The 72,089-nt window shown below is 40.1% G+C and overlaps 1 protein-coding gene and 1 pseudogene across 2 annotated transcripts; both read left to right on the top strand.

Moving 5' to 3' along the window:
• Positions 1-6,657: 6,657 nt before the first annotated feature.
• Positions 6,658-7,022, top strand: LOC148009166 (histone H4-like; annotated as a pseudogene).
• Positions 7,023-32,723: 25,701 nt separating this feature from the next.
• LOC148009165 (IAA-alanine resistance protein 1-like) lies at positions 32,724-59,727 on the top strand. Of its 2 annotated transcripts, none has more exons than XM_087673743.1 (11): positions 32,724-33,404; positions 56,002-56,085; positions 56,173-56,222; positions 56,335-56,386; positions 56,474-56,653; positions 56,764-57,053; positions 57,165-57,314; positions 57,533-57,640; positions 58,400-58,501; positions 58,611-58,655; positions 59,076-59,727. In XM_087673743.1, the coding sequence occupies exons 1-11, from the start codon at positions 32,930-32,932 to the stop codon at positions 59,226-59,228; spliced, it is 1,689 nt and encodes a 562-aa protein (XP_087529869.1). In that variant the 5' UTR covers positions 32,724-32,929; the 3' UTR covers positions 59,229-59,727. The 2 variants fall into 2 exon arrangements, with proteins under 2 accessions (XP_087529869.1, XP_087529870.1); XM_087673744.1 differs by having other exon boundaries at positions 32,724-33,344; positions 59,076-59,725.
• The last annotated feature ends 12,362 nt before the right edge of the window (positions 59,728-72,089 follow it).

Genomic DNA, 72,089 nt, shown 5'->3' with positions numbered 1-72,089 from the left:
ATGTCCTCATTGTGGAAAGACCTTTCATCCTAAGGAAAAGAGCTAGAGGATATGCCCTCACCTTTATCTAGGAGTGAAGGGTGGATCTACATCGAAGCCTTTGTCTATCTCTACTTCATCACCTGCTATTACCATCAAGTTCGTATTTCTATACATTTTGGAGGAGCCTTATTCACCTTTCTTGTCTTTTGAGTAGCCTTGGCTCTTTGACAGTGGTGTATTGAGTCTTATGACTCCCGAGGTGATTTGTTGCAATATCTCTGTCCATCAGAGGGTATCATCACTGCTTATGACATTTCTTTGGTCCCTATTAGTGGTGTTGGCACCTTGCCTCTATTATCTGACCATCCATCAAGCTCCATTTTTGAGGCCCTATATGTTCCTGACTTGGACTTTCCTCTCTTCTCAATTTATTGCCTTTTTAGAGTCAAGACCCACATTTTCTTCACTGAGCTGACCATCTTTGTTGGGGATTATTCTACATGAGCCACTTTTGTGATAGGTTTGTTGGAGAGGGAGCTATCTATACTCCCTTCCCCTTCCATTGTGTAGGGTCCTTTGAGGCAATTTTCTATTGCTGCACCCATAATCAATACCCTAATCAAGAGTCTCTCAAATAGTTGACATTATTAGCTAGTTGATTCGCTCCTAGGTAGTTGGACCATGTCTATGTCAAACCTCTAAATTTTTATCAATGCATCAAATTTTAGAATATATTTAGCAAGAAACTTAGATAACATCAAAGAGTCTCATCCATGATCCAATCACTTCAAAAGCAATTCAAATCACCTCTTTATGAGCTAGCACCCCCGACGACTAACTAGTCATAGGTGAACCAACTACTATGATTTGTTCAATGTAACACATAAAAATTTTAAAATTTTCTTTAAAATCCTCAAATAAAAGTCATATTTTTTTTAGCATTACTCGTGTCATTCTTACACTTTCTTAATTCACTCAAACAATGTAGTTGCTTGTTAAACAATGTTCCTACTATTGCGGGATCTACTACTTCTAAAAGCTTTTCCAAAAATCATCAGAAACTCAACAAAATTTGAGTTACTATAGAAAATTGATCATATTTTAATGCTTCATTCAAAAGTTTTTTAGCTCCAAAAAGTGATATCAATACACTCATACACCAAATGCCTTTATGGGTCCGCTAGTGTTGACTGCACCTACCTAGTTACAGCCAAACACCTCACCCAACATACGCTTATATTTTTGAATTTTTTATATTTTTTACGAAGAAAATAGGAAATTTTACCTAATCTACTTAATCTTTCAAAAATACAATCCTACTTTGAGAAAGTAAAAAAATAACAAAGAACTATGGATCGATTTTCTTCCAATCCCTCTTCCTAGCTAATGAAGTATGAGGTTTTTGCATCAAGACCATCATGGTGAGAAAGCCCATCTTACTTAAGCTTGACATATTCTACCCACATTGCCTATTATCAAAGACTCAACTAAAAAGATTCCTTCATGTCTCAAAAATGAAACCAAAATGTAGGTGCACTTCACCTGCGTGTTAAATCTACACGAAAGCATGCATATCAATCATCTGCTCTCTCTAGTCAATATATCATATAGTCTCCCACCCTACAAGATCTCCTACCATTTACCCCTACCCAATCCTCAAGCAAGTAGAATGAATCAAATAAATAGACAAAGTGAGAAAACTCACTAATTGCTATAGTCTGTGTTTGTTGATGAGCTCCTAAGCTTAGATGATCCCATCGACCATGCACTCACAAACTCAATGTCCTTCAATCCCACAAACTCCATGCAAGGTTGCAGCTCCTCACTAGTTCCTCTAAGTTGAGAAGATGCACACACTCACACACTCTCTCAAGCCCCCTCTACCTCTCAAGCTCCTATCACATAATCTATGCCTCTCTACTTCTCAAACTAAGAAAACCCAAGAAGGAGAGAAGAATATATGGAGTTGTGGGTAAGAAGCAAAAGAGAAATGCGTAAACTTATTCAAGAAACACTCCTTGTCACATAGAATAGCTTGCATGAACAAAGAAAGCTCTTAAAATAGAGTCAACACAAAGAAGGAGAAAAGAGATAAGCTTTTGATTACCAATCATCGAAATTCTTACACAACCTCATATATGATCTTTTGGATTTTAAAATTTGGGTAGGGCCTAATTCTCATGGGTGTTTGTGCTGCCCATAGCTCCTCTCAAGCTCATGTTCAGGATTTTGAGACTCTTTAGACTATATAAATTTCATAAAAGAGTCCTGACTCACTCCATCATATGCCATTAAATGGCATTAATTTACAATTTAAATGAGAGTGCACCTAGCACTCTAGAAAAAATTACTTTTATATCATTGCCCTTTAGGCCATGTGATATTACAATGTTAGCACAATCCTAAGCCATTTATTGCTCCCTATGCTTTTTCAAATTTTTAATTTTTTTGAAATTTCATTGATACCCTTCTTTGATTTGTTTCTCTCTTTTTTTTCTTTGCCTCTTGGCCATTTTCTCTATTTTTTCTACTCCAAACTTATAATCAATTAACAATGGATTTATACAACTCTATGGAGTGATGGTTATATGTGTGTATTATGAAATACAGCTTTTTTTTTTAAGTACTTGTCATATGTGCTAAAGATTTCATTACTGAATTTGAAAAAAAACTATGGAATAAACTATCTGAACCATGGGAAGGGAATATGATAGGCATAGAAAGTGTTATCAGTGTAGAAGGATTCAACATATGAAAGCCAACTATCTAAATGATCCTCAAATCCCCCAATCCTACAATTGGTAGATGCCATGGAAATGGTAACAATAGCCAACACTGTGGATGTTGGAGAGCAACCGGAGCTCGAGTAAACACAATGATAGGTCAACTAGAAGAATGCACCCTAGGTGAGGAAATTGAAGGTGGATGCATACATGCTGTCATTGAGAATAAAGGAAAGAATCAACAATGCTTTGTCATTTAAACTTAGCAACTCATAAGGATAAGCCATTCAAAATTTTGATTGACCATGGAGCTACTTATTATTTTCTTGTACCAAAGACAATTAGAAGATTGCATCTAGAATCTAGGGAAATGAAGAAATAGGTAGTAGAATTGGCTAGTGGAAAATAATTTACTCTATTGAAACTATAGGAAAAATAGAATTTGAACTAGATAGCCAAGTGCATGAATTTGAGTTTCAAGTTATACCTTTGGGGTGCTATAACTATAACTTAGGCTTAAGAAGAATAAATATCAAATTCTATGTATCGAAGAGGAGGTGATTTTCCAAGACTTTGAAGGGAACATTATGACAGCATATGGAAGAGTTGGGAGAACCAAACTCCAACTAGCCATAGCCAACAACTTTGAAAAGGATTGAGAAAAGAGTAACCAATGTATATGATCTAATTGAATAAGGTCAAAAAGACTAAAGAAGACTCAATATCTTCCTCAATCAATGACTTTACTCTTTTTGAAAGAGCTAACTCAACTATCCCTAAATTGAGAAGTTCATCATGAGATAGAGTTGATTCCTAGAGTTAAACCAATGTCCTAACAATCATACAAAATATTAATACTTAAATCCATTGAGCTTAAGGAAAAGTGGAGGCAATTGGTTGAGCAAGGATTCATCTATCTAAGCAATTCATCTTGGGGTACACTTGTCTTTTTCCAAAAGAAGAAAGATGGATCTCTTAGACTTTGCATTGGCGTCAGAGGACTAAATCAAGTAATGGTCAAGAATAAGTATCCTATACCTAGTATAGATGAATTTCTAGACCAACTAGATGGAGGAAATGTGTTTTCAATTATATTAATATATAGATATTATCAAATCTGAATCAACAAATAAAATATTCCAAACAACACCTTCATCATTAGATATAATCATGGTGAATTCTTGGTCATTTGGATTGATTATTGCATGTGCAACATTCAACCAACTAACGCTAGATATATTTTGACCATATCTAGATGATTTTGTGCTAGTAGAGTTTAATGATGTGTTGGTACACTCCAAATCATTGAATGACCGTGAAAATCATCTAAGGATCGTATTACGAACCCTCCGTGAAAATCAACCATATGCCAAGAAGAGAAAATGTATATTCTTCACCAAAAAAATTGAATACCTAGGATACATTTTGTCTCTATTGATGGGATCTTAGTAGAACCTACAAAGGTGAAATACATTCTAGACCTAAGCCAGTCAAGAAAAATTTGAGGATTCTTGGGAGTGACATGATGGTATCGAATCTTCATATAAAAGTATTCCCTCATAGTAGCACACCTAACTAATATTTTGAAGAAAAATAATATTATCATATAGGTAATTTAACATCAAGAGAGCTTCAATAAGCTTAGAGAAGATATAAGTACTACCCCCTAGTACTAAAACTCCCCAACTTCACTCAAGCATTCAAAGTAATCACTCGCTCATACAAGTGGGCTAGCAATCAGGGAAGTACTAATATAAAAAGGGAGATTTATAGCCTATACTTCAAGGAAGATAAAGCATTATGAGTCAAATTGTGCTACTCATGATCTTTAGTCATTTGTAGTGATCCATGCCTTAAAACTATGGCAATAATATCTATTAGAAAGAAGGTTCACTTGGTGACTTATCATAAGACCCTTAAACATGTATTTTCATGCAAGTTGATATAAATATGAGATAGAGAAGATGGATACCTATATAGATATTAAAATATCCATATGAATTTTAAGAAAGATGGCATGGTTAGCCTAAAGGTGAGACATGAAAAGAGTTCACTATCCTTGGAAAGATATAAAAATCTTAGGTTAATGTACTACAAATCTAAAAATCCATAGTATATTTTGCCTAAACGTTCCCAAGCCATATGTATTGAACCTTAATGATAAGTAAAATGTTTTGCGTGCCCAAGGAATTTTGGAAATACAACTTGAGAAAATCTTGGAGACAAGGGAATAATATCTAAGGAATCGGATCCTAAGGGAATACCTTATACAATGGAAGGATTATCCTGAGAAGGATGCCACTTAGATCGATGAGGCAACCCTTATGAAAGAATATCTCTAGTTCCTCTCAAGGTAAGGACATCTCAATTTCTCTAAGGGAGGGAGGATGTAATGTCCCCAATTCCTCTCAAGATAAGGACATCTCAATTTCTCTTAAGGGAGGGAGGATGTAATGTCCCCATTACTCAATCCACTTTGTAGTGTCCCCAGTTCCTCTTGAGATAAGGACATCTCAATTTCTCTTAAACGGAGGGAGGATGTAATGTCCCCATTACTCAGTCCACTTTAATAAACAATTTATGTATACAATTTGATTCAATAAAAACAATCCATATTTTAAATAGCTTAACTAATATGTGACAAGTGTTTACATGTGATTTTCTTAATGAAATATAAATACTTTTCAAATTTACACATTTACACATTGTTAAACATAATGGTACTTAGTAAAATTTAACTCATAACATTAAAATATAAAAAAATCCACCCAATTTAAATAGGACTGTTCAATGTTGAAGACAAAAAAAAGTGTATATGTGTTCATCTAAAAAATTTAATTATTCTACAATTTTATGGCATATTAATCTGACACCACAAGTGCATTAAACCTTACATGTAAAGACAAAAATATTTTTGAGATTTAAAAATCATAAGGAGAATGGAAAACATAGAGTGGAAAAAGAAGATTCTAATTTTCTTTTGAGCAAAAGTAAAGGGGCTAAAAGAGTGTATGTTTTTAAGGAAGAGAACACTCTCGGAGACTCAAACTAACATACAGAATCATTTTTTAAAAGCAAGGAGAAACAATAGGGAGAAGCATAAACTCTCCTTCTTATGTCTTCTTTGCACCTTGTGTGATTTTGAGGGTTAACAAGAAGAAAGAAAGAGCATAAAAAGACAACCCACTAGAAAAACAAGACTAAGAAGTGTGAAAAAAAAATTAAAAATCAAGAACAAGGCACGTAAGAAATAAAGCACATTTTAGCCCTTTGTAAAAGAGCACTAGGCTCCCTCCTACGCAAGTTGTAAATGAAAAGGCACATGTAAAGGAGCCATGAGAGTAGGAAAGAATTGTTGAGAATCTGCCAATCAAACCCTGTGTATGCCCCTTTGTATGGAACAGCTAGGCTAGGAAGATGCATTTTATTCTAGGAAGAAAGACAGATCCCATAGGCACAGTGGATGTAAAGTTCTACCAAGCTACTCTATAAAATAATGTGCTTGACTATCACTTGCACATAATATGATAATGCAATAGTACTTGTCTCTTTCTATCAAGTATTTGTGTCATTGTCTCCTTACACAAGAATGTATTTATGAGTCCAAGCTTCCATCTTGGAACCTAATTCACTTGTGTAACATTTGGTCTTCAATCCTTGGTCAATGTCATCATGAGTTCAGTCTATGTCTACAAGCTGCCATAGCCATGCTCTAGATCCACATCTTTGTCATGGTATCAAAGCCCAGTCAGGCATGGCACTGCCTCTCCAACCTCTCTTGGTTCCTCTCAATCTCTGCCCAATTTCTCATCATTATCACCATCATCATCTAAGCATTTCTTACTCAATAAGGACTTGGGAGCCATTGAGAAAGACCTCTTTTACTCTATTCCAATCACACAGAAGAGTCAAGCAGATTCAGTCTCGCAGACTCGAGTTCAAATAGACATCCATGTCTGAAAGGGGCAAAGGAGGCAAGGGGCTTGGTAGGGAGGTGGGAAGCACCACCGCACGGTCCTTCGTGATAATATTCAGGGTCTCACCAAGCCTACCATCTGTCAGCTTGCTCGCAGGGGTGGTGTGAAGCGTATAAGTGGCCTCATCTATGAAGAAACTCGTGGAGTTCTCAAGATCTTTCTGGAGAATGTTATCCGTGACGCTGTCACATACACTAAGCATGCCCGCCAGAGAGACTCTGACAAAGCTCACATGCAGACACCAAAAGCGAGTCTAGCCAAGCCTTTGTGCAATGGTGGCATGCAAGAAGGCCAAGAAGCCATCGATTGGGAGCTACAGCCTGGTGGCATGCTGGTTTAGAGAAGAGATCCTTCCACAGATCTATTTCCATTGTCTGCGGCCCTCTAATAAAAGTGAAGGTGTCGCATGGGGCTTATCAGCATGATATCACAATTCCAGCTCAAGTAACCTTTGGTGACCTAAAGTGGTTGTTGGCTCAGGAAATTGGTTTGCAGCTTCATGAGCAACAACTGTTGTTTAACAACAAAGAGAAAGAAGACAATGAATGTCTGCACATTGTTGCAATGAAGGATATGAAAAAAGTGATTTTAGTGGAGGATCCTACAAGCAAAGAAAAGAAATTAGAAGAAATGAAGAGAGGTATCAAAGTTGAGAAATGCTTATCAAGTCAGAAATTTGCAGAGGAGAATGGCTTGCCCAAGTTAAATCATGTTCTTTTACCTCGAATAAAGGGCTATTGTGCATGTTTATGTCATCTCCACAACTCCATTGATGCACGGAAAAGTGGAGTTGTGACCATTCAAGTCCCATCCATGTTTCCATTTCAAGATTTTGAAGACACTCCAACTGCTTTGGTTATCGTGCAAAACTCAAAGATGATGATGTCTTTGCTTGAGGCGGACATAGACATGAACATAAAGATCACTACAAGCAAATTCCACCATAAAAAAGAAGACCAAAAGGACCATGAAGAAGAGAAGAAGATCAGCCATGAAGACCAAAAGACCACATCATTCAAAGCTGAAGACAAAGAACCAAAGATGAAAGACAAGAAAATTTTCCATGCTGACAAAGCAAATGTTTATGCTGAAAAAGACCACAGGGCCTATTAGCCCTTGTCTCTCATTTTCTGTTTTAAAAGCATTGTAACTACCTTAATGTTCCTTTCATAAGCTTTGTAAACTCCTCATGTAGCCTATGCATAACAGCCTCTACACACTTAATGAGCCCTTGTAAGAACCCATGGATGTCTACCATGTTTGGGCGCTACCCACACTTAGCCTTTTCTGCGACAGCCTCTGGATGCTTCACTTGTTTGTGGCATGCCCACACTTAGCAAGATTCTACTCATGACAGCCTATGCACACTTAGTGCGTTTCACAATTGTGATTGAGGAGGGGTGTTGAGAATCTACCAATCACACCATGTGTATGCCCCTTTGTATGGAACAGCTAGGCTAGGAAGATGTAGTTTATTCTAGGAATAGAGACAAATCCCATAGGCACAGTGGATGTAAAGTGCTACCAAGCTACTCTATAAAATGATGTACTTGACTATCACTTACACATAATATGATAATGCAATAGTACTTGTCTCTTTCTGTCAAGTATTTGTCATTGTCTCCTTACACAAGAATGTCTTTATGAGTCCAAGCTTCCATCTTGGAACCTAATTTACTTGTGTAACGGTTGGTCTTCATTCCTTGGTCAATGTCATCATGAGTTCAATCTATGCCCACAAACCACCATAGCCATGCTCTAGATCCGCATCTTCGTCAAGAATAAGAGAAGAATGGAAAAGAGATCCAAGGCCGGGGATAGTCGCGGTCATGGAAATGGGTTGGATGCCCAAGGGGAGAAGGGCATGTATAAAAGTTAAAAAGTGAATGGATAAGCTCATTCTTGGTGTGTGTGCAAACTAGCTCTCTTCTTGTTCTTACTCTTGTTTCCTTCTTGTGCATGATGAGAGAGGGAAAGAGAGTGTGTGAAAGAGGGAGTGTGCGAGTGCGTGAGTGAGGGACCATGGAGAAGCTCTTCTTCTCCTTCTTCTCTTCTCTTTTCTTGTGCGTACAGCTATGGAGGTCGGAGCTTGGAGCTTGGAGATGGAGCTTGCTTGAGTGACTACATTGAATCATGGAGCCATTGAAGGATTCAAAGAAGAGTACCTATGATCAGATTCAATGATAAGATCACTACATCCTTGTGTGAGAGCATGCACGACTATGTGAGAGATAGCCATTGCCACTCGCTCGAAACACTTGAATTGATAAGCGGTGTGTAGGGTCTCAATGATTGCTAGCAATAGGGACAACATTTTGGTTCCATTGCCAAGACCTCGGATTTAAGCTTGAGTGCTTGCATGCTCCAAATCAAGCAACGAAGTAGGAGTTCATCTTTGAAATGGTGCTTAGTTTAGGTAGGAAGTGAGGGAGTTGAAAGGTGTTCACAATCTCCTTTGCCGAATAGTTTGTGTTGAAATATTTAGGAACATTAGTTAGATCAGTGGTAGAAAGTTTTTCATTAGTAGGATGCATTAAGGTTTGAAAAATAAGGAAAAAATAAAGAAAAGATAAGTTTATGTAACAATCAAGACACAAGGGAGCAAGAAAAGAAAGGAAAAGATATTTTGAATATCTTAGAAGGAAAATAAAGAGTAAGAGAAGAAAGAGAGAGCATTAAAAGGAGAAAAAAGGGGGGAAAGAGCTCATTTGAGCTTGTGAGAGATCGAGAGAGAGAGCAACATATCAAGAGAGAGTAGTAGAAGTCCATGTGTCATCACCCTCGATGGTCCCAGGTATGCTCAAAACCCTCCTCGCGCTGACTGAAGAATAAGGATAGGATTGTAGTTAGTCACATGTGTGATTAAGTCATCATTTTTTTGTCATTCTCTGTGTTTTTCTACCGCTTAGATAGCGTCCCAGGCCTCAAATGGCCAAATCCTAACCAGCCCTTGGATGGCCGAGTCACTTAAGTTCATCAAACACACTTACTTGGACTCGGACAGTCCCACTTGGATGGCTGAGTCACTCCACTCGGACAATTACAAGTCCACTCAGTCATCCCACTCAGGGATGGCTCGGACGGTCAAATTGTCCTCTTAGACACATCTTCTTGGACTTGTATGGACACCCCTATCTGAGTTAGATCTAACCATTCAGACAAGCCAAACTCACCACTCAAATGACCAAGTTTGGGACTCGAATGGTCAAAGACCTACAACTCGAATGTTTGAATCGGAGGACTACCTAAACCAGAACACATTCTTAGGGAACATCCGAACCCCCCAAATATACTAAAGATTGTGAGCTAAATATCGATTGACCCTAGCTAGAATCCAGACCTACAAGTGTGACCATAGAGCCAACCAACATGAGCATTTATCCTAATAGGCCAAGACCAAATCAACCGATCGCTTGTAGCTTACTACCCAGTAGAGGCACTATTTGACTATATGGTGTGTATGTGAATGATTTCATTGAAGGTTGCACATTGCATTGTAGGCACTTATGTGCATGAGAAGAGTTGAAAGCCTGATTGTGCACAACTCATCTTGCATTGCACTACCCAAGCATGTGAGTAGACGTAAACTGGCAAAGTGATTTCATTAACAAGGAACACACTAATGGGGAAGTAAGCTAAGTAACAAATCCACCAGTAGGACTTGCAATATCCCTAAGACCACGGGGACAAACCAAAACACCCAACAATGAGAGGTGAATAGCCTTAAACAACCTGATGACCAAGTGATGACCAAGTGAAGAAAGGAACCACAGTTAGAGATGTGTCCTTAGTTGACCTAATCACCCTCATTGATACCATAGTGGTTCAAGAGACCGTCAATATGGTAGTTGCCAACACGGACACATGCAGCCAAGATCTCAATCTAGGCAATTTTCTAGTCAACGTATAGCAACTCATATCACGATACGAGTGCCAAATTAAAATAACACACCACGAGAGATCCACATATGAAATCATAGCTGATCTTGAGAAGGAGATGAGATTTCCCTGCAACTCTTAGCCAGTTATACAACCAAGAGCAATGTGCTCATAGGCTATGCTAAGAAATAGAGCTTGACGATGTCCAACGAATTCTAGCCACCTATTGTAGGCAAGAACAGATCCAAAAGAAATACTGATCGAGGGAGAGAGCATTTGAGGCTGATGTTACATTGAATGAGCTTCTCACAAAGCAACTGTTAGATAACACTACCACATAGCAAAGTGGAGCATCCCTAGCAACTTTTTTGCTAGTTGGATTGGGAATCACCCCAAACTCTAGAAGCCAGGCCAAGATACCTATAGTTGCAAAGAAACTTGAGAAGTATCAAATAGGTAATGATCCTTATAGCTTCATTGAGTAGTTTGAGCAGGTATGTGAGGCAAACAATCTCATGGACCCCGTTCAGCATGCTCAAGCTTTTGGACTCTACCTAGGAGATAAGGGACGAACTTGGTTTACTAGCCTAGACAACTTTGAGTGCAACAACTTCAATAACCTAAAGGATCTTTTCATTAAAAGATTTCTCAAGGCTAGATACTCAGACAACCTCATTGTCAAGCTAATGAATGTCAGCCCAAAAAAATAAGGAGGAGATTTGAGCCTATGTCACTCATGTGAGAAGTCTCTACAAAAGGATTCCAGTATGACAAAGTGACCCGATGAGAAAGAAATTTCTATTGTGTTTATCAATGGAATCCAAAATGAAGAGCTCTATAAGGCCTTAGCTCCTAGTAACTCAAACCTACAAAGGGACATGTTAGCCAAGGTCTTCAAAGAGGCAATACAGTGTGGATGACTTGCTAAGAGTAAGAAGCTCAAGAGTCATACCACAAGAGAACATCACCTCTAGGAATAATACCAAGAGAACCACAATCCTTAGTGATCGGTCAAGCTATGGCACACAGGATAAGGAAAAAACTATCAACCAAATCCAAGAAATAGCTACCTTGAAGTTAGAGTTGGCCAAGCTACAAGAGATGCTAAGAACGCCAGTGCAACCCCATGTGCAATGTGTGCATTGTGGTGGGAATCATCTCCCAACCAAATGTCCAGACCCTAGATCATGGCCTTGTGCTAACTCCGGTAGGTTTGGACATGATGTGTTGCACTGCCAGTTGCCAAGAAGGCTCCCATACCCACAACCCTACACTCAGCCCTACTATCCATGGAATAGACAGCCCAACTTTGGAAGAGGAGCTCCATTAGCTCTACCAACACCCAATGACTTGAAGCCAGCTACCCCTAGGATGGACATCAATCCCACAGGGACCCATAGTGACCCATCCACCGAGCAACACTCTGATGCACTTTGTAGAGGAGCCACTGGAGGATGAGGCATATGTAAATCCTTATGTCTCCTATGGCAAGGAAGGCAACACTATATTGATGGACTTTAGACTAGTGTATGGCTTTAAGCAAGGGAAGAGGTAGAGTTCTAAGAGGGGGCCCGAACCAAGATTCACTAGCATGTTGGACTTGTGGACATCCAAGGCATATTTCATCTTATTGCCCTAAAAATGAGCAAGTAAACAAAGGACAAGGCCAACTTTAGATGTCCAAAGTGTAGAGTTACATATTTGTATTCTGATTGCCCTAGATGAAAACCCTCCACTAGTACAACAATTGTGCCATTAGTACCACTAGGACTCTTTAGCATGGAAACACGTAATGATGAAGCCACACCAATCCCACTCCATGTCATGACCTAAGCCCAAACAAATAAAGTTGGTATCTCATTACGTAGACCTAGCAACTTAGATGAAGTATCTAAGGGAGAAAATAGTAAGAGAAGGAGAAAGAAGAGGGTGGACGCCAAGAAAACACTCAAAATTGATAGTGCTACCACATGACCAAAGGGAAACTGGTTAAAGACATAGGGGCAAAAACATCTACTACTAAGACAATGGCAAAGGGAAGTGCCAAGGTCTCAGAGAATACCCTAACCCAAAACACCAATTAGAAGTTGTAGACAAAGTCAAAGAGTGGGTGAGAGAAGCTCAAGCGCACCTACAAGATGCAAAACCTATCATGGAGGATGAGATTAATGAGCTCTCTAACATGAGTACACCACTCTCCCCTATGCACTCAAGATCAAGAGGCACATCAATACCCCAAGTAGCACCACACAAGTAGAATCTAGATGCCACAGACAGATGAACTACCCACAACAGCATTGGCAGAATTAGAGAAAAAAGAAGAGGTTGGTAATTTTCTCACAACATTGATATCTACTCATGTAACCTTCTCATTAGGAGAATTGATTAGGCAAAACCCATGCTATGGCAAGTGTTGAAGTAGTGGGTAGAAAGACCCATTGGGCATGGAGTGACTAACTTGCCCAAACCATGACACAGAGATGCATATACCAAGCTTAACCTTGAATCCATTATCTAAATCCCTACAACAAGTGAATACCTTTTGGGAGGGCATGAAAATACATGCATCTTACTTGTTGTTGCATTAGGTGATGCCACATTGAAAGGAATTGTGGACATAGGAGCAGGAGTTAGTGTGCTTAGCCACACAATTCTACAAGCTTGGGAAAACCCACCAGTGGAAACTCACAGTTTAATGTTACACTAGCAAATGGAATGAAAGTCTATTGGGTAGCCATGGATGAGAAATGTCGGAGTGATAGAGGATTGGGGTAATGACCTAATATTCTTACAAGTTGTTCGAGTAGAGAAGGACACTTGGAAAACCTCACCAGTTAACCTTGATGTTATCTTTGCAATGCTAAAGGGTGATTCACAAGGAAAGTGAGAACATGGACATGTACTCTTTACTAATAAGTATATTCCTTGCCTTGAGGATGAGCATGATTGGATGCATGTAGAGGCAACCATCAACTTGCCATTCTCTGATGATGAGGATGACTATAGGCAATGACTATAAGAAAGCTACAAAAGTAGCTAGCAAACCCAATGGAGTCATAGCTTTTGAGTTACCCAAGAATGATGCCACATCATCAATACCTCTCTGCATGATGGCCGAGAGTTCCACCAACTTACCAATGCCTATGACCTACCATGTACCAATAACTAGTAAACTTGAACTCCATGGAATTCTTGAATATCTAATGAGAGAGCTAGCTAATGGTAACCTAGCTGCAAACTTTAAACCTCTTAAGGACCTCATGGATAATCAGAAGTGGCAATGGACTATGGTGCATGACTTAAATCTATTGTACAATTAGACTCTCATTGCAGATGAGAGAAGTCCTACAAACAGGAGCCATGGGAATGATGACCAGCCTGAGTGCAAGGATTCGGATGATAAGTATGAAGACTACTATTCTAGTGGTGTGGAAAGTTAGAAAGAAGCCGAGACCATAGAATAAAACACAAAGGGATGAGTGATTGAGTAGATAAGAGCAGACTCCAAACCTCGAGAGGCCAGTGCTTTTAGAGTGGAAAGAGGAGTCATAAAGGTCAAATGTTATCATACCTAGTTAGAGCACTTGGACATAGTGCACCATGAGTGAGTTGGATTGGCTCAATCAGGTCCCACACCACTAGTTAGAGTGGAATTAATCTTGGAGCTATGACCAACAGGGGAAACACCTTCATCCAATGAAGGTTGTGAGTCCAACTCTAAGTTAGAAATCTGCTCTGAAAGTGATCCAAAAATCCCATGACCACCTATGACCAAATGCACCAAAGGGGACCTCCCAATCCATTTGAGCTAAAGAGGCTCAAAGAAGAAAGAAGAAAAAGATACAAGTCCTCTAAAGTTGAACAACAAAGGAAACCACATGACTTATCAAACCCTTCACTAAGTATAAGAAGGTGACCGCATAGTGGTGTTAGTAGGAACCAAATGAGTAGGACAAGTTAGTGAACCCATTGAAAGATCTACTAAAGTTAAAGAAGTCAACTTGGTAAGGGAAGGGGGCAAACCTCGACCCATGTACATAGTCGACAACTTAATTGAGCAAGAGGAGCACAATCTCATTAATCTCTTATGAGAGTACGTAGATGTATTTGCTTGGTCCTTAGAAGAGCTAAAAGAAATTGACCCAAGAATTGTGACTCACAATATTTCTATGACCCCCAACATGACAGCAGTCACAACGCAATGAATCGAAAGCATGATCATGCTATGAAGAAGGAAATAGACAAGCTATTGAATGCTAGATTCATTTACAAGATTGAGCACACGGACTAGATATCACCCATAGTAATTGTCCTGAAGAAGAATGGGAAGATTCGGGTTTGCGTGAATTACAAAAAGGTCAACGCAATGACAAAGAAAGATAATATTGATTATCATACACTGAGCACATGCTTAAGAAAGTGGCAGGAAAGGAAGCCTATAGCTTCTTGGATTTCTTTTTCGTCTATAACCAAGTGCAAGTGCACCCAGATGACAGGCATAAAATGGCATTTGCAACAGAATGGGATGTGTTTGCCTACATAGTCATGCCATTTGGGCTTATCAATGCATATGCTACTTTTCAGTGTCTTATGTGTGTTATTTTCAAGGACATGCTTAGAAAGCTACTTGAAATATTCATTAATTATCTGTGTGTTCATTCTATTTAGAAGAGCACCTACTCTCGCATGATATACATTAGGCTCAATACTATGATGTACGAGAATAGGTCATGGGAAGGGATAGGCCTCTTCTCACATATTCAAAAGATGGAGTTTGCAAAGTGCGTATATCAAGGGAAGTTAATTTCACTTAGTTGCATATGGTTTATTCGTTGATAGAGCAATCGGTCAGGGGTTATGAATAGCATAATCGTAAAAAAAATAACATTAGGAATTGTGCATACAAGTAGTAAGTAAATTTTGCATAGAATCGCTCTTTGATCCCACGGCCAAACCCACTAGGATCGACCTAAAATCTAGGTTCCTAGGGGGCCAAGGTCTCCTAACAACATTCTAGCGTCGGGTTTTGGACATCCTACTTTATGTAGAGATACCCAATCCAAAGCAGATCCATCATGCACTTTGTTCAAAGAGAATGGGAAACGAGAGGGATGCGCCGCTCAACCTCTCTACCTATAGGGCATAATCCCATTCCGGTCCCCTAAAACGGCATGAATCGGGTTCTAACTTAACAATACCTAAAGTTGAATGGCGATAAATCCTTGTGAGAAGCCTCCCAATTCTTTGGGACCACCCTGCCATAGGACGGACCCGTTGAGGATTCCGTCCACCCGCTTCCCTTGATAGCTTTAGTTTTCTAATTAGGTCCTATCACATTTATGTGCGACATTTAAAATCAACTTCATTAATTAAGCCTTTTAGGGCACAGGGTTTGTTCGTGTAATTTACAGCATAGACAGGAAAACAAAACAAGCAGTCATTTTGACAAACAAGTTCCTTAACTTATCTTCAAGTTAATATTTATCTCCTATCCATACATGAGAATTATGTATCCCTTCTGTCCAACAGAAGTACCCAGTCCAAATCACATGGCACCAAAATTTCCATTCTTTATCTAGAATAGGATCTTTCAACGCCCTAAACATTGGGCTCACGGCAATCTACAATTTCATTCCAGACTAGGCAAGGGGTGTCTAGAGCTCCACTAACCCCAAGTGACCTAGGAGTGAGACACAACTTTGGTGGTTGGCCTTTTCACCACTCGATCTTCGGCCCGTGAATCGAATAGTGCCCTCTCAGGGTAATCCATGGTGAGATCTTGGAGATGACCCACCCGTGCAAAATGTTCTTACTTAATTAATCCAACTAAGAATCAAGAATAATCAAGGCAATCAGGCTAATATCACCTTCAAGTGAAGCATTTCTTTATTTCCCATGGCTACTTGTCATTACTGACCTTTGCCATGCTTTTACCATTAAACACAAGCACTTAGAGTATTTATCCAAAACACAATGCAACAATCAATTGATTGTAAAAAGCATTTAGGGTGTTGTTCAATCAACCAACAAAAATAATTGTATTTTTTTCGCAAACAATAATTTTGGCCCACCATCTAGCCCTGTTCATAGCTCTTTCTTGCTTCTAAGGCTTGGCTTGATAATCTTTTGGGTCTATTTCACTGCCTTTTGGCATATACTAATAAACTAGTCCCTATCGACCAACATTCAAACACATCACTTATTAGCAACTCCTATTAAATGCACCACCTACTATCGAGACCTAAAATGGGCTTGATACTAGCTCTAAGCCTCTAGCCAGGCCTCTATGCTCAACCAAAACACCCACGGCCTCGTAGCCAAGAGCGTCTAAAGGCTACTTACACTAACCTAACTTAAATAAGTGTTTGTATCATTTATAGTCCAATGGATCCTTTCCCAAAATCCTCATAGGGAGCCTCTACACATATTGGTGTTTTACACCACGTAAAATAGACACAGGGAGCACCCCTTAGCTAATTGTCCACGACTCACTTTGACTCTCCTACACCTCGAGGATTGGCCCCAAGGTGCATCATGAACACACATAAAACATAGTCCTCTCTTTTAATCAATTGTTCTCCAGGGGATAGATTATGATCCTCACTGCACACTCCTCAAAGAAATCGATCGCTACTAGGTCTACGGCTTGGGATACCTCACCCTCATCAGCATGGGTCAATGTTTATGAAGACAATTGCCATGCATCTAGGATGATACCATGTGTTGAATGCAATGCAACTGTGAATGATTCATAGTACTCAACCATTTTTATTTATTTAAAATGGAATTGTGACAATGCGAACCATTTCTTTTCATGCTTTCATTCTAAGCGTAATTCCTGTGCTGCATAGAATCGGCACCAAGCATGCTCATGCTACTAAACCCTTTAATTCTCAAAAAACACGTATCCTATATGCAAAATACATAATAAAAAATCAAATTCAATATGTAATCAACATTTATTACCCCGTCCTCTCCCTATCATTTAGGGTTGTGCATTTGATGGTAGATTTAGAGAGCGTTTTGATGTATTTTTCTTCATAAAGAGCGATAAATACTCACTTTAACATAAAGATAGGGCTAAATGAGGTTGAACCTCATGCTTTAGTCCTAACTTACATCCAAGGACACATATATTATTATTTTCTATTTTTTAAGCTTGAAAAACTTATTTTTCTCTATTTTTTCTATTTATTTATCAATAGATATTGATATTTCTTTATTGTTTGATGTGACTTGATTAAGCTTGCTGAGAATTATTTTCATTCCTCATTTCATCCCATGAGAGCACCATTGACACATCAAAACCCCCAAAATCCATGATTTACCCTAAAATTGCAATTTTGCAGATTTTGTGTATTTATGGAAAATTCTTGCTGATTTTCCTAATGTTTCTCATAAAACAGATCATTGACAATCAAGAGCAATCATGCAAGCTAGATCTATCATAAAACGATGAAATTTATCACTTACTCACATAAAACTGCACTTTATCTCCCACATATCTCATATTTGGAAGCAAGGCTATTGAAGCGAAAAAATATTGGATCTCATGCGATTTGAAGTGAAAAAATATTGGATCTCATGCCTCTCTCCATTCCTACTATTTTTTACTGTTGGAGAATGCCCAAAATCATCAAATTGATGGGGCGCAAAAAAATTTGCATCCCTTACTCCCAATCATCAAGTTTTTCCAATTTTTAAGCTATAAACCTTGTTTATAAAAGTACCGGTTCACATCCTGCATGTTCACACTTTCCAACAACTGGTTTCATCTCCATTGAGGGTGCAAACGGTCTCAAAATTGCGATCCAATTGGATGGCTGGCTTCATAGCATCAAAATCTATCAATCTGGCCTCCATCGCGTTTTTTTGGCTCCTGGATCCTATAGTCACTTCATAACGCAAAAACCTTGCAGGGATTAAATGGGGGGTCAAACGGACTCCAATCAACGAATGAAGACTTGCTTTGGGTTCTTGGTGTTGAAATATATCTAGGAAAACTCTAGCTCGTGGATACAAAACCATTTTATTTTTCACAAAAATTTGCTATTTTATGCCTCTCCCAAGGTCTTTTTGCGCATTAAATCACGCTCTAAAAATCCACTCTCATGGCTCTTAGGGAGATCCACAAATACCAGAAGAGCACGAACCTACTGATCAGGAAAGTGCCCTTTGCACGCTTAATGAAGGAAATCCTTTACTCTTACGAATATCAATTTTACAAGCAAGGGATTACAGTGGAGGCTATTGACAAAGCTATAGAAGCATACCCTATCTCCCTTTCTTAGGATGCATATCTCTACACAATTCATGCCAAGTGGGTGACCATCATATGCGGAGAGACATGTAGTTAGCTAAACAAATAAGAGGGGAGAGAGATCAGAGCTATGAAGAACCTATAGTTTTTGTAACACACTCTAATGCAATGTACTTTGTGAACTTCAACATGTAATGAAAAACCTTTGCTTTTTATTATGCCTTAAATGTCTCATATTTTATTTGTGTGCATGACGATATAATGATTAAATTTGTAAAGCCAATGGAGAACTTGATAATTAAGTAGAACGAGAAATTGATTATTGAGCCAATGATTTAGTTAACCTTTTTGCTTTGTCGAATGATAAGTTAGCATGCATCATACAAGCAACAAATTATGGGGAATTTTTTAGAGTTTTATCAGTCAAAACCTTGTGGTTCAACAAGCCAATTGGCTTAGTTTTGGCCCAAACATCAAAAGTTTGATTTGAGCTGTCCATGAAGCCCCTGGACACTACAGCATGTGAATGCGCTGCCAGGAAATCTTGCCCATCCATGCATTGTAGTGTCCAAGACTTCCTAGATATCTTAAATCAAAATTTTTATGCCATTTGTAATCATTTTTGGCTAAAACTAAGTCGAGTGGCCTGTCAAATCATAAAAAATTTATCGATAAATATTTAACTATACTTTCACGCGTGTGTGTCGTACTCTGAAAATATGCACACTAGTATCACATCATATCGGTTCATAAAATCCTTCAATTTTATGACAATTGAACACTAAAAAATCGCAAATATGCTTGAAAGATAGATTGCAATAAAAATATATTTGTATTAGAGTGCAAACTATAAAGGGCTTTTCCTAAATAGGACTATGCTTAGAATCCTAGAGCTCAATATAAGTTTTGGACCATCTTTAGGCACTTGATTTTCTCATGGGCCTGCTTCTCTCTCTTCTTGGCCTTTGGTAGCAACCCTACCTTGATGCTCTCCTGCATGGCAGCTTGGCTGGCTCCTATGCCTTTGCCAATCTCCACATCCTGCAGTATCCTTCTGCACAAGCATGTAACAAATATGTGCTTCACCAACTCCTTCTTAACAAGAATGATCTTGTACACATTCGAGGTGATGGTGGTCACACATAGCACTTTTGATAGGGCCTTCAGGATAGAGAGCTAAGCCCATCCATTGTCATGCCACTACACGATCATAGTGTAAAAAACTCCAGAGTGCGGCTTTCTTATTGATTCAGGAAGGTATTCTCTTATGCACGTTTTTGTGTATAGGAGATTTATCTTCTCATAATGCAGAAATAAATTGACAGGCTTCACCTCTGTGAGTATTCTTCTACATCTTCTATTTCTTTGAACCCCTTCTCTTCTGTCTACTCCTCTCCTTGAATCTCCCTTCATCTTGCTCTCTTACCCCCACGGTAGACTTTCGACCCCAAACGCTCCAACAGTGGTGAACTCGACATGAAAGTCGGCAACATAGGTGTATAAAAATAGGGAATTCTGCTAGATCAAGTGGTGATGATGCTTTACAACAAATTATTGCTTTGTTGCAACAACAACAACAAAAGTTGTTATTACAACAACAAATGCAAACTTGGCAGGAAGCAGAAAGAATTGATTCCTTAGTTGTAAATGCATTACAGGCAGTGGGACAAGAATTGAAGCAGTTTAAAGGTCAAAATGTTTCGGCCTTCATTCAATTGTATGAAGAAAAGATGTTGTTTCATGGGGTACCGCAGTATGCATGGAGTCGGTATTTCTCCTGTTTGGCCATGCATGCTTTGCATGATCGGAATGATGAGTTACATAGAAGAGATGTTGATTGGGCAACTTTTAAGAAAGCTTTGAGAGAAGAGTTTTTCTTGGAAGACACAGGATTGGTGACTAAAAATATATTTATAGATTGGATGGAAAAACGCAATAAAGGGTTGGCTACTATAGCTTTGCTCCATTAATTTGAAAGTTAGTATGCGCAATTGGATACCAATGAGTAGCCATCATTGGAGAGAACATAATATTTATCAAGTTATGATATATGATAAGAGGAGACCAAAAATCCTCAAAAAATTGATTTGTTTCTAAAGGCTGCAGTGACTGATAGTTTAGAAGATGCCTCTTTTGAAACATGGCTGGGGCTAATGTAACTGAAGCAATGCATATATTGGTAAAGAGAGAGCGGATGAAATTAAGATAGGGTACATGCACCACACTAGGCAGTGCTCAAAAGGGGGCTGAACTTGCAGCCAAGGAGCCTATAGCTATGGCAGAACAACTTGCTATACATGTTGGTATGGCTCTTAAAGGTGATGATGTGGATGAATTAATCGAAGGCATGCATGATTTGAGGCTAAATTTGACAGAAATCTATGCAAAGGTCAAAAAGTTGGATATCAAAGTAGAAGAGAAGGGTCGGTAGGTAACAGACCAAAGGCGGTATAGAGAAGGATACAAGAGGAGATGTATTTGGTGTGACAGTTTACAGCGTGAAAAGCGAGATCGTATAGCCTACCACGAAGCGGAAGCAAAAAGGTTAGTCTTTTAGAAAGATGGAAAACTACATGCAACAAAAACTAGTTTTCCAATAGAGCCAAATTTTGGAAATGGTGGCATGCAGAAGAGGTTGGAAGATATGGCTACAAGGATAGCATTTTTTGCCATAGATGCAGCCACATATGTGTTGAGAATTGAACGGACTGATGAAGCTCGTAAAGGAGGCATGGCTAAAGCAAAATCTTGCATTTGGATGCAAGCATTAGATTGCATGGAAAAAGGTAAAACAACAAAGTCTAAATTGGCTTATGCAAGTCAGAGTATACGAGGAAAGACAGGATGAAGTGCACTAGTGGATTCATTTTCAACCTATGCTTATTTGGCTGAGATTCATAATCAAGAAGCTCTTGTGGAAGAAAAGAGAAGAAGAGATGAGGACACTACTGGTCCTTCCTCTTCAGGCCCATCTAAACACATAACATGAAGTAAAATGGAGTAGCAGAAAGAGGCTGAAAAAGCCATACTTGAGCATGTTATGGAGGATGCATCTCAAGATAAGAAACAAGAAGGAAAGAAAAGGGGCAAGCAGCCCAATTACAAGTTACAATCAGATCTTGAGATAGCCACAAACCTTAAAAGGGTCTTGGAAGATCGCATACTTGGTAGTAGAGTGGAATTCACACTTGGCAAAGTTCTTGGAATAACAAAGCGTGATATGCTGAAACGAAAGAGACAATTCAATGGTGAAGTTTTGCAAGCATTGATATAGGTTGACAAAGACATAGAGAAATATCTTCAGAGGGAATATGATGATGCATGTAATGTTGTTTTGGAATAGGCTAATGTTGAAAATGGGTTAAATGGGAGTGTAGACAGCAAGCTTGTGGCTAAAATTGGTCTTATGGGAAGCAATAAGCATAGAGAGAAGGTTATGTATAATGGGGATGTCCATCAACAAGCACATGAAGAAGAAGATGCTCATTTCATTCCAAGCATTCATTGTTAAATGATGTGGATCTAGGACATGACACAAGCTATGGTGGATCAAAGATGTAAACCAAGTTCATAATGACATGGACAAGTAGAGACAAACTATTACACAAGTGAATTAGGTTCCAAGATAGATTAGCTTGGACTCATAAACACAATCTTGTGTAGAATCAACAATGATAGACACTTAACTGAAAGTACAAAGCATCATGATATTGTGTTCATTTCATAGTCAAGTACAATGCTTTATAGGCTTTGAGTTGTTCCACTCTCCTCACTGTGCATGTGGGATTCAGGACAGCTCCTCTTGGAGCGTACATCATTTGTCTATTTCTCAACACCCCCCCTCAAATGATGAGTCCCTACACTTGCTGGCTTTTGCCCCCCCTTCATGATAACATGGCCCGGAAGACTAGCTCATCGGCAGCCTAGTCAAGTTAAAGCTTGAGACTTTACATCTTGGCAAGGGTTGTACAAATCAAATTCACTAAGGAAAAGAAAGATCCACTATGGGAAAAACATATGAAAGATACAATGAAAGTTCTTCAAAACAATATGTCAGAGTTGTTGATGGTAGTGGAAGCATATTCTTCTTCTTATCTTTCTTCCATGTATTGGTTCTGGTGATGATCACTTTGCAATTATTGGGCTCTCTTCTTGTGGAAACATTCACTGGCTACATGGCTAGTCTTACCACAATAGTGACATGTAATCCGATCCTTGTTATTGTTGTTGATGAATCCTCGACCTCTTCCTTTAGGTCCAGCAGCTCCTTTGGTGTACAAAAGATTGTCCCTAGATGATGAGACATTGTCTTTTGCATTCTTGGTTTTTACTTTGCCTTCTTCATCGAGTAGTGAGTGCTCAATATCTTTAAGTGTGAGGCTTGGAACATTACTCAAAGTGGACACAAGATTTTCATATGGATCCTTGTTTACACTTGCAAGCAGTACGGCTATTGCTTCATCTTCCTTAATATTCTTTTTAAGAGATGCAAGTTGAGTTTTTAAACTCTTAAACTTATTAATGTGTATGGTCATAGAAGCACTGTCTTTGATATCCAATTTATAAAACTGCATGAGAAGTTTTACCTTTGAATTCTTTGCTTGAGTACCAAACATTTTATCAAGTTCCTCCCAGGCGGTTTTAGCATTTCTAATGCCAGATATATGATGTAACACATCATCACTTAATCCCCAAGCAATGATGCCTAGTGCCTTATTATTCATCTTCTTCCATTCTTTGGATTTGAACTGGTCTTCTTCAACGAACCCGTCTTCATCATCTTCCTTCTTGTTATCTGCATCATCTTCAAACAAGTCCCATAAGTCCTTTCGCATCAGGTGGTACATGGTCTTTTCCTTCCAGGCATGGAAGACTTCTCCATTGAACTTTGCTATTTGCTCAAGTTTTGCCATGTTGAGCAGCTCCAATTAACTGAGAAAAGACCAGCAAGGGGGATTTATGAAGTGTCACAAGGAGATTAGTGTCAACTGGCACTAGTTGAGTATCAATATATACTATTCTTGAGCTTAGTATTGAATGTCGGTGCTTGATCTTCTTCTTGCTTGTTGATTTGAAGTGTTAATCTTGCTGGAAACTGAGTTCAAACTCAGATAAGAGTGGCAGTGTGTGCCCTCAGTTGAAAAGAATGAGAAATTGAAGGAAAAATGAGCTTGCACCTTGATGGCTATGGCTTCCTGGATTAGGGTTTTGACCCAGGCCTAGTTTTTTCCAGATATCTAGAGCTAGAGTTGATCATTTTGGAAACTTTTTTTATGGAAATGTAGCTTACTCCATGCTCTACAAGAGTCCCATGATAATCGTCAAGATCGGGTATTGTAGTACGTGCGCAGATCAGCGAAACATAACCAGGCGCAGTTATGGCAGCGACGTCGAATTTCAGCAATGCCATGCTTGTAGGTATCCAATGTCAGGCTTAGATGTGATAGGCAGAAGCTCCTTGAGTAGAAGAACAATCCTCTTGAAGAAAGCACACTGAAATATTGCTTGATTTGAGAGATATGAGAGCTCAAAATGAGGTATGTCCTGCAGGCCACAAACTGGGGCTATGGCAGCAACTAACAATAGTGACAATGCTGAGGTCCAGATAGCCAAATCTCATGGATTGATGTGATACAGGGAAGCTTTGTGAGGTGAAGAACAACTTTCCAGAAGGAAGCTCAGAGAGATTTGGTATGTGGAGTGAGATACAGGAGCTTCAAGATGACAGGGTGCTGCTGGCTATGGCTGCCACAAGGTCCAACTGAGATTTGAAGTTGAAACTGAAGATATGAGCTGAATGTGGGCTAGTTAGAGATCACCAGAGATGAAGGGAGACTAGAGATTCAGAGTGTGAGCTGTGCCATGCCCAACTGGGCTCTGATACCATGTTAAATGATGTGGATCTAGGACATGACACAAGCTATGGTGGATCAAAGATGTAAACCAAGTTCATAATGACATGGACAAGTAGAGACAAACTATTACACAAGTGAATTAGGTTCCAAGATAGATTAGCTTGGACTCATAAACACAATCTTGTGTAGAATCGACAATGACAGACACTTAACTGAAAGTACAAAGCATCATGATATTGTGTTCATTTCATAGTCAAGTACAATACTTTATAGGCTTTGAGTTGTTCCACTCTCCTCACTGTGCATGTGGGATTCAAGATAGTTCCTCTTGGAGCATACATCATTTGTCTATTTCTCAACATTCATTATTCACGAATGCATTGGGCTCGTGCTACAACAGAGACAATTGTTAAAGTGGGAGAAAGAGAGACGCCTTGCATAGCTCTCTTGGATCATGGTTCTGAAATCAATGTTATGGCACACAGCTTGTATGAGAATGGACGTTGTCTGATTGATGTACATCCGAGATGGTGCATGCGAGCAGCAAACAATTCATCAAGGGATCTTTGTGCGGCTTGTCCGAATGTACCCGCGACTATTAGAGATGTTAGGGATGAATATCATTGTTTTGTGTAGGATTCATGTAGTTATCCAGTGATTTTGGGGCAGCCCTATATTTCGGAATCAAGATTGGAAACAAAAGCCTTGGATGATGATTCTTCATATACTCGGGTTTAGAGTAAAGACAATACAAAGGTGGTACTATTTCTCAAATTGTTTGTGTGAATCATCCTCGCAATCGAGATACGCTGCGGGATAATCCTATGCCACCTAATGCATGCGAGTTTAAGGGTTTTTAGACAGCATTATTGTAAGTGGGGGCTATGGCAGTGCCTCTAGAAAGATAATTATGCCTCCTAGAAAGGGGAAAATTGTGTTTGTGTCTGCATTGCAAGAATGGACAGCATGTAGTCTTGGCAGTTTTAAGAATATTTCAGCCATGTGAAGGGCTGAAAAGAAATATGTAGGATGGGCTGAAAAAGAACTGGGGCTACAAAACAGGGTTGAAGCAAGGGTGGATATGAAGTATAAAACTGTTGCAAAGAAGGTTAAGCCTGTGCTTTGCCTTTACCACCTAAAAATGATGGGTTGGCTGAAAAAGTGACTCAACAGCCTAGGTTACAAGATCCACATGGAGTAGGACATAAATTTACAGCTAAAACTTTACAAAAGTTGAATATTGGTGACGCAAGCTTTCTTTTGCTTGCAGAAAGGGTTTGTTTCTTGCAGATGTTGGCAAGGCATGGGAAAGCCTTTGTGTTTGAGCCAAATGAAATTGGATGTGTTGATCCCCACCTATGATGATCTTTACGGTACCTCATGTGCCATGGAATTTAAAGCCTATTCCAGTACCTCGGGCATATTTGCCTAAGTTGCTGGAGCTTTTGAACAAGAAGATCAGAATGTGGATTTTGGAGCCCTCTTCAGCTCCATATTCAAATTGGTGGTTTAGTATTCCAAAGAAGAATGGTTCTTTGAGGTTTATACAGGATTTGCAACCAATTAATAAAGTCACCATAAGGAATGTTGGATTAGGCCCGATAGTGGATGAATTTGTAGAAGCATTTGCATGCAAGGCAATTTACTCTATGGATGATTTATATTGAAGATATGATCAGTTCCAACTTGCATTAGAAAGCCAGGATATAACTACCATGAAGACAATACTTGGATTGGTTAGGATGTGTATGCTTCCACACAGAGCAATAAATTCAATGGCACATATGATGAATGCTATGCATAAAGTTTTGAGGAAGTATATTCCTTAGTTGATCTTACTCTTTCTTGATGATGTGCCAATAAAAGGGTGTGATATCCGTGAGAGAATAATGAAGAGCTGAATCGTCAAGGATGTAGAAGATTTTTGGCTGATCATATTGTTGATTATGACAGGATTTTGAGCCGCCTTGAAGAAGTGCATTTTGACTCTGTCATGAGAAAAGTCAGTTTTTGGAGTGGAGGAAGTATTAGTTGTTGGGCACATGTGTGGACCATATGGGAGAAAGCCATCACCAGTAAAGATTGATGCCATAAGCAAGATGTGGGAGACATGTTTGAATGTATCTGAGGCGAGAAGATTTTTGGGTGCATGTGCCTTTTACTTGATATGAATTCCGCATTTTGCTCATGTGGCTAAAAGTTTATATCAGCTTTTGAGAAAAGGGCAAAAGTTTTGGTGGGGTAAACAGCATATGAAGGCAGTTTAGAAGTTAAAGAGCTTACTGATTTTAGCCCCAACACTAAAGAGAGTAAATTATGAGAATGGACAGCCTATTATTCTCACCATGGATACAAGCCCAATTGGCATTGGTTGGCCTGTGGATCACGATGATGCTGATGGGAATAGGTATGCCATTTGGTTTAGAGCAAAGGTCCTCAATGAAAGGAAACAGTGGTATTCTCAAGTAAAAAGAGAGCTTTGGGGTGTAGTGACAGCCCTTAAGTGTGATAGGCAGTATTTTATGGGAGCTCATATAGTGGTAGAGAGTGATTGTCTACCTCTATTGTGTATGATAGTAAATTGCTCAACTCCTGATATTGCCATGTTACGGTGGATTGCATATATAAAGTTTCTTAACCCTGATTTTCAGCATATTATAGGTAGAGGAAACCTCGTGAGTGACATGCTTTCATGAGCAAGGTTTGAAGATAAAGAGGAGCTGATGACAGATGAAGAGGATGATGTGATAGGTGTGCCGGCTGAAAATGACTTTGTGATAGCATGGAATGAATATGTTATTATTGTAGGTACAAGTGTTGTAACATGGATTTTAGCATTAAGAAAAGAATTTATAGCCATGAAGAAGAGATGGGCAATAGAGAGAAAGCATCATCAGTGTTATGCTTCAGTGAGAACACAATTTTTATTACCTATGCATTGAATGAGATGGATGGGACAACTCTAAGGATTCCAGTGGTTGGAAAACGTATCAAGCTCTTTAAACATAGAGAGTCTTCAGCATATGAGTTGAAGGAGTTGGATACTGAGCATGAACATGAGAATATGGAAGAAGAAGAGGTAGAAGACGAAGACATTGACATGGCAGAAGATACTTCTTCTGACTCTACAGATCCGTAAGACTTTGGCACATGCCAGAGGATGTGCAGGTTAGGAGGGGGTGGATGTTGTGCCACTACGCGGTCACAGTGTAAAAAAAACTCTAGAGTGCGGCTTTCTTATTAATCTAGAGACCAATGCTATTTTAGACATTAGTGTTAGTGTCCGTAGTGTGGATGGTTCAAAAAATTAGATTTTTGGATAAGTTTAGCCAATTTTTTATTTTAGATGTTATCTATTGTAAAAATCCAAGAATTGTAGATAACTTCTAGAATAGGATGACATGTAAAAGAAAGTAGGTAGCTTTCATCCATTTTGAGAGGATTTTATGTAAAAAGAAGGATTGGCGAAATCGCATGATGCACGATTGTTAACCGTAAGATAAACAAGGTGGAAAATCTAGAAAAGCTAAAGCAGAAGACAAAGGCCAAGGCAAAGTGAAACGGAAGATAAAGGCGTGCCAAGAAAAATCTAGAAAAACAAGAAGCACAGAAAAGTCCTAAATAAGGGAAAAAGGCGTACAAGGAAAAGCGCAAGTCAATACTTTTGTAAAAGAGCGCAAGCGTATCATGATTTAATTTAAGGAGCACTGGGCTCTCACCTGTGCAATTTGTAAATGTAGACGGGCGGTGGAAAGGAAGCTAGGAAGATAGAAGGACAATGGGAAAAAGGGCCTAGGCCACATCTAGCCATGTAAAAAAGGGGATAACCGCCCAAAAGGGATTTAGGGTTTTGTATATAAAGTTGAAAAGTGAATGAGAAGCTCATTCTTGTGTGTGGCCAAAAGTGGCTCACTTTTTCTTCTTCTTCTTCTTGCTTGAGCTTGTGCTTGAGAGAGGGAGAGTGAGAGTGTGAGGGAGTGAGTGCATAAGGGTGAGGAACTGGGGAGGAGAAGCTCTCCATCTTCTCCTCTCTTCTTCTCTTCTCTTCTCTTCTATTGTCTTACTCGCGGCAATGGAGCTTGGAGCTTGGAGCTTGAGGATGGAGCTTGCTTGAAGCTTACACTTGGATCGTGGAGTTACCAGAGTGCGTGGGAGAGGAGGTAACTCGATCGGCATGGAGGTAAGCTCACTACACCCATAGATATGAATGGCACATCGGCTATGTGAGAGGCAGTCATTAGTGCTCGGCTTGGAATGCTTGAAGCAATAAGCGGTCCGTGGGTCTTGGCGGTTGAGTAAAAGCTCCCACAGCGATCGCTATTTTTCAGCAGTGAACAGTACTCCAAAGTGGAAGATGAAGAAGGAGTGATCTGGCAGAATTCTGGTCAGGTGTCCTAGAATTCTACCACCCTTTCGGAGCTAATGGAAGCATCAAATTGGCGATCTGAGCAGCATAGAGAAAGGTATTATTTTATGCATGTTTTTGTCTACAAGAGATTTATCTTCTCATAATGCAAAAATAAATTGACAGGCTTCACCTTTGTGAGTATTCTTCTACATCTTCTATTTCTTTGAACCCCTTCTCTTCCATCTACTCCTCTCCTTGAATCTCCCTTCACCCTACTATCTCTTACCCTTGCAGTAGACTTTCGACCCCAAACGCTCCGACACAGTCTTGGGTGAAGGTGGTATGGACAATGGCTATGTCAACAATGGGGAGTGATCTATGGAGATATCCTTATCGAACACTCCTCAGCCATTCTGGTGACTTGCAAAATCATTGATGTCAAGCATGGCCTACATTGATGTGAAATTAGCTCAAAATAGTATACATAGTAGAATAAAGTGTCTAGACAAAATATTGATACACTTACTTCTTGCTCGGCATCGGCGACAACAATCTCTAAGGGTTTGGTTAAATTCCATACTTGACTTAGACTCCTCGATCGAGGAGGGTCTTACTGCTCTTCCAAGGGCATCTATCCTGCCACCAAGCTAGCCTACAGTGTCTCAAACTCTTGGGTGCCAACCATGGCGCGTGCTTTGCTGATTCCATGGCATCTCCAAGAGCTATGAGTGCACCATCTATGTCTTCTAGCTTCAGGTTGTTGTACTCCATAGGTAGATCATCAAACATGAGGGGGAAGTCATTGGGGCAATTGCAAGCATCAACAATGCGTCATCCTCCTTCAGCCCAAAAAAGTTCTCCACATAATGGAGAAACACGAATTCTTCACTGTCAATAAAGACTTTGCTCATGTTGTTTATGCAAAAATTTGTATTGATAGTAGAGGGAGCAGCCTTCTGCTCACATGAGCCACCTCCTAAGGTGTTATCTACAGCCTCTGCTTACTCTCTAGCATTGTCTATTGGTGAAGGCTTTAGATCAGGGACATTCTTTAGTAAGCCTCCCACATACTCTTCAGCATATCCACTATGACTACAAGTGGATCCTCACCTTCATTGAGTAACGAAATGAAATTGGTAGTCCATGAGAGGTACTCAATGCCATGTTGATCAAAGCCGTATTCCCTAGCTTGCTGAGAAATGAGGCACTTGAAGTAGATGGGGGTGACATTTGCACAAAAATGACAGTCATTTTCAAAATGCCTCCATACCATTGATGTACTTCAAGAGATTGCATGGCACCCATTCCTCGTTAGAATCTTGGAACCTGACAACGGTATATTCTCGTAAGTATGTGTTCATATACTCGAGAGGGTATTACAACCTTGGACCATGCCACAATACTCTATCATAGTACTTGATATTGGGACAAAAAATCTTGTAAATATTTAATCTCCTGGCGAATTTCGTGCCTTGAAGGAATCGCATGAAGCTATTAAGAGTGTGATCCATCATGGAAGAAGAGGTAAAGGAAGTAAGACCAAGGGTGCTTGGGAGAGGAGAAGTGGTTGGAGAGTTGTAAAATGAAAATGAGACCAAGTGACTGGTGTTTATAGGCCATAGAACTAGAGTTTTAGTTTTTTTTTAATCCATTAAATTCTATTAATACAATTTTGAAAAGTAAAAAAAAAACAAAATCACCAAACAATCTAAAATATAGAATGCTAGAGAATCTAAAATATGTATAAAGCAAATAAAGTCCCATGATCTATTCATTGCGAATTTTTGATACATCATTTTGTACATAGATTTTGACTTGTTGCAAAGCACTCGATAACATATAATTCTTCTCCATTCTTTTGCCCATCTAAAAGAAAAAAACCAAATAAGATTTGAACTACTATGTCCCAACCAAAACAAACAAAAATCAATATTAAATAAGCTTACCTTTCTACCACCAATATAGAAGTTGAAGCTCTCCATATGAATGCTTCCCATTAAGACTAGATGCTCTTGTAAATTTAGGAGACTCTAATAATCACTCACTGTGATTGACTCGATCATTCCACTTGACAGATGAATTTGAATATCAAATGCTTGTCCCATGTCTTCAGTGGACTCCAAGGGAATCCATTGGCCTGCTTTCTTCATCCAATGTCGATAATAGAAGCGCATGTACAATGATGAATGTGTAATCAAGTAACGAAATGTAACATTAGAGACTATCACTTTGCATGAAAATATGTCACCTTTGTGCACCCCATCCATCTCATTCTATCCTTCTTGAAAATTGGAATTAAGAAAGTCATTTGTTATGTTCTTATAAATTAGACATTGATGCGCATTAGTGCTTTTGAAGATATATGTGAAAACATGAATTGGTACAAATCATGAAAGATCCACTGATCGTGAAGCTTTCCCGAATCTCGACGAGCTATGAATGTCATGTACGATCTTCATTTTTAATGTCTAAAGCATCCACTCATCCGAAATGGGCCATGCCAAAGAATTGAGAGGTGGACAATGAAGTAATTCAAGAGAACCATACGAATCAACTGATGTAGGTAGAATATACACTAATTTATAGAAAAAAAACTTGCATTGTAAAAGATATTGTGGTGACTTTTCAATCATCATTGTCTCACCCACATTCACATGTAGAGCTCTGTATGTTTCATACAAGCTTTCCAAAGGTTAGTCCTCAACAAGATTCAAAGGGAAAATGTCTAACAAGAGAGAAGAAGTAAAAGCCTCAAAAATATACGAGAAGTTAAGAACATAAAAGCAGTGACTTATAATTTGAGGGGAAAATTTGTCGAGTAGTTCTAGGAGGTAGCTTCAAGTCCTTCACACCATATACATATTGAACTGATACAACAAGACCACCATCTCGAGCCTCCCAAAACCCAAGCATTGTGCCCTTCCAATGATTTTGTAGTATACCATGACGATGAACTCGATGAGGCCCTATTGCTAAAGGTTGCATGTAGACCCATGAATCCATCTTGAACAATGCTCCTTTCCATTTGCCATGTTCATCTTTTATATTGTGTACATAGGCCGATGATACATAATCATGGGGTTGCCTTTGTTGAGATGTAGATACCATTGGAATCGTAATGAAAGTAAGGAGGGTTGTGTGGCTATGGTTGTGTGAGCACAAAGAGATGAGAAATTTTGTGGAATGGAAGAAATAAAATTACTATGGAAGAAAGAGAAAAGTTGGGTATTGGGTGGCTATGGCTAGGAGAATATGGGGACTCTAAGGCTATGGCTATGCTTAGAAGAAAGAGAAAGGTTGGGTGCTATGTGGCTATGGATGGGAGAAGCTTGGGGCTATGTGCCATATAATTTACTCGTCTAGTGGAAGATTTGGGCATTGATAGAGTTGAAGTGCCATCAAGTTGGCACAAAGTCCTGTCTTTCATTCAAAGAAAAAGCACATTGAGGTAAAGTATCACTTCATGAGGGAGGTGTTTGAGGACCATAGGATTGAGCTTGTCAAGGTTCATATAAATGATAACATTACAAATCTTCTCATGAAGTAATCAAGAGGATCCCTTGTTTTCCACTTACTCTCAAGGTACCTTATGTTGCTGCAAAGTAGCTTACTAATTTCTAAAATCTTTTTCTTCATATTTTGTAGTATTTTTTTGCTTTCAAATTAAACCTCTCTCTAGGACTAGGACTCTGGCTCTTGCAAGGCCGGTTGGGAAACAGGACTCCTTGCGAATGCAAGTCCGCGGTCTGTGAGAGAGAGAGAGAGAGAGAGAGAGAGATTCATTGATTGATTGATTTAAGTTCTTCACAAGGGTCCACATGAAGAACTCCCTGTGAAGCTGTTCAAGCGTTCAGGTGTGTGAGATTCTGTGGCTTGCAAATCTCGTCCTGTAATTGAGAGGAATCATGGATCGCAGACAAGTTGCCTTGGCATTAACGTTTCTACTCGCCTTCCTCCCATTCTTCGTGGCATCGTCGTCCTGCCCATTTAGCCCTGCAGATGAAGAAGGCCACCACCATGATCATGGCCATCACGATCCCAAACACTCTACGAGCCATGTCCACGATGATCATGCTCATAGCCATAGCCATGGCCATCCAGCTCGCAGCCAAGATAGTCATGATCGTCATGATCATGAGCATAGTCATCACGATTGTCGACATCATCATTCAAGCCATGAGCAACTTCATTCACAGCATAGTAGTGTGCACCGGCTTGCCGAAGAGATCGCAGAGGAAGAGGAGCTCAAGCTTTATGGTTTCAAACCACAGGCATACTGGGACAAAAGGCTGCACCCTGCCGCGGATGTATCTCCTCTAGGTAAATTGTATGCGACTGTGCTTATGTTGGCTCCAATGACCGCGGATGTATCTCCTCTAGGTAAATTGTATGCGACTGTGCTTATGTTGGCTCCAATGACATTCTTTGATGCCACCATTCTTTTTAGATGTACAACTGTGTTTTGCTCAATTATTGTTTCTAACACCAAAGAAATGATTCTGTGGGTAACATGGTACAAGGCTTTTCTGGCTAAACCTGTGCCACTAGAAGCGTCAGTATAGCACCAACAACCACCATAACTGAGTGCAGCAACTCATATCACCATTGATAACATTTTTCTGATTTAGTGTAACCATACAGAGTTCACAATCATCATGGTTAACTCTTGTGTTGACAGTTGGTACAAAGATCTGTTTCTCACTTCTGTGGAAGACCTGAAAAAGTTTGGCATCTGAAATCTTACTCCACAGCAAGTCTGTTTGCATTTGTAAGCTGTGGGGTCTTCCAAGTTTGTAACTGATCTCCAATCTGCTTGCCATGACTAGCTAGTTGTTTCAAGGATTTTGTATCTCCCAAATGCCATATAGAAAGTATTGCGTTTCAAATTTCAAGGGGTTCTCCGATTTCACCTCTTTACAATATGGGGAATGTGATTTGACAGCTTCTCTGGACCTATAAGTTATGTGCATGGTATTTCTTGCAGTCCATGTTTTTGTGATATCTGATGGAGCTGGAGGATGTGTGATGATTCTGCAAATCAAGTATTGGGCTGATGTGACTCCACTGTGGCCAGGTCAGACAGCTGATGATAGGCAGGCAGGCAGCAGTTAGACAACTTTTCCAAGCAGTCGGTCATGTACAGCAGATCGTGCAGCATTTGTTGCAGCTCTGGCAGCAGATCGGCCCAGTTTCCAGGCTGACCTGGCTGCATTTGTCACCTGTTTATAGGCTGTACATGTGCTTGTCAGTATTCAGACTGTTCATGAGAGATGGAGTGTTTTTTGAGGTGTCTGGAGTGATACACTCACACATTCTCTCATCTACATACTCTGTTCTCAGTTTCAGCATTCAGCATTCATTGTTTTCAGAGTCTCTCTCTCTCTCTCTCTCTCTCTCTCTCTCTCTCCCAACAACCCAAACCCTGCCCCCCCACTCCACCCTGTCCTTCCCCTTCTTGTGCTTACATTTCATCTTCTGTCTCCATCCCTGCATCCACTTCCGCACTGCTGCACTCTGATACGGTATCAGAGTAGTAGTGGGCTGCCGGAGAAGTGGACAGATCTGGAGGAGGAGTTGTAGTGTGCAAGAGGAGCAGAGTTTCAGCAGGAGGGTTGTGCATCAGGGTACTGCTGGAGCAGGCTGGAGAGCGCATCAACAAAGGGAGAATTGCTGCGTTTGCTGATTGGGAGGGCTGCCTGGACCCGTGTTGTGCCAGGAGGAGGTGTGTGGACCTGTTTTGGTGAAGGTTTCAGCAAAAGAAGTGCCGAGAAGGCTGCATTTTCAGTAATCAAGGCCAGATTTTTGTGCCTCTGGTGATCAAGGAGATCCAATGATCAAGTGCAGGAGTGAGAGGGGGGCTACCTATGAAGTGTGGCATTTTAAAGGTGGGAGAAGGATGTCTACTTGGACTATAAGATCCCCGCTGTGCCGAGAAGGCTGCATTTTCAGCAATCAAGGCCAGATTTTGGTGCCTCTGGTGGTCAAGGAGACCCAATGATCAAGTGCAGGAGTGAGAGGGGGGCTACCTATGAAGTGTGGCATTTTAAAGGTGGGAGAAGGATGTCTACTTGGACTATAAGATCCCTGCTGTACCTATGCTTCCTCATGAATAGAAGATAGATGGAGACAACTTCAGCATCTGGAAGGTGATGATGGAGGCCATTCTAGAGTTGCATAATTTTGCGGAGATGATTGACCATCCCGTGGTCAAGGATCCAACGTTTGTATGTAAATCCGAGAGTGCTGATTTGGAGAGGGCCAAGGTGCGCTGAGACAAACTAAATGCACACATCTGTTCCTTCACCTTCACCTTTCTCTCATGTACATTGGTAGTCATTGCCCATATCAAGCATATGATGGGTGTGCAATCCTCATGCCTGCACTTAGACCAGCTTTGCCACTGGATGATGCCCATGAAGCAGGTGTCCTCAAAGATATAGATGTGGACTTCGCACCCAAACATGTTTGCATCAATGAAAGATCACATTAATAAGTTACAACTACAATAGGAGATTCTCCAAGTAGGGAAGGTGATCTCCTTTGGAAATATGCCTAGCAATCTACTTGCATAGCTATCCTGTAGGTATGGTGGGTTTTGCTCATCTTTAATCACCTTTGAGAAGGTTGGTATTGTCACATGGAAAGAGTTGATGCCCATGGTGTTCGATGAGGAGGACTGTCTCAAGTTACATTCCCCCCCAAGGGGAACTTGAAGGCTTGACGTGCCAAAACTCAAACACAAAGAAGAAAGGGCAAGGAGAAGGAGTGCAAATTCAAAGAGTACTTCACCTACCACAAGTTTGCCAAGATAGGCCACTTCAATTGCCTAGATCAAGACAAGGAGGAGGACAAGGAGACATCCTCCTTGTTCGGAGGTATTGGAGCCATGCATCTCCCAAGATGCGAGGTTGATGGTTCCTTTGGCTCGGAAATGGTAGTGGTGCTTCACGCCGCATGACTCTATCAAAGGACGATATTGAGCACTTGCATTCCATACTAGGCAATGTTTGTGGAGATATGCTAGGATAAATGAATGCAAATGCCAAAAACGAAACACAATGTCGTCCATTAGAGATGAATCTCGAGTGCAATGACTACCGGCCAGAGGTTGATGTAGAAAAGTGCTAAAAACACGAAAATGACTTGTTGCAGATGATGATGGCAAAACACAGCTTGTAGGAGTTGCTAGGTTGAAGTGCGACAGTTGGGGATGACCACGGCAACAAGTTGAATGGAGATGATAGCAATCGGGGCAAAATGCAACAGCCAAATGAAGTTATTAGGATGAAGGCGACAGTTGAAGATGGCCATTGTAGGAGTTGGAGGTGATGGCGGCAGCAAATTGGAGTGAAATGCAGGCTGGTGGAGTCGCCAGATAGATGGATGCGAGTTGAGGGGATAACCATGGCAACTAGATGAGGTGCCTGATGGATGGAGGTTGTGAAGAATTGGACTAATCTGCAAAACAAGGGATGTAACTTGCAAGTGACCTAGCATGCCCTATGTTAAAAGATGATGTACCAGCGAGACAATAGGGTTTGCAGGGAGGAACACAGAGTGAACTTGGCAAACATGGAGAAGAGAAGAGAAGAGAGAAGAAACTCTGATGAATGGAATGATGAAGATCTAAATCATGGAGTGAATGTGATACAAGGGAACAAGGGTGCCGTAGCACAAGGAAGATGACGAAGACAGTGACGAACCACGAACCACAATGTCCTCCTGAAGGGGTGTGAGGGTAGTGGAGAGGCTAGAGAGAAGATGTGACGGACTGAATGAATCAGGCGTGAGGAATGAAGGAGAGAGTGGTCTATAAATAGGCACAGTCTCTAGGATGGTGCCCCTTGTTGGGGTTGCAAACCCTAAACGCAAAACGCAGAAACACAAAAAACGCAAATTGTGGGTGAAAGGTTTCTCAACACCCCCTCTTAGGCCCAAAAAGGGGACGAAGAGAAGAGTGAGGTGGAGATGGAATGCTACATGGTGAAGAATGCTCATGCAATACGTGCCACTTGGACAATGCCCCTCGTGGGGAAATTGTTTACTTGCCCATACTAAAATCAGCTCCAAACAATGTGTGATAGGCTGGAAACAAGTGTCAGACTATTGTAAACAGCAATGGCCAGCTTGGACCGCGACATTCTCCGCGTTCGGGGTGTGGGCAGCAACATGAAATACCTGAATTCTGCAAAAACGAGATTGTTTTCTGTATGGAGAGTGATCAGCAACAGTCGCTCTATTGTAAATAACTACAAAGTGCGGGTGGAAGGCTGGAAATAGGCGCCAGACTATAGATGACAGCAAGGGATAGCTGAGATTGCGATGTCCTTTGCGAAAGAGGTGTGCGCAGTGAGCTGAAAACACTTGAAACTTGCAAAAAACGAGATTTTGATGGAGTGGAAGAAGAAGAGAAGCGGATGTCGAACCTGTCATCGGTCTTTACCGTCACCGGAGTGGAGGATCTTCGCTATTAGGTGAGCATATCTAGCTTTGATACCATGTCAAAAGATGACGTACTAGCGGACAGTAGGGTTTGCGGGGAGGAACACGGAGTGAACTCGGCAAACATGGAGAAGAGAAGAGAAGAGAGAAGAAACTCTGATGAATGGAATGATGAAGATCTGAATCACGGAGTGAATGTGATACAAGGGAACAAGGGCGCCGTAGCACAAGGAAGATGATGCAGACAGTGACGAACCACGAACCACAATGTCCTCCTGAAGGGGTGTGAGGGCAGTGGAGAGGCTGGAGAGAAGAGGTGACAGATTGAATGAATCAGGTGTGAGGAATGAATGAGAGAGTGGCCTATAAATAGGCACAATCAAGTCTAGATGGCGCCCCTTTTTGGGGCTGCAAACCTTAAACACAAAATGTAGAAATGCAAAAATGCAAATTGCGGGTAAAGGGTGAAGGGTTTCTCAACACCCTCTACTTATAGATGAGGAACCAACCAAAAAATGGAGTTTGTTTATGGGACACTAAAATACACTAAGTGCATTTGAGTTTTGGGGGGTTTTATGAGCTAATGAAGTTTTAATGAGTATTGCACCTTTTTTAGCTTAACACCCCCTCTTAGGCCCAAAATTGGAAGCAAAAAGAGACTACAAGCATAGCTTCTTGTATGTACCCCAAGATTTTCCATCATAAAGCAGTTAGGGCATTGGTAAGTGGGTGCATGTGGGTTGTCAAAGAACCTATTGAGACTACAGAGGTAATGGTTGTCTTACCTTGGAAGTGTAAATGGCCACCTTGTCAGAAGTGGTGCAGCAATGGAAGCATAAACAACATGCTGAAATAAACTCCTAAAACACAAGACGAGAAAGAATGAATAAATGAATACAAATACATATGAGAACTCAGATGTACGCTCGGGAAACGGAATCCGTATCGAACACGAGACAACAGCATACAACAGGGAATCATTGGCTGTGTGGGCATCCTGGCACCGGCTCCTCTCTCCCCTGAAGAATCCACAAGTGATGGTTGAAGTACACAGAGGAGGAGGAGCCTAGCAATATATAGGCATAAAATGGGGGGAGTAATAAATGCAGTTGGCCAGCATTTAATGCTTCCTAGCCCTAAAAAGGGCACCATAAAATGCTAGAAAAATACTACATGAAATGCCACAACCTTTGCAGCACAGACTCACACTTGAGCTGACTAATCTGCTAACACCCTCTCTCAGATCAGGGGTCATCTGATACAATAGAATAGTACAATGATGGGGAATCATAAACTATATAACATAGAACCACCAGAAGAACCATGGATATCCAAGTAGTGAGTGGCCAGCCCACCACCAAGATGCCTCGGAGAGTATTTAACGTCGATGTCGATCATAACAGCACCACTTGAAAATAGAGAAGAATCATAGCAGCTCTCTGTGTCATGTCACCGATGTCACTCAGGACATACAAGATCAATTTGCCAAACATGTCTCTGAATATGTGACCATGGAATCCCCGCCTTCGGCCAAAACTGCCTAAGTGTCCCCTCATGTGAGCTCCAGACAAAAGCCTCCCGCTCTCTGTCAAGTAACCAGCCCATCATGAACCTGGATGTCAATCCCAGCTCCAAGATTTGTCCCTACCAGACTTCGGTTGATGCATTAGGGATGTCCTTCTCGGGATCCTGCGCATCTGTATAGACATACAGATGAGGCACGGCTGCCCCATCTCACCACCCTCTCACACTCCCTCTCTGGCACTGGAGAGTCGTGAGGGATGTCCTCATCACCACCACTAGAAAGCAACTGAGGAAGGGGCTACCAAGCCCTTCCCACGATCTGAAGAAGAGGAGCCCTTTCGGGCCTTGGACTATCGGAATCGGAATCTGAGGCAAAGGATGACTCGTCGGAGGAGTCCACATTCCGCTTCGTCTTTTGCTCCTTTTTCTTCTTGGAATCCGCTGACTCTTTGCAACCCTTCTTGCTACAGTGGTAACACTGGGCCTTCGACTTCTTCATCGTCGAACCCCTCTCTAAAGCTGCAAGAGCCTCACTGGAACCTCCATAATGTGACGAAAGTCTCCCCTGTAGTCGCAAAGTAGCCTCATGCTCAAGTAGCATGAAGGACATGTGAAGAAAACTGACAGGAGTTGTAGATATTTGTGCCCGTAAAGCATTCGCCACTCCATCAAACTCTCGAGGAAGCTTGTAGAGTACCGTACCAACAAGATGTGCCTCTGATAGGGCAGACTGCATAGTGCGAAGCTGGTCCTGGAGTTGGGTAACACAAAGTAGGAAGGATTGAATCGTATCTTTGGAGTCAAACTTCAGTTGTTGGAGCTGGCCATAGAGAGTAACGAGCCTCATGGTGGAAGGAGCCTCGTACATCAACTGTAACTTCGACCATATGTCTGAAGCTGTCGTACAGGCGGTGACCACCGGTAGGACTTCTTTGGAAATACACTGAAGTAAGGTCGAATAAGCACGGGCATCATCCAAATCCCATGTAAGCACTGCCTCCTCATGGTTGTCTTCATCAAAATCAGATGGAATAGGAGAAGGTTGTCGAGGATGTGCCACAGCTCCACCAACCACGTACCATAACCGCTTTTGAATAAACCAAGCCTTCATCACCGCACTCCACGTGTAATAATTAGGTCCATGGAGCTTGTCATGAGTGGATGTGCATGGAGGAGCCATCTGGAGAGGATTTAGAAAAGAAGTAAAGAAAAAAAGGGATTGGGAGAGGGAACATAGCCAAACCACGAGCACAGACTGCAAAAAGCAAGAGTTCACATGCAGTATAACCCAAAATCTGATCAAAATAAGACAAAAACCGCTGTAAAAAGTCAAGAAAGTAGTCAAAAACTGTCAAAAACAACAAAAACGGCCTGATGATGTAAGCGCCCAGCCAAGAGGAGATGCAGAAACACCAAAACACAGGCTGAAACAGATGCGCAGGCTGTATGGAGGCTGACGTCAACAAAAAACGCAGGCAAAATTGATCGCTTGATTGGAGCAGCAGCTGCCTGATCAGCAAGGGAAAACAATCCTGAAATCAGCAGGAAAACACAAGAGAAACACAAATCGTGAAATTTGATACCATGTCAGAAGCGGTGCAGCAATGGAAGTATAAAGAACATGCTGAAATAAATTGCTGAGACACAAGACAAGAGAAAGAATGAATAAATGAACACAAATACAGATGAGAACTCAAATGTATGCTCGGGAAACGGAATCCATATCGAACACAAGACAGCAGCATATAACAGTGAATCACTGGCTGTGTGGGCACCCTGGCACCGGCTCCTCTCTCCCTTGAAGAATCCACAAGTGATGGCTGAAGTACACAAAGAGGAGGAGGAGCCCAACAATATATAGGCATAAAATGGGGGGAGCAATAAATGCAGTCGGCCAGCATTAAATGTGCCCCAGCCCTAAAAAGGGCACTAGAAAATGCCAAAAAAATACTACATGAAATGTCACAGCCTTTGCAGCACAGACTCACACCTGAGCTGACTAATCTGCTAACACACCCTAGAGACGCCAAGACATCGGACAAAGGCTGCTTGTTGGCTGCCCAATCGCCTACCAGGATGTGCAAAGGTGACGTTTTCTTTCTTTTCAATGTTATAGTATCCATGGGGAAAAAGAGGGATGGTCAGTTCACAAATCACAAATTAGAGAGCATAGACAAAGTCACCTATAAGGGTGTTGATGATAAAATGTAAAAGAAGGATATGGAGGGTGACAAAACCATTAGTGGACATATCTCAGGATCCGGTGTGAGCAAGGTGCTCAAGGGTGCTCTGCACAATAAGATGCAAAGAGTAATGGTATTGTAAAGAAATGTTCTACTGAAACCAGTCATCCTTCTCAGATAGGGTGGTAAATAACTTGATTAAGCACTAATTACATCAAGCATAAAACTCACATAAACTGAAAATGTATACTTTATCACTTTAATCTTGGACATTGGACACCTTGTTGGCCCCAAAAGTGGTGTTCCTTGTGGTATTTCTTTATCTTATATTGCAAATGGAAGAAGTACAACTTAGGTCCTCTGATCTCCTTTGCTAATCCAAGTGCCTCTTGCTATCAAAATTGACTAGCAAGCATCCAAACCAATTTGCCACTTGGTTTTCTTGGGGATTGGTCTTTGCCTTGCTCCTTGAAAGACAAATTTCAGCCCTAAATCTGATATTGGCTGGTTGATCTCTTGAATCTCCTTGAAATTCCTTATTTTCATTGTTGGAAGGGTTTAGAGATTGATTGAAATCACTTCCTCTCATGGCTTAAACTGTCGGAAACTGTTGAGATAGCTTGAGAGTGTGAAAAAATACCTTAACACAAAAACACAAATAACATTGTACGACAAAGTACAGACTAATAGAATAACATAGTTCGGGTTAGGGTAACTCAGAGATAATGAACATAGAGAATGAATGAAATGATATGACTATTGGATATACAATGCTCATGTAGCAAACACACTATATGCAATGAATGAATATTGTACCGTGAACTCTTATATCTCAAGGATTAGGACAGGGGTAATGAGTTGAAGAGTGTGTCGTACTCTGAATGGATCCTGAATTGTTGCAAGGCAGCCTCTGGATGTCGAACACCAACAAACACAACCAAGGAATGCTAGATCTGATGTAGATGGGAGTACAAGAGAGAGAAAGACTAAAAATGCAGGTGAGGAGAGAAAAAGACAAAAAACGTAGGCGAGGAGAGAGAAAGACAAAACAATGGCTGCTGGAGAGAGAAAACAGCAAACGCAGGTTGTAGGAGAGAAAAACTAAAAACGCAGAAAAAACCAGTAGCAGTAGTTAGCATATTGAAATCAGCTCCGAATAGAGTGTGGTAGGCTGGAAACATACGCCAGATTGTTGTAGACAGCAATGGCCAGCTTGGACTGCAATGGGTGTGGGCAGCAAGCTGACGTACTTGAAATTTGCAAAAGTGAGATTAAGGCTGAATGGAGGGCAGAATATCTATCTATAGAAAGTTTGGGCCCTCCCAAGTGGGTTTGTGCTTATGGGATACAGACAGTTTAGGAATTCATTTCTTTTCAAATAAACAAAGTTTCTTCCTTAATTAAGCATGTTTTGGGGTTGTTTAAGTAAAGCTAAAGCATTTTTAGCTCAACACCCCCTCTTAGGCCCAACAACGGTGCCATGAGAAGTAGGCTAGCCAAGCCCTTTTTAAAAAAATATTTTATCCCATGGCATCCCACCCCAAAGCAGCGAGAGTATCGGACAAAGGGTGCGCGTCAGTTGCCCAGTGGCCTACTAAGACTACAGAGGCGATAGTTATCTTACCAAGGGAGTTCAAATGATCACTTCAGAGAGGCCAGGGCATTGGACAAAGGGTGTACGTCGGCTGCCCAGTGGCCTACCAAGTATTGCAAAGGCAGATGGAATTAGCTATGGACTTTTTTTCTCTTTTTTTTTTGGAGGGCTTTGTAGTTTTGATATATTTAACATTAAGTGAGGGTTTCAAATTAGTTTTTGTCCTATTGAGTATCTGTGTTTCAAACGGGAGAGTGATAAGAGATGGTTAGATTCAAGACCTTCACAAAACAAGCATACTATCCCTATGAGTACTGGATATCGGTGAAGAAGGAAAATGACTAAGGTATGGGTGACACAAATATAACAAAGATATGAAGCAAGACAAGCAAGCTAGGGAGAATTGCCATGGAAATTAACATATACAATACCACGAATATGGTGGATCTAGAATCGACCACGCCAAAAGACCGAAAATAGATAAATGCACACAGACGCATGTTTACATGAACAGAATGCCAATGCATGGGATAATGCAAAGAGAGATGCAAAATGTCATGCTTACGCAAAATGCAATGCAATGGTGTCACTTGGACAGTTTTCTCGCAAGGGAATTGTTCACTTGCCTAAGTGCCCTTTTACAATTATGTCATTTTGACAGTGCGGATAAAGTTACAAATGCCTATAAGTATAATACAAAATAATAAATGAATGAAAAAATTGTATCATCACTGTCACTATTAAGAGAAATAGCCGCCCTCTCTTAAACTGGAAGGAAAAGCAAGAGGGAATGTAAACGCCTCGAACAACGTAGTATGCTTAACAATTATGATATTTGCTTGTTTTCGAGATTTAATATAAAAGAGAATGAACACTTAAAGCTGAAAATGAAAATTACTCACAAAATTACAGCCATGAAAATGTAAAAGTAATGCAGACAAGATTGAGGGTTGAAGATGGGCAATCCCCCCCGAAGGAATGTATTTCTGCTCAACCCAAGTCCCTTAGGGAAGAGCTCAGTTACAATCAACCTGAGAGTGAGGAGAAGTAATTCTCACTCTCACAAGGTCATGCAAAGATGTACAAACACACATGCATTATCTATTATGCAATGATAATAACTGATTTCTTTACAGTATGAGAGAAGAAAGAGGGGAAATCAGCCTTTCTCCATCGTTGATAGAAGAGGGAATACGGAGGAATTTGATAATGGAGAAGTGGGGGATGATGATGGGGCCAGTTTCTGGCTATCTGTGGGTGCTGTACATGAGTTTACAGCAAAGAAAAATGATGTTGAATGAAGAAAAACGAGCTCTTATTTATAGGAGGGGGAAGAGCTAGTACAAAAGGGGAAAGTGGAGTAGCACAAGACAAGTGTCCAGCCACATGTCATGAGATGTGACAAGTGGTGGGACACTTGGAAACTTGTGTGACAAGTGTCTTGACACTTGTCGCTTCTCTATGGCCTTCCTTTTTGGGCTGAATACTGTCAAGAATAGAAACAACCAAATTTAGTAAGCACAGTCAGAGTACAGAATTTACTATTTTTAGAATGACATCCCTATTTTTTAGGACTAGCATTTTTAGGCTAATTCGAGGCTCCTAAAATTTAGGGACCCCCCAATATGGGTGTCATATGAAAGCTTTTTCCGTGTACATTGCAAAAACGGTATCAGAATCTTCATGTGACTTTCCTATGCAAAGAAATGTGCAGTTCAAGCTTTCAGCCCACACATGCACATTGTACAAGCATTTCATGATCATGCCATCTTGTTGATTGTAACTGTTCATTCTGGCGGATCTAGTCCGCACTTCAAGGCATCAATCCTTTCTGTGTGCGAGTCTAACCCTGATATGCGTGAGTTCTGGTCACAGGCGCCCAATCGGGCCATATAGATGGAAGTGTGAACCATCTTTTCTCTAACCCACCGCGTGGGTCCACCATAACCTGTGACCACTCATCAGTGGCCAGGTCCAATGCACTTTTCTTTATATCTAATTAGTGCAAAGGAAACAAATTTTTAATAAATCATTATATAGACAAATTAGTGAAAAAGGATACAAATTCTGTTTCTATAGAGTTGTGACAGCCCTCTGGCTTTTATTCAGCTGTCCTCAGCTGAAAAGCTTCTTTGTATGGCTGAAGAATGTCTGGGTAATCCTTCATGAATTTTTCATCTACCCACTGTGCATTTGTTGTGGGTAGATTCTTGAATTTTAGCAAGAATTTTCGTGTCACAAGGCCACTTCTCGTGGTTCGATCCTTGTGAAACAAAATCTGTTCAGGTTCCAAGAGTTGCTCTGTTTCTTCAACTTCTGGGGGATCTTCAGTAATGGGCTCCTTTGGTTCTGGTCCTATGTAAGGTTTTAGCAAACTTACATGAAAAGCATTGTGTATTTTCCAATGAGCAGGAAGCTCAAGTCGATAAGAAACTTCATTTATTTTCTCAATCACTTTGAAGGGTCCAAAGTATCTACTGGAGAGCTTTGGAAAAGATGAATTTTGATCGGAACCTTGTTTGAGCCTGCTTTTATCAAACTTTAGCAAGACATATTGACCTTTTTCAAAAGCCAGAGGTCTTCTTCGTTTATCTGCTTGCTTCTTTTGTTGCTCTTGGGCAACTTTGATAGTGGCTCGAACTTGATCCATTGCTGTTTTTAAATCTGAAGCAAACTCATCAGCAACAAAAATCTTATCTTTAGTGCGAATAATTGGAGGAGGAATCACTTTACCCTGTACTATTTCATTTGAAGCTTTCCTTGTGGATGAGTGCACTGTATTGTTGTAAACAAACTCCAATAATGGAAGATATTTCTCCCATTGTGACTTATGTTCACTAACATAAGCTTTCAACACATCCAAAAGAGTGAGATTCATCACCTTTGTTTGGCCGTCAGTTTGAGGATGAAAAGTTGAGGAGAACTTTAAAGTGGTTTCCAAATTCTCAAATAAAGCACGCCAAAAGTTACTTGTGAATTTGGAGTCTCTATCTGAAATGATCTCAGAAGGCATACCATGTAATTTGAAGATATGTTGAATGAAAAGTCTTGCAGCTTGTGCGGATTTCAATGTTTTATGACATGGAATAAAATGTGATTGCTTGCTGAATCGATCAATTATGACCCAAATCATATCATGACCTTGAGGTGTTCTTGGAATACTTGAGATGAAATCCATTGTGATAGATTCCCATGGATCTTTGGGCACTGGAAGAGGTTGCAACAATCCTGGAGTTTTCTGCCTATCATACTTGGATTTTTGGCATACTAGACAAGTCTCAATGAAGTTATGTGTATCTCTTCGTAATGTTGGCCAATAAAAGTAGCGCTCAATTGCACTTAGAGTGGCTACCCTCCCTCTATGCCCTGCATAAGGGGGTTCATGACTTTCTTTAAGCACCTTTTGTCGAACAGGAAGAGTGACACAAAGGCGATTGTTCATGAGAAGGTAACCGTCTTTGATGGAATAATCTGTATGAGAACCTCCTTGCTGTAAATTTGACCAAATTGTTGCAAAATTAGTATCTTCATCATAAGTATTCTTCATCGTTTGAAAATCTTCATGATGAGCCACTGTAATAGTTGCAATGCGAGGCACTCTAGAAAGTGCATCAGCAACTACATTTTGTTCCCCTGGAGTGTACATAATTTGAAAATGAAACATAGACAAGAAATTTTCCCATCTTGCATGTTTCTCCTGCAAATGCTTTTGAGTCTTGAAATACTTCAAGCTCTGATGATCAGTTTTAATAAGGAATTCATTGCCTAAAAGATAATGTTTCCATATCTTCAAAGCATGAACCACTGCTAAGAGCTCCTTTTCATAAATGTCATACCTTTTCTCCACATCATTTAGACGACGGCTTTCAAAGGCTACGGCATGGCCTTCTTGATTTAGCACTGCACCAATACAATCACCGTAAGCATTTGCTTCCACCACAAATGGTTTTACCAAATTTGGAATGATAAGAACAGGTCCAGAAGTAAGAGCTGTTTTCAGCCTTGTGAAGGCTGCCTTCTCTTTTTCCTTCCATTGGAAAGAGATCTTCTTCTTTGTAAGGTTATGAAGTGGAGAAGCCATTTGTGCAAAATGCTTGATGAAGCGGCGGCAATAAGAGCATAAGCCAAGAAACGATCGCACCTCATGTACATCATGAAGATGAGGCCATTCTTGGATTATCTTGATCTTTTCAGGATCCATTTGAATCCCTTCAGAAGAGATGACATGTCCAAGGTAATTTATTTTATGCATGAAAAATTCACTCTTCTTACCATTTACCAAGAGTTGATTTTGTTGAAGTAATTGTAGAACAATCTCCAAGTGTTGATGATGCTCCTCTTTATTCTTGCTAAAGACAAGAATATCATCAAAGAAAGTACCGACATATTGTTCTAAAGATGCGCTCCATCATTCGATTAAAGGTGGCTGGTGCATTGGTTAATCCGAAAGGAACCACCAAGAATTCATAAAGATCGTATGAAGTGCGGAAAGCAGTTTTGTGTACATCTTGTGGTATTACCCTAATTTGATGATACCCACTCTTTAGATCAATGCGGTTGAAAACCTTTGAGCCTTCTAGACGATCCAAAATGTCGTCAATTCTGGGAATAGGAAACCGATTCTTCACAGTGATTTTGCTGAGGGCTCGATAATCAATGCACATCCTGAATGTGCCATCTTTCTTTTGAACAAGAAGAACCGGTGAACAAAATGGTGAGCTACTTGGCCTAATTAGCCCACGGTTGAGTAGGTCTTCGACTTGCTTTCTGATTTTTTCTTGTTGAGGATGGCTCACACGGTATGGTGCTATATTAGGAGGAGAACTGCCCGGAATAATATCAATATGATGGTCTTCTGGCCTTTCTGGGGGAAGTTGATAAGGAAGATCTTACGAAAAACAATCTTTATACTTTTCCAAGAGCTGAAGTCGCTCTTGGTTTTCAGCATTCATATTATCTTTTACATGAGTGACATAAAGCAAACAACATTGAACACAATCCTTAATTGCTCTAGAGACTTGCATATGGCTTACCATAGATATGGTGTCTCCAGAAACTCCAGCTTGGATCTCGTACTTCTTGCCTTTGTTGGTGAGTTCTACCTTATTTTTCTGAGAGAAGATGGTTGAATCTACTCTATGATTCTAGGGCATGCCAAGAATCACATCGCAACCATCAAGGTCTCTGATACAGAAGGTATCTTCGTCACTGTAGCCTTGAATTTGAAACTTGAGCTTGCCAATGTAGGGTGTTACAGTCTTCACTGTGTCACCTTCATCGGCATTTAAAGCTTGGCGAACTTCTGCCGAAGTGTCCATCTCTTCATTCTTTAATCCAAGCTCTTTAGCTAATTGCAAGGAAATGACATTTTCATTCTCCCCAAGATCTATCAAGAATAGTGCTTGCTTACCTTGCAACTGTCCCCAAGCTTTTAATAATTTGCGCATCTCTGGAGTGTGAGTTGTGTTTGCAACTACATCACTGATAGCATTGATTTTCACTGGTGACTTAGGCTTGTTGTCAGAAACCTTGCTTTGTCCTTTGTTTGGACATTGCTTTGCTATGTGGCCTGTTTGTCCACATTTAAAGCACTTCCCTTCTTTCATGAAGCGCTGCTTTTCTTCTTCGGAAAGTTGCTTTGCTTGTGGGTATAGATTGGAGCGAAATTGAGGAGCATTAGGAGGTGTATAGGGCTTCATCTTCTTTTGATTTGATGGCTGCTTTTGCCGCTGTTTTTGTCCTTCATTTGGGGCTGAATACTCCTCATCATCAGCTACTCTCTTCTTATCATTCTTTTGGAATGATTTGTTGCCATTGTGCTCCATTTCCCATGTCTCAGCATGGTCCATGAGTTCCCTGAGACTAGAACAATGATAATGATTAAGAGCAGTATGAGTTTAAAATGCAAACCTCCTTGAAACTTCCTAAGCTTTTCCGAACTGTTGATCTTCTTGAAATGTTGGACCTTTAAAAGTAGCTTCCAAAATCTCTTGATATAGTCACCAAGTGACTCATTTTTCCTTTGCCAAAGCCGATCCAATTCCATTTTTACATCTCTTTTGAAATGAATAGGAAGAAATTGGCTTTGTATCATGCGAACAAAGGACCGCCATGATTTTGGGGCAGCATGATTATATTCCAAACCCGTCCACTAAGTATGGGCTAAGTCGGTCAAATGTAAAGCTGCAAACTTAATCTTTTCTTTTTCTTTATACTTGTCACGACCATACAAAATTTGAAATTGACGAATTAACTTCAAAAGAAGATCAGGATTTCGGGAACCATTATACATACTGAACTTGATCTTCTTTTCAAGTTGAGATAGTGACTTAGTCTTGTTCTTCTTCTTATGCCTTCGTCCATGCCCGGATCTTGAGGTTGAAGATGATGAAGTGCTTGATGGGGATGAAGATGGAGACGAGGGTGAAGAATATCGACGCCTTTGACGATGATGAGGTCTTCCACGAGAAGGGTGTGACTCTTTGTCACTAGAAGAGGGTCCATCAGAGTAGGCGCCAGATGACTTTGAAGAAGAGGATGATGAGCTTCGACGCGATCTTTTTCTTTGTCTTGAAGTAGAATGAGACTGCCTCTTAGAAGTAGTTGGACTTCTTGATCGGCTCCTTTCATTGGTATGGCTTTGTCTCCTTGAAGCAGATGGGCTTCTTTCCTTGAATTCTTTGGGATTCTCAACTTTTTCTAGTTTGAGAAGTTGCTCACGAATTTGCTGATTCTCCTCTCTAAGACTTTGAATGGCTTGAAGGATAGCACTCGACTGATCCATTGAGACTCTAAGAAAAATATGCTCAAGCACTCAATGCAAGGGCTGAAAACAAACAAACTTATAATTGTAAGCAGTACCAGTGTTGGGGTGAGGACCGAGCCAAAGCTCTGATACCACTGTAAACGCCCCGAACAACGTAGTATGCTTAACAATTATGATATTTGCTTGTTTTCGAGATTTAATATAAAAGAGAATGAACACTCAAAGCTGAAAATGAAAATTACTCACAAAATTACAGCCATGAAAATGTAAAAGTAATGCAGACAAGATTGAGGGTTGAAGATGGGCAATCCCCCCTGAAGGAATGTATTTCTGCTCAACCCAAGTCCCTTAGGGAAGAGCTCAGTTACAATCAACCTGAGAGTCAGGAGAAGTAATTCTCACTCTCACAAGGTCATGCAAAGATGTACAAACACACATGCATTATCTATTATGCAATGATAAGAAATGATTTCTTTATAGTATGAGAGAAGAAAGAGGGGAAATCAGCCTTTCTCCATCGTTGATCAGCAGTACATGGATAGGGCCTGCTTCTTGTTGCTAAAATGGAAGAAAGAGCTCGAGAAGGAGGTGCTGTAATGAATTTACAGGCTTGTTGTCCTGTAAAACAGCAGTGATAGAAGAGGGAATATGGAGGAATTTGATAATGGAGAAGTGGGGGATGATGATGGGGATGGATGGGGCCAGTTTCTGGCTATCTGTGGTGGGTGTTGTACATGAGTTTACAGCAAAGAAAAATGATGCTGAATGAAGAAAAACGAGCTCTTATTTATAGGAGGGGGAAGAGCTAGTACAAAAGGGGAAAGTGGAGTAGCACAAGACAAGTGTCCAGCCACATGTCATGAGATGTGACAAGTGGTGGGACACTTGGAAACTTGTGTGACAAGTGTCTTGACACTTGTCGCTTCTCTATGGCCTTCCTTTTTGGGCTGAATACTGTCAAGAATAGAAACAACCAAATTTAGTAAGCACAGTCAGAGTGCTGAATTTACTATTTTTAGAATGACATCCCTATTTTTTAGGACTAGCATTTTTAGGCTCCTAAAATTTAGGGACCTCCTAAAATTTAGGGACCCCCCAATATGGGTGTCATATGAAAGCTTTTTCCGTGTACATTGCAAAAACGGTATCAGAATCTTCATGTGACTTTCCTATGCAAAGAAATGTGCAGTTCAAGCTTTCAGCCCACACATGCACATTGTACAAGCATTTCATGATCATGCCATCTTGTTGATTGTAACTGTTCATTCTGGCGGATCTAGTCCGCACTTCAAGGGATCAATCCTTTCTGTGTGCGAGTCTAACCCTGATATGCGTGAGTTCTGGTCACAGGCGCCCAGTCGGGCCATATAGATGGAAGTATGAACCATCTTTTCTCTAACCCACCGCGTGGGTCCACCATAACCTGTGACCACTCATCAGTGGCCAGCTCCAATGCACTTTTCTTTATATCTAATTAGTGCAAAGGAAACACATTTTTAATAAATCATTATATAGACAAATTAGTGAAAAAGGATACAAATTCTCTTTCTATAGAGTTGTGACAGGGAAGTACCCTCTCCCCGTCAATCTGAAGAAGTAGGGGAGGGTGCACCCAAGACGATCTTGGGTAAAAGGTATTGAAGAATTGGCTAGTTGACTGCTTTGGTCAAAATGTTTGCAAAATTGTTTAATGAAGGCACAAACTCTAGGCGGATAGTGCCTAGCTCAACCTGCTCTCTGGAAAAGTGGAAGTGGACTCCTAATGTCGTATTCGTGGTGTGATGATTGGATTGCCCATAAGGGCAATGGCAGTTTGGTTGTCACAGTAGACAATAGTGGGAAAGTCACAAGGAAAGTGAAGCGCCGCTAGTAAGCTCCTGATGTAGATGCCTTGCTGGTGCCATTGAAGAGAGCCCTATACTTAGCCTCGGTCGTGGAAGCCGCCATTGTCTCTTGCTTACGACTGGACCAAGAAATGGGAGTTGTGCCCAAGGTGAAGAGGTAGCCGCCATGGGAACATCGGGTGTCAGGATCTCCTGCTCAATCAGAATCAGTGTACCCTTGCAAACATAAACCAGAATCATAAGTGAGGCCATAAAAATAAGTACACCATAAATAATGCAACACATGAAGATATGCAATCCAATGTGACATCCTAGGTGTTGTGAAATACTGATTGAGAATGTTGATTGAGTAAGCTAAGTCTGGCTTAATATGAATTATCCAAAGAAGTTTTCCTATTTTATCGTTAGGCGTGTGTGTGTATGTACGATACTCGAAGACTTTGAAGTGGGATATGATAAGCAGAGAGCCAAATAATGCCTTGTATAGGGTCTTTTAAGGAAGAGCCGCAGTTGGGCACCGGTTGAAAATGTACACCGCAATGTTAGCAGCCTCAATCCAAAGGTACTCATAGGAAGCTCTGCTACGAACAACATAGAGCGTGGCATTTTCATGACTATCCAGTTTTGATGCTCTACAACTCCATTCTGAGAGGGGGAGTTGGTAGAGGCGAGTAGTGAGAGATGCGATGCTACTATAGAAACTCAGAAAACTCATGGGAGATGAACTCACAACTGCTATCACTCCTCATGTAGCCAACACAACTACCTCTGGTTATGAACTAGCAGCACCCAAGCAAAGAAATATGTGAAAGCATTGGACTTATGCTTGAGGAAGTACACCCACATGTATCTTGAATGATCATCCACTATCAAAAAGAAGTACAGCGCGCCGTTCAAGGCAGTAGTGGATGTGGGTTCACAAAGATCAACATAAATCAATCTAAGAGGCACCTCAGCTCTATGTGTAGATTGCTGAGGAAATGGGGTATGATATTACTTCCTGAGCTAACATGATCTACAGACATCTTGAGCTAGCTTCAGGCGAGAGGCTCTTAACCATCTCACGATGAGACAACTCATAAAGAGAGTCATAGCCAAGATGCCCTAGGTGGAAATGCCAAAGACGCTCATTGTTCTTAGGCTCTCGAGATGTGGCTAATGCCTGGAAGCTATGGCACACAGAGCCCTCGATTGTCACTCCGTAAGAAAATGGATCATGTGGTATAGGCCATTAAACTGTGCCTCACCTTGAGCAATCATTAAACTAGTTTGAGAGTCAAGGACCTTGATTGTGGTTGCTGTAAAGAAAACTGCTCGCCCCAACCTGCAAAGTTGTTGAACAGATAACAAGTTCACCCCAAGTTGAGGGACGTGGTATACATTGTCCAGTCAAGCCAGATCCGGACCCTTGTTAGTAGCAAAACTAACGCAACCTTGAGCTTGGATCTTGACCGAGGAGTTGTTTTCTATGCGGATCTCGTTCGACTGCCTTTAATCGACACTCATCGTCAAAATGGCAAGCCTTTTGACAATGTTGACAATACCTATTCTTCTTAGGTACATTCTGCTACCCGGGTTTGAGTTGAGATTGGGAGTTTCCTTGCCTTTCCCTTGCTTGTTTTTGATTTTGATTTGAAGTTTGATTTGGTTTACCCTTCCCTTGCTGCCCCTTCTAAGAATGAGCAATAAGCGCTCCCTCTGAGGGATTTTTCATATAAAATTGATTGAATAGCCGTGCATAACGCAATAGTTGACATTCAGATTCATAGAATGTGGGTAAATTAGGTAGAGAAACCACTTGCTGCACAAAATTGAAGTATTTACGCGGCAGCTAGTTAAGAAACAATGTGACTTGATCGTCAAAGGACTTAGGAGTCCTTGTAGTGGAGAATTCGGCAAGGAGATGCTGATACTTAGCCAACTTGACTTTCAAGTCATCTCAGTCCAAGATTTTGAAGTTTTGAAGCTCAGGTTAAGATATATTAGACGGGTCCTATCCCTAAATACATAACGGTTAGTCAAGTGTGCCCATTGCTCTGGCTCTAAGTCAAATTGTTGAAGCTGAGAATGAAACTTGGGTAATAAATCTTGCATCAACTCGTCAATAGCGAAGGCATTCCTAGCCTTCCATGAGCAGACGACCTTGTATGGAACAAGTGCGGGATTGGGTTGAGGTTCTAACCTCTGCATAAGATCCCATAGGTTCTATGAGTCAATGACATGTCTCATTAAGTTTGACCAAGTTGTAAAGTTTGACCCGTTAGAGCAAGTTTTGTCATTAAATGCATTCTTGGTGGAAGTTGAGGTAGAACCATGAGGTGTCGGGAATGTGGAGTAAGATGGATGTGGAGGATAAGATGATGGTGGAGGTGTTTGATAAGTAGGAGGAGGGGGAAGAGGTGGGTAGGCAGAAATAGGTTGTGAGTGTCTAATGAGTGCCGCTTGATGCAGAGGCACTGGAACATGAATGTTTCCATAAGGTGCCGGTGGAGGTGGAGGCACTGGGACATGTAAGCCCTGTTTGAATGTCGGTTGGGACACAACATAATGACCAGAGGGTCCATTAGGTAATGCGATGGATGCAAACTGTGGCACCAATTGATCCACACTCGGGAGAGACTGGGGGGAATACCTAGGCTGCAATGATTTTGAAAGTGTGTGAGGAAAAGGTGAAACACCACCCGGTTGAGGAAGAGAGGAGGTCCTAATGGTTGTGTCTAAGTTTGAAGAAACCCCCTGGTGTGGTGAATGAAAACACGTGTGATCCTACATGAGAGGCAACATGCGGTGCACTTAATGGAGGTTGAAAGGATGTGGCAGTGCAATAAGAAGGTGGGATGGGAGGGAGATTAAATGGATTTGTGATAGATACAGATGTGGGAAATAATGTGGGTTCCTTTTGTCCATTAAATGCATTAAATTAAAATAATGATAATGAAGATTCACCTATTTCATTTTGATCTTTGAAACAAAATTGTTTGAAGGAAAAGAAGGGGAAGAAGTACTCACAATTACTTGTTTCGACTACTTACCTAGTCTTGAGTTCATAAAGAAATATTTGTCTTCCTCATTACTCATAAACTAGAAATTGTTTTGCATATGTCCTCCATTATGAAAGTACCAAAACAGTGTCAACCAACTCGAAAGCATAGAGTTCAAGAAAAACCCTCTCAGATTTGTCCCTGTGACTTGCAGTTTTATGACAGTCAGGAGCAAGATTTCAATTCTCCAAACAAGCATAAGATCTTCCCAAAGCTGTTTCCACATACGTGACATCAAAGTCAAGCATCAATATATCATTCTGGATACCCGAAATCAAGTTTGGAAGCAGGATATAATGCATAAATCCTCAAAGTGGCATTCAGCCTGTTCATTTCAGCCAACAAATCCCTGTCAAAACTGAGTAAAATCTCAGTCGAAAAAAGGCATATCATTCCTCTGTGTCTTGACATTATATGAGCATGTATATGCATCAATGGACATGTCCAAGGACCAATGTCATCTCAGGACAGAGTGCTGCCTGTAAATTTCAGGCTGTGGACTGTGTATTCCAGCCACAAGTAAGTCTGCAAACTGATTCAAATCTGTGCTCAGATCAGCCCAAAAAGGATTTCAAGCTAATGGCACATGATCTTCAAGACATCCAACATCCATTGGCATCCAATAGCTATTATATGAGCATGACATGTGAGCATCAAACCCATAAAGATGTGTGCTGCCCTGTGTATACAGCCTGTAAAACTGTATATTCCCTGCTCTGGACTGAATGTATCAGCCCAATTTCAATAGCAATGGCCAATGTCAATGCTCAAGGTCTATGTCAAGCATCCAAATATGTTAGAGCTGCCCAAAATATGTTCATTGGAGTGCAAAGCCCCTGAGGAGCTGCCTGTCAATGTCAGCCTGCAGTAGGCACAAATCAGTGTGAGCTGTCTTGAAGTCTTGCTTGAGATTTTGAAGGTGAGGAGGCTCAAGAGGGGCACCAATGGTACCCAAGGAAGGCCCAAACAATGTCCAAACAAGCCTAGATAGGCTACATACAAAATAGGGAAGAGAAGCTCCATTGTGTTGTTGAGCTATGGCTGCCCACAACCTGTGACATTTCTCACAGACTTGTTCTACCTGTTCCCAAGCTCATGCTTCACAATGCCCAGCTCCAGCTTCCGAGTCCTGCGCTTTGATACCACTTTGTTGTATGCACGGATCAATGGAGTGAAGCTGCTGATTCAAGTTGAGAGAGATGAGAGACAGAGAGTGTCTTTTGGTGGTACTGAATAGTACCTCAATAATGTTTTAGATAGGTATATAAGTCATGTACAGGTTAGCCCTTAAGAGTGGGCATAGGCATTGCCCTTTATCCCAACATCACCTTCCCGAAAAGTAAATTGAACATTCTTCTCTGAGGTCATGGACATAGACAAACAACTCATGGATACCAATGCCCAAGAAAGGCCTCTTTAAAATCAATGGGACTTATCTGTAAGTATATGGATATTTTCTGCTTGTGGTTTCTAGTTTACATTGTTTTTTTCCAGTTCCGAGTTTTATGGTGACATTCTAGGTGGGTTTCTACAGTGGTATAGGTTCTGATTGGTTCTGTTTTACATGAAAATCTCTTGAGCAGGATTGTGGCTTTGGGCATTGGGATGTTCTCTGCTTGTGAGCATGGCATCACTTATCTGTCTCATTCTTCTTCCATTCATTGTTGGTGAGTTTACTACAGCTGAAAGTATGTTTTCAATTTGCTTCAGAAATGGCTTGATATATGCTAATAGGTTCAATTGTGTATTGGCAGCACATGGGAAACCTTCACGAGTGGTAGTGGATTTTTTGGCTGCATTTGGGGTAAGAAAGTCCTTATCAGGAGCGCATTTCCATTGATGTAACATTCTGCTTTAAAAGGAGGCATAAGCTTCTCCATTTGTTTTTGCTCTTCTTCATGGTGCTGAACAAATAGGCTGGAGCTATGTTGGGGGATGCATTTCTCCACCAGTTGCCTCATGCTTTAGGTATACCTCATGTTGAATCTTGGCTTAGCACTTGATAACTCTTTTGTCTCTCTTTGTCAATGATTCCTCCCTGTTTCCCTCGTGAAGGAAATGCTGGTGGGCACTCCCATTCTCATGGTGCTGAGCATGGGCATGCACATACGCATGACCATCACAGTCACATGCATGAGGGTTGGAGCAATTCTGATGGGCATGTGCATGCAGCAGCTGGAACTCATGGTCATGCCCACTCCATTGAGGACTTATCTGTGGGACTTGCAGTTCTTGGTAATAAAAACTTAAGGGAGTCCTGAGGATTCGATGGATAAAATGTACATTTTGGCTACTTGAGATCTTTCATATCTTTTTAACTTCCAAATTGTATGATATGGGTGTAGCTGGGATCATCTTGTTCTTCATTGTTGAGAAGATAGTGAGGCAAGTTGAAAAATTATCTTCACACTCAAATGTTCCTTGGCTGCATCATCATCACCACCATCACCATCAACAACATCATGATACACAGCTTTCAAAGGAAAATGGTGCACCTTCCATGTCAAACAAACAAAATTCACAGGCAGAAAAGGACAAAGACAGTGATGCAGAAGTTGAAGACAATCAAGTATCTGAGAAGGATACAGGCAACACTTCTGATGGAGGGCAAAGTAAATCTCAAGCCAATATGCAAGTAAAGTGAGCTTTAAACTTCACTAATTGGCAATTTCTTGTATCCATATTTTTCCATCATATGTGCATGGCTTGTCTCTCTGCTTCTGACTACCGTTCACAACTGCTGAAGTTGAGAAAACGAAAGAGCAAAGAAGATGCAGATGAAGGGAAAATACCATTGCTGACAAAGAAGGATGGTTCACATATAAAACCAGCCTCAGCATTAAATGCAACTCCAAATCTGGTTCTGGGATATTTGAATCTCTTCTCTGATGGAGTGGTATGATTTTATATTTTGATTATCTGCATTATCCTTTTGATAAGCAGATCATGCAATTTCCATTAAAGACTTCTTGTGCCGTAGTTTTCATCTCATATGCAATATTTGAATGAAGTGATTAGATTGCCAATCTGACTCTAATGGCTAGCCTACATTATTCTTCATGGATCAGGTGCACATTGTGATTTTCTCATCTTTGGTTTTTGTTGAAATTATAGCACAACTTTACTGATGGGATGGCCCTTGGATCAGCATTTTTAAACCATGGAACAATTGGTGGCTGGTCTCGAACTCTTTTCTTGCTTGCACATGAACTTCCACAAGAGGTGTGTAAAGGGAGATATCATGTTCTCAAATTCAGTTGTTGCCATTGGGGACACATAGCAAGTACACAAATATCAAGGAGACATCACATGTTTTGCATCTTACATGCAACTATGATTGCAGATACAGGATCATGTGCGACAGATGTAGCATTACATGCATTACAGACATAATGTTATGTAACTGTAGTGGTTAAGCTGATTACTTTTGTTTAGGAAATCTTCAAGCTGTGTACAAGTGCTGCTTCTTCAACCTTCTAGGCCAAAACTTGTAGATTTGTGCAAGGGTTGCTGCAGGGCTTTGCTAACTTGGATGTCTCCTCTTACGATACTTGTGTATAGTGGCTATGGAGGAGTTCTTATCTTCCTAGAACTTGTGTGTAGCGACTGTGAAATTTCTTTCAAGATACTTGTGTATAGTGACTACGAAAGTGCTATTTTCTTCTCTTTGTATGCACAGTTTTGAAGTTAGCTAAGTATCTGCAAACAACTCTTGAGAGTCATGTTTGTCAAAAAGTACACTCCAAAACATGGTAGGAAACAAGATAACTTAAGGCAAACACTGGACTGAATGTCTCCCTTCTCCAAAAGAGATTCCAACATGTTCTGTACATCTGTGCAAACGGTGTTCACCACTGCTAATACTTGTCACAAACTGGCTTCATCAGCCTAGACTATTTTTCCTTGCACAAAGAAAATAATGCCAGATAGGGCTTTCCAGAAACTTGTTCTGTTAGTATTTTGAAATTAACCTGTGAACAGGTTGGAGATTTTGGGATTTTGGTGCAGTCAGGTTTCAGTGTGCTCCAGGCGTTAGCCTTCAACTTTTTGTCAGCATTAGTGGCATTGGCAGGAACAACAGTGGTATGAGTATTTCTGGCTATTAACTTTCTTATACCCAGGTCATTTGAATCATTATTTAAGTGCTGGTACATATTGGAGCAGTGAATTTGATTGTTTTTGTTTTGTTTAGGCTTTGTTGCTGGGTGGAAATCCTGGTCATTCTTCGTTGATAGAGGTCAGATTTTGCATTATCTCTGTTAGTGGTTACTATTATGTTTTATCCATGTGCCCAGGTCCGAGTGCAAAATTTGCTGTGTAACACAGGCACATCCACACCTACTTCCAATATGTATCCATATTATAAATAAAACATGCATGCACAATAACACAAGTGTGCACCACAGAGTGATGCAGAGGCATGTAAACACCTTTATGCAGCACGTATGGTCCTAAACCTTTACACACAAACATACATCTATACATGTGCATGTGTGTGACCACTGCAGAAGCATGCATGCATGCACCCATGCACACCTAAACATTCATACACGGAAGAATTTGCAGGCCATCTTGTTATATAGATTTTCACAACATTTTGAAGCCAAAGAGATCATAAATCATGTGTAGTGCTGTTCTTAATCCTTTCTTTTTTCAGGGTTTTACTGCTGGCGGATTCATATACATTGCTGTTGCCGGGGTTTTACCCGAGATGCATCAATTTGGGACCTCTGCCAAAACCACAACCCTTCAGTTGGTGGCTTTAGGTTTGGGTATAAGTGTTGCCCTTTTTATTTCCTTGATAGAGTAGCTCGTTCATTAAATTGATTGTCTTTAGGGCAATTCTTCTTATGAGTTTGTCCTATTGTAGCTTATCATTAGGTGGCAAACTATGGCAGACAATTCCCTGCTTTGCCAATCTGTAGATGATAGAGGTTATAATAATATAGGTGAATCCGTTTTTTTCTTTGGCACCACATCTGGTCCTGTAAAGAAGCCAATTCAATTTTTTCAAGGGCTCTTGTTACTTGAGCTATGTAAAACATGAATCAACTTCCAGATATGGTCCCACTAGAGTTTATAATGCAGTGGGTCAAATTGCCAGAGGCAAGCTGAGGTGATTAGTGATGGGTGGTCCTTGAAAGCTAGCAGTAGTCGTATGTTACTTGAAACAAATAGCAATTAATTAAGGGCAAAAGGAGATGTGCAGTGATAGACACATCACATTGAGCGTGTTTCTAGAATGGAATTTGTTGTGACAATTTTGCCTTATCTAGAATAAGACCTGATTTAATGACCAATTGTATTGGTGTTAAGAAAAATGCAATAGCCTTACGATGTGTGAAATGACTCTGGATCATGTTTAGAACAAAATGATGCCTTGGTACATACATCTATTTACATGGGTGCATGTGCCATGATAATGTTGCCCACCCTGGATTTGTACTTTAGGATGGGCCCATGACCATTGTACCGGAGTTTGGTTGTTATTAGGAAGTTCAACATCCTTTTGGATCGTTAAAGAGTACATGATGACCTTATGATCCTTTCTGTTTTCAACATCCTTTGCCTTGTACATGATCCTAACATCAGTTGTAATTGGATCATGTGAAAGTTGTCCACTCTCAAACAATTCAAACAACCAGATAAACCACAAATCCACAAGAATGTGCTGATATTTTTGTAATTCTCGGTGTAAGAGCAGCTCGCCATAGGGGTAAGTCCAGCTTGGAGCTGTACTGAATACCTGAAATTCAGGTGGTCTTTTTGGGCGTTGGAACACATTGTTTAAAAAGCAAGTATAGTAGTGAGAGCCTACAAAACAACTGTGCCCCTTCTCTTTCATCAGCATGCTTATAATACCACATGTGGCTTCAGTTGCAATACCTTGATTCTTGACTTGAATCAGACCATTAAGATCTGTTATCTATTGACTTGGACTAAAGCCTTCTGATTCGTCTGTAAATTTTGTTTGCCAGATGAGTATGTGAAAATGATTTGGGTATAATCTTTTCCTGTTCGGATAATAAATTAAGGACTTTGGCCCTTTCTATTTGTGCCTTTGTGATTCATGATCTATTCTTTTTTGTCGGGTTTGAGCACGTGTTACATTCTTTTGAATTGCAGGCTGGACAATATGTTTGAAATTGCTGTAGTTTGATGTACCAATTGGTTGAATCTTCGAATTGCTTTTATAAAATAGCCATGATTTTTGTTATTAAAAAAGGGTGATAATTGGATGCAAATGTTGGTTGGATGTCCATGCAGTTTCAAATGACTTTAAAACATTTTTATTTTAAATTTTGATCTTGATCTAATAAACTTTTTTGAGGACATGAATTTTGATCTTGATCTAATACATATTGAATAGAAATTTAAATATGCTATTGTTAGAAGTGTTTCTTCAAAGCACGAACTTCACAACTTCTAGAAAATTCTTTATCTAAAGACTCTAAACCTAATCTGCCTTTGCATGCTCAACAGCATCATTATCCTCTCTTGGAGCAATGTCTAATTCTCTGTAACGTCTCATATGGCCCAATTTGTGAAAATGATTTGGTAATATTTTCTCGTGTTGGATTATATACAAGATCTTCATCTTCCTTTTTGGATTCTTTGTCTTTGTGATTCCATCTTGGATAGAGATTTAGATATGCTATTTTTCGAAGCATTTTTTAAATTATGAACATCACACCATCTAGTAAGTTATTTATTTAATGAAACTAAGCCGAATCTACATTCTTTATTGCCCTTGTCTCTATTTCTAATGAGCTTGAGTTTCAATTATTTTCAAATGTAAGATGTTCGTATGGTGTCTATACAAGTGGAAGTAAGGAGTGTGGTGTCCTTGCATGCCAAGATGATTTTGAAGATACCATTTTGTGTGCATTGTATCTTGCTAAAAGAATTGATATGCTTATGCACATCCAAGCATTGTCCTTGCAAAATTGGAAAGTGTTATATGTTCTCTTTGATATTCTACTTTGATAAGGGTGATACAGAATAGTATATTTGTCCTTGATGCCATTGGATGAATATAATTTCTTGAATTCATTGGATGTATACTTTTTCTCATTGTCAATCCTCAATAGCTTGATTTTGAGATCATGTTGAGTTTCATCGAACTCTTTGAATTCTTGAAATTTCTCTAGGAGTTTAGATTTGTGAGACAATAAATATATATCGTAAACATTAGAAAAGTCATTTATTAATGTAAAAAATATTTGACTTTCAAAGGGTTGATAGGTAATGATGTGGGAGAAAGTCTAAGAATGATCGGTTGCTTTGTGTAATGCACATGATTCATAAAATGAGAAATTGGAAATATGGATTGATATGTTGTAATGCAAATTCTTTTGATGATAACTTTTTGAGAACATTATGAGATACTTGTTTTAGTCTATAATGGTATAAGTGGTTTTTTGAGTAGATGGTGTCGGAACGTTTGGGATTGAAAGTCTACCACATGGGGTAAGAGACAGTAGGGTGAAGGGAGATCCAGGGAGAGGAGTAGATGGAAAATAAGGGGTTTAAATAAATAGAAGAATACTTAAAGGTAATGCTCGTCAATTTATTTTTGCATCTTGAGAAGATAAATCTCTTGTAGATAAAATACATGCATTAAACAATAGCTTTATCTATGTTGTTTAGACCGCCAATCTAATGCTTACGTTGGCTTCGAAAGAGGGGTAAAATACCATGACACTTGATTAGATTTCTCTTAGATCACTCCTAGTTCAGAGTGTTGTTTATTGCTTGTAAATTGTGATCGTGTGTCGTGCGATTTTATCAAATTTTTTTGTGCATAAAAATTTTAAACAATGGTTGAAAGTCACTTGTTTTAAAAAAAAACATGTCATCCTATTTTAGAAGTTGTTTATAGCTTTTGGATATTTATAAAAAATAATATAAATAATAAGCTAAACTTGTTTAAAAATATAGTATTTTTGAATTATCCACACTAGGATATTGATACTAATGACTAATATGACATTGGCTTTTTAGATCAATAAGAAAGTCCAATGACGATGCACTCTAGAGTTTTTCATACTTTGTATGCGTAGTGGTATGACATCTACCTTTTAACTTGTACATCCTTCGGTATGTGTTAAAGTTTTATGCAAAAGAAGTATTCTATGCTATGTGAATGTCGCCTGTTACTTTTTTTTCTTTCATATTTTCATGTTCATGCTTAGTATCCAACTCCTTTTAGCTCATATGTTAAAGACTTCTTACGTTTAAAGAGCTTGATCTATTTTTTAGTCATTGAAATCCTTAGTTATTCCATTCATCTCATTTAATGTATAAGTAGCATTGTAAAAAATAAACATTATTACATATGGACTAAACCATCACTTTGTTATCTTTTGATTGGTACTATACTGATTTTTCAAGTTGTCACAAACAAGCACACAATCTATTTTTTCTATAGCTTGTGGTTGAAATTTGTGTCGCTTGTCAAACCTCTTGTTTTTAATCCTTGTAGTCTTCAGCTTTTTCATGGTTGTCTCAATGTCTTCAATCCTTGTATGCGTAGCGGTATAACATCTACCTCTTAACTTGTACATTCTTCGGTATGTGTTAGTCTTATGCAAAAGAAGTATTCTATGCTATGTTAATGTCGTCTGTTACTTTGTTTACTTTCGTATTCTCATGTTCATGCTTAGTATCCAACTCCTTTTAACTCATATATTAAAGACTTCTTACGTTTAAAGAGCTTGATTTATTTTTCAGTCACTGAAATCCTTAGAGTTATTCCATTCATCTCATTTAATGCATAAGTAGCATTGTAAAAAACAAACCTTATTACATATGGACCAAACCATCACTTTGTTATCTTTCGATTGGTACTATACTGATTTTTTAAGTTGTCATAAACAATCACTCAATCTATTTTTTCTATAGCTTGTGGTTGAAATTTGTGTCGCTTGTCAAACCTCTTGTTTTTAATCCTTGTAGTCTTCAGCTTTTTTATGGTTGTCTCAATGTCTTCAAGACTTTTAACTGTCTAATGTGTAGAATAAGTAATTCTTCTCTATTCAAATCCTCTTTCCATGGTAGAACATTCCAAGTAACAATAGTCTTCTCAATAGACAAGATTGGCTATTGTCCATACATTAATTCAGTAGGCATATACCTTGTAGCTGCACACTAAGTGGTTCTATTAGTCCATAAAGAAAAGGGTAACATTATTGGTCACTCTTTCATCCTACCCTTACTTGCATGACTTTGCTAATGTCTTATTGATAGGTTGATGATCTCTTTCACTTTTGCCATTTGCTTCAAGATTATAGATTGAAGTTAAAGTCAGCTTGATACCAATCATGAAAAGAAGTCACGAGCCTCATCCGTATCTAATTCTTCTTTATTTGTAATCACTTTATCAACACAACCATACTTGTAAAAGACTTCCTTCAATAAGAATTTGCAAACTGCTTGAGTAGTCTTTGTACTAAGAGCTCGACCTTCTTTTTGATTTGTCAAGTCTTTTCGTGTAAGCACAAGATATCTCATATTCCATAAATTTGTAGGCATGTTAACCAAATCAACTATCCATTTGTGATACATAGATAATAGATAGTTTGGTTGCAATCCATCTCTATGTTTTACTATGGAATACATCAGATAGACTGCATGATTTCACATAATGCTTCACATCTTATACATGTTTTGTCACCAATACTTCTCTTTGATCTTGGCAAATGTGACCCAAACTCTATGTCTAGTCCATAAGCTTTTATGAAACTCATGCATCACCTATTGTTGAGAAGCCCTATCTTCAAATACACGTACTGGAGCTTTTCTCTTTTTCTTTGCATGCTTTCATAAATATTCATTTTTCAAGAAAAAACATAAGTTTTTTTAAAAATCATTTTGGATGCAGCTTCAGACTACTCAGTCTTCTTTGTTACGAGGTTGAGATATTAGCATATTTTTAGCCAATCATTCTCATACAATTCTTTCAAAAATTATGTTCTCACTGAAGCATAACACTGATGATGCTTTCTCTCTACTGTCTATCTCTTCTTCATGGCTGTAAGCTCTTTTCTTGCTGCTGAAATCCTTGTTACAACAGTTGTACATGTAGTAACAACAAATGTATACTCATTTCCTGCTGTTATAAAGTCGTTTTTAGGACCTATCACATTGTCCTCTTTATCTTCCATTGGCTCCTCTTCATCTTCAAACCTTACTCGTGAAAGCATGTAAGCCACCACGGGGTTTTCTCTACCTACACATTGGGGACCTTTGCTCCAAACTGAATGGTATACTTATTTTCATTAGCATCATCCTGACCCACTGTCCAATCAATGCCAATTAGGCTTATATCCACGATGAGAATAATAGGCTACCCATTCTCTTAATTTGCTCTCTTTAGTGTTAGGGTTGAAATCAATAAGCTCTTTAACTTCTGTATTGCCTTCGTATGTTGTTTACTTCACCAAAACTTTTGCCCTTTTCTTAAGAGCTAATATAAACTTTTAGCCACATGAGAAAAATGCAGAATCCATATCAAATAAAAGACACATGCACCCAAAAATCTTCTTATCTCGGGTATATTTGAATATGTCTTCCGCATCTTGCTTATGGCATCAATCTTTACTAGTGAGGACTTTCTTTTATATGGTTTACACATGTGCCCAACAACTAATACTTCCTCCACTCCAAAAATTAACTTTTCTCCTGTCAGAGTCAAACACGCTTTTTCAAGACGTCTCAAAATCCTGTCACAATCAACAATATGATCAGCCACAAACCTTCTTCATCCTTGCTCATTCAACTCTTCATTCTTCTCATGGATATCACATCCTTTTATCGGTACATCATCAAGAAATGGTAAGGTCAACTGAGAGATATACTCCCTTAAAACATTATGCATAACATTCATCATATGCGCCACTGAATTGGTTACTTGCTATGGAAGCGCACACATCCTAACCAATCCAAGTGATGTCTTCATGGTAGTGATATCCCGGCTTTCTACTGTAAGTTGGAACTGATTATATCTTGAATATAGATATTCCATCATAGAGTAAATTTCATTGCCTGCAAATGCTTTTGCAAATTCATCCACTATCGGGCCTAATCCAACATTCCTTATGGTGACCTTATTAATTGGTTGTAAATCTCGTATAAACCTCAAAGCACCATTTTTCTTTGAAACAGTAAACCACCGATTTGAATATGGAGTTGAAGAAGGCTTCAAAATTCACATTTTAATCTTTTCATTCAAAAGCTTTAGTAGCTTAGGCAAATATGCTAGAGGTACTGGAATAGGCTTTAAATTCCATGGCACGAGGTATTGTAAAGATCACCATAGGTGCAATTATGGTTATCCAATTTCATCTGGCTGAAATGCAAAGGCTTTCTCATGCCTTGTCAACATTTGTAAGAAACAAGATTTTCTGTAGTAGGCAAAATAAAGCTTATATAACCAATTTCAGCTCTTGTAAAGTTTCAACTGTAAATTTATGTGCTACTCCATGTGGATCTTGTAAACTAGGCCGTTGAGTCACTTTTTCAGCCAACCCATTACTTTTAGGTGGTAAAGGCAAAGCCAGATGCTTAACTTTCTTTGCAATTGTTTTGTACTTTGTACCCATCCTTGCTTCAACCATGTTTTGTAGCCCATATTGCAGTCCATAACATTCATGCTCAACAAAATCTTGAATGACTTTATACATCTCTAAAGTATCAACATAAATAACCTCTTTTTCTGCCCTGTTTTCAGTCAGTATTAATTGTTGCAGAAATTTCATCCACTATATCAACATCAACTAGCCCTGAAAAGAGCCTTGAAATACCTTCATTTGCAGCCATCAAATCATATGTCTTCAGCTCTTTTTTAACCCATCCTACATATTTATTTTCAACTCTGCACATACTTGAAATATTCTTAAAATTTCCAAGACTACATATTGTCCATTCCTGCAATCCGGACACAAACATAGTTTCCCCCTTTCTTGGAAGCATAATTATCTTCCTAGAGGGATTGCCATAGCCTCCACTTACAACAATGATGTCTAAAAACCCTTAAACTCTTATGCATTAGGTGGTATGGGATTATCTCGTAGCCTATCTTGATTACGGGGATGATTCACACAAACAATGAGAAACTGTACCGCCTTTGTATTGTGTTTACTCCAAATTTGAGCATATGAACCATCATCCAAGGCTTTTGTTTTCAGTCTTGATTCCAAAATATAAGGCTGTCCTAAAATCACTGGATAACTACATGAATCTTGCACAAAAAAATGATATTCATCCCTAACATCTCCAATAGTCACGGGTACATTCGAACAAGCCGTATAAAGATCCCTTGATGAATTGCTTGCTACCTGCATGCGCCATCCCGGATCTACATCAATCGGATAACCTTCATTCTCATACAAGTTGCGTGCCATAACATTGATTTCGGAACCATAATCCAAGAGAGCTATGCAAGATGTCTCCCTTTCTCCCACTTTAACAATTGTCTCTATTGTAGCATGAGCACAAAGCATTCGTGAATAATGACTGCTTGGAATGAAATAAGCATCTTCTTCTTCATGTACTTGTTGATGGACATCTCCATTATACATAGCCTTCTCTCTATGCTTACTGTTGCCCATAAGACCAATTTCTGCCACAAGCTTGATGTCTATACTCTAATTTAATCCATTTTCAACATAAGCCTGCTCCAAATCAGCATTACATGCATCATTATATTTCCTCTGAAGTTTTTTCTCTATGTCTTTGTCAACCTGTATCAATGCTTGCAAAACTTTACCATCAAAGTGTCATTTTCGTTTCAGCATATCAATGATTGCATCATGAAATTCACGCTTTGCGATTCCAAGAGCTTCACCAAGTGTGAATTTCACTCTATTGCCAAGTATACAACTTTCCAAGACCTTTTTAAGGTTTGTGGCAGTCTCAAGATCCGATTGAAACCTGTAATCCGGCTGCTTGCCCATTTTCTTTCCTTCTTGTTTCTTCTCTTAAGATGCATCCTCCATAACATGCTTAGGTATGGATTTTTCAGCCTCTTTCTGTTACTCCATTTTACTTCGTGTTATGTGTTTAGATGGGCCTGAAGAGGAAAGACCAGCAGTGTCCTTATCTCTTTTTTTCTTTTCTTCCACAAGGGCTTCTTGATTATGAATCTCAGCCAAATAAGCATAGGTTGAAAATGAATCCATTGGTGTATTCCATTTTGTTTTCCCTCATATACATTGACTTGCATTAGCCAATTTAGACTTTGATGTTTTACATTTTTCCATGCAATCTAATGCCTGCATCCAAACACGAGATTTTGCTTTAGCCATGTCTCCTTTACAAGCTTATTTGGTCCTTTCAATTCTCAACCTATATGTGGCTGTATTTATGGCAACAAATGCTATCCTTGCTGCCATCTCTTTCAACCTCTTTTACATGCCACAATTTCCAAAATTTGGCTCTATTGGAAGACCACTTTCTGTTGCATGTATTTTTCCATCTTTCCAAAAGACTAACCTTTTCACTTTCGCTTCACGATAGATTGTATAGTCTCGCTTTTCATGATGTAAACTGTCACACCAAATGCATCTTTTCTTATATGCTTCTTTATACAGCCTTTGGGCTATTACTCGATTATTCTCTTCTACCTTAACATCCAACTTTTTGACATTTGCATAGATTTCTGTGAAATTCAGCCTCAAATCATGCATGCCTTTGATTAATTCATCCACAGCATCACCTTTAAGAGCCGAACCAATAGGTATAACCGGTTGTTCCGCCATAGCTACAAGCGCCTGGGTTGTAATTTCAGTCCCCTTCTGAGCACTGGCAGGTGTGGTGCTTGTATCCCATCTTAATTTCATACGCTCTCTCTTTACCAACATATGCACTACCTCAGTTACATTAGCCCAATTTGATTTGAGCCTTGTTTCAAAAGAGACATCTTTTAAATGATTAGTTAGCTTCTCTTGCGAGACAGGATCTGCAGCCTTTAGAAATAAATTAATTTTCTGACTCTCTAATGATTGCTGCTCTCATCGGCATCCAACTGCGCATACCAACTTTCAAATTCATGGAACAAAGCTGTAGCAGCCAACCCTTTATATTGGGATTTTCAATCCAATCTATAAATGTCTTTTTAGTTATCAATCTGGCATCTTCTAAGAAAAACTCATCTCTCAATGAAAGGGAAGTGGAACCCAGGAGGAAGAAGCTTGGCAGTGAGAGCTATGGTGGATGGAGAGTAAGAGCAAGAGAGAGAGTGAAACTCAAAGTGGGAACTCCAACAACCACAATGTGTGATCGGGCCTTCCTTTATTCAAAATGTCACTAAAAGAATAAAGAATAAGTGACTGTGACGGGCGCCCGCCACCTGCAGTGTGCAATGGCAGGTACTGTCAGTGTAGTAATACACGGGCGGCTAGGCGGAGGCGCCTTTATCTCCAACAACCTCCCACTTAAAGGTGAATTTGCCCCAGTGAGAGAGAAAAAAGAAAAGATAGTACAACATGTACACATGTACAACAGGATGAGGAAAAAGACGTCATCTCATCCAATGCCCATCAATCTCTTGAGGAAGGCAAAGCACTCAGTAATGAGGCTCTTTGTGAGCAAGTTTTTAGGATTCTACTCAGTTGAAATCTTGACAAGGTCAACAGATCTGTCCCCAATGACCTTGTGAATAAAGTGATACCTCATCTCAATATGTTTCATCTTTGCATGGAAGACCAGATTCTTGGCCAACTGAATGGCACTCATAGAATCTGAATGCAGTGTAGGCATAGCATGTGTCATACCAAGGTCTGTAATCAAATGGCCTAACTAGATAGCCTCCTTGCAAGTCTTTGTGGCTGCAATATACTCGGCCTTTGTAGTAGAAAGGGCTATACACTTCTGCACCTTGGACATCCAAGAGATAGCCCCTCCAGTATAAGTGAACACATAGACAGAAGTGGACTTCCTACTATCTGCACGTCTTGCATAATCACAGTCAGTGTACCCCACGACTCTTGTATCTTGGTTGTTATAGCAAAGACATATATCTGCTGTGTCCTTTAGGTACCTCATGATACCCTTCATGGCATCCCAATTTTTCTTGCTAAGTGTAGCCATATAACGTGCCACAACCCCAACTGCAAAAGCAATATCTGGACGAAAGTCTATCATGGCATATATAAGACTGCCCACGGCTGATGCATAGGAAATCTTGGCCATCTCGGCCCTCTGCTCATCTGTCTATGGACAATCAGCATTTGAAACCTTCACATGAGAAGGTAATGGATAGCAAATAGGCTTAACATCCTGCATGCGGAAGTGCTCAAGGACTTTATGAATGTACTCCCTCTATGACAGATAGAGTAGTCCCTGAGATCTATCGCATGTAATGCACATACCAAGTATATGAGAGGCATGTTCCATATATTTCATCTCAAAGCTCTTCTTGAGCTGAGCCTTAAGAGTATCTAGCTCCTCATGAGCTGTCCCTGCTAAAAGCATGTCATCCACATAGAGTACCAAAATCAGTAAAGAACCGTCATGGGCTTTCTTCCTGTACAAGCGCGGATCCATAGCACTACGGCTGTAGCCCTGTGACTGCATGAATGCATCAAACTTATGGTACCATTCCCTAGGTGCCTGCTTCAAGCCATATAGACTCTTCTTTAGCTTGCACACTAGGTGTTCCCTGCTAGGGTCTGCGAAGCCCTTAGGTTGCTCCATGTAAATCTCATCATGCAAGTCCCCATGTAAAAAAGCTGTCTTAACATCCATTTGGTACAAGTCTAGGTCAAGCTGTGCAACCAAGGCCAAGACTAAGCGTAGGGTGGCTATTTTGACCACACGAGAAAATATTTCATCAAAGTCAACACCATGCTCCTGCTTAAAACCCTTAGCAACTAATCGAGCCTTGTATGCTAGCTTGGGGTGCCCAGGGGTACTTTTCAGCTTGTATACCCACTTGCATGTCAAAGCCTTCTTACCCTGAGGCAAGGAAACCAAATCCCAAGTCTGATTCTTATGCAATGAGTCAAGCTTAGACTGCATAGCCCTCTCCTAAGAGTGACAATCACCCCTGTGCATAGCCTCATCATAAGTGAGAGGCTCTCCTGCATCTATAACGAGGACATAATCCATAGAGAGCGCAAAACGGTCAGGAGGTCGTCTATCTCTAGTAGAACGCCTCAACCCAGGCTCTGCTGCCTGACCAATATCCTGTCTAAATCAGCATGTCTAACATCTAGGCCATGAGCATTAGGTGATACTGCATGCTGTCTAGCTAGCCGTGGAGTGGGCTGAACGGGAGCAGGTGGCTTCTCCTGAAAGATAACTCTGCGTACCTCAACCACTCTCTCAGGTTGCATATGTATTTTGTCCTCATGAAAGATGCCATCATGACTGAGAATCACTTTCTGCGCCTGCAGATCCTATAGATGGTAAACCATCTCTCCTGCATCTCCATAGCCAATGAAAATGCATTTGACACTTTTAGGATCTAGCTTATTGTGTTTGTCCTTGGGCACATGGTAGAATGCCTCACATCCAAAGTCAAGCAAATGATTATAAGAAGGGGGACTTGCCTGCCCATACCTCCTCTGCAACTTGAAAGTCAATGCCACTTCTTGGCGACCTGTTAATGAGAGGCACTGTAGCAGTAATTGCCTTAGCCCAAAAGTGCTGCGGTAAGCCAGCCTGGCTAAGCATGCTATGGACCCTTTTCTGAATGGTCCTATTCATGCGTTCAGCCATACCATTTTGGGGTGGGGTGTAAGGGGCGGTCAACTGATGCTTAATACCCCGCTCATCACAAAACTGCTCAAAGCACGTGATACATACTTACCCCCATTATCTGACCTTAGGCATTTTAGCCTTTTCCCAGAGACTGGTTCTCTGCAAATGCAAGCCAATGCTGAAATGCATATAAGACATCGGATTTTCTCTTGATGGGATAAGCCCAAACCTTACGTGATTAATCATCTATAAAAGTAACAAAATACTTTGCCCCACCTAGTGATTGACAGGGCATGGGCCCACATACATATGAGTGCACAAGAGCCAAGGGCTCACCCATGCGTTTCTCACTAGAATTTTTATGCGTACTTCTAGTCTGCCAGCCAGCCATATAAACCATGATCACAAGAATCAAAATGCGAAGAGTCAAAAGGTGGAAGAAACTGCAAAGCACGGAGGATTTTCATTCCTTTAAGGGACATATGCCCCAAACGAGCATGCCAAAGGGATACATGGGGTATAGAACCCACAGACAAAACATGATCCAAGGTAGCTCCAGATACAAGTAAGGGATAGAGACTGTCAGACTTGGCATCTCTTGCAAGCACAAGCCTGCCATGAGTAATCTTCCATGAGAGTCTCCAAAAGACACAAAATACCCTGCATCATCAAGCTGTTCAGTTGACATAAGGCTGCGAGTCAACGCAGGTACATGGCATACATCATGCAAAATAAAAGAACTACCAGAAGAAAACTGTAGCCTAACATGCCCACAATGTCAAGAGACCTGTCATCACCAAGACGCACAAAACCAGAGATGGTACGATAAGTATGAAACCAATCTCTACAGGGTATCACATGAAATGACACACCCGAATCCAAAAGCCAACACTGCGCATACATAGAATGTATCTCAGAAGCCTATAAGGCATCGCATGAAGAAGGTGCAAGTATGTAATCTTCATCT

Source organism: Lygodium microphyllum, unplaced genomic scaffold, assembly GCF_053477565.2.
Source record: "Lygodium microphyllum isolate KBCC unplaced genomic scaffold, Lygodium_microphyllum_v1.1.10 scaffold_35, whole genome shotgun sequence".
Taxonomy (NCBI): domain Eukaryota; kingdom Viridiplantae; phylum Streptophyta; class Polypodiopsida; order Schizaeales; family Lygodiaceae; genus Lygodium; species Lygodium microphyllum.
Note: the sequence above shows the minus strand (reverse complement) of the source record. Positions and strands in the feature narration are given on the sequence as shown.

Bases quoted from the DNA above. Each gene is read 5' to 3' on its own strand.
- LOC148009165 (XM_087673743.1), top strand. From the start codon at position 32,930: ATGGATCGCAGACAAGTTGCCTTGGCATTAACGTTTCTACTCGCCTTC. The intron at 56,387-56,473 runs GTATACCTCATG...TCCCTCGTGAAG, and splicing joins CCAGTTGCCTCATGCTTTAG to GAAATGCTGGTGGGCACTCC. The intron at 58,656-59,075 runs GTCAGATTTTGC...TTCTTTTTTCAG, and splicing joins GTCATTCTTCGTTGATAGAG to GGTTTTACTGCTGGCGGATT.